Raw genomic sequence first — 72,089 nt, 5'->3', positions numbered from 1 at the left:
GCAGTGTCCAGCCCTGGGACAGAGGGTTTGGAGCACTGAGGCGCTGAACTGGGCCGGGTAGAGAAGCTCTAGGATAAAGTCTGCTGCAACATCCTCTAAACCGCAACAAATGGCACTCCAGATGGGACAGAAGCCACCCTGGAAAGCGTCCCCCTGCAGCCGCAACTGCGGCAGGGGAGTAGTCGCATTTGGGAAGCCATTTCCCTGACGAGAAGCTTGCATTCAGCGAGAAGACCGAAGGGGCGGCTGGTAGCCTCTGGAAAAAAGTCGCGCTTTTCAAGGAGGTCGACCGAACAGCGGTGGACCATCCCGAGTGATTTTTTTTGATTCTCCGTGCTTGGTAAGCCCTCTGGAAAGCCCCTTGGGAGGAGAGCCGGTGGAGGCCTGGTCGGCTTGGTACGGGGGTCCCTTTTTTCTTTTTAGTTTGTTCTTTTTGCCTCGGGGTGGGTGGAGGGTTAGAGGTGGTGTCTTGTCGAGGTGAAGGGAGTCGCGCTCCATGTGAAATCTCGACAAGAAAAAACCCACTTCTAACAAGGAGAGACCTAAGTTTTATGCCCCCATTTTGGGAGAAATTTTTCTTATAAAATTAGACATATTTTATAAGGAATGGGGAATCAGTTGTTGTGTGGGAAGTTTTTGCGCGCGAGAGATAAAGTAAACTAATCTGTGTTTTGTTTTATTTAGTTATCTGGCAGTGAAAAACCCTTGTTCTCTCCCTAATAACCACCTTCCCCTGCATGTATCCCCCAACATGGTGCCGACCATGTGTTGGTGGCACCCCCTCCTCCACCAGCTCGTGCTCCCCCTCTGTCCCTCAGGAGACAGCTGATCGTACGTTTTTCAGCCTCTCCTGTCCCTTTCCCGGTTTAGAACTGATCACTCTAACTCGAGATCCCTGCTAACCTCCTTTCCTGTGCCCCAAACCTCAGCCGAGCTGACTCCACGTGTTTTCCAATATGGCGCCGGCCACATGGTCAGGCATGCCATGTTGTCTTCTTCCCCTTGAAATTTGCCCGAGCTTGCCAAAGCTCCACCCCCTGCATCCCTCGTGTTCCGTTGTAGCCCCTCCCCCCACGTCGGTGGGCGCTCCATTTGGTCGCGGATCCCTCCCCATCTGAGTGTTTCTCTTCAGTGCGAGCCTCTCCTCCCATCCTCTCAGGTGTTCCCTCTCAGCCAGAAGCAGCTATGGCCTGGCTGGGAGCGGAGCCGCACCTCCAGTTGCCCGCGGCAAGCTCGGAGGAGCCGGTGGGGCTGCACCTCTAGCTCCCCGTGGCAGACACTGCCCCCGGAGCCTAGTGGAGCTGCACCAGAGCAGTCCCTGAAGCTGTGCTGCCGTCCGGCCGTGCTGGGGCCTAGTGGAACTGTTCCAGACCCGGCAGAGCCACAGCAGGGAAGAGCTGTGTGTCACCCAGTGGAGCTGCGCTGCGTCCAAAGTTTTCTCCCTCTCCTAAGCTGAGAAAGACTTCAGTGACAACCCCGTTGCTGCTGCAAACCCTGCCTTCATCTTAGCAGCCCCAGCAAAAGAAAAACAGACTACAAACATGACTGCAGTCCGAAAATTCAACCTGTACTAAACTCCAACATCAAAATCAGCCAACTGCATCATCGTTTTCCCCATACTCACAGCAAAACTAATTTTGTTATTGCTTTACATTATGTTATTTTACCATTTTCCTGTTGTTTAAAAATTTGCTATGAATGTTTTTAGGAAAAGCCTTTCCCTCTTTAATTTAGTAAAAAATGGGGAAATATTGGGATAATGGCTGCAAGTTCCCCACACCCCTTTCTTAACGACTGTACTTGTCACCTATTGTCCTGCCTTCCCTACTCCATGTGGTCCTAGCCACGCCCCCAGTTTTCCCTATTGGTTCCTGTACCCTAACCCCACGTGGCCCTGGCCACTCCCTCGGGTTTCCCCTATTGGTTCCTGTACTCCTAACTCTGCCCCTGTACCTCCCCTGTACCCAGAGGTCACTGGGCCAGTGTGCTGTCCCTGCCCCTCTCTGTTTCCCTATAAAACCCCTTACCCTCCGCCATCTTGCTATCTATGCTCCACGTGTGTCTATGCTCCACATGTGGCTGTGCATGTGAGGCCTTCGCCCTCGAGGCATCTCTGCCTCGGGGAGGTCGTTAGCCTCTGCTGCACCATGCGAATAAACATCTTCCATGGACACAACACATAGACCCTCCTCGCCTCCTTTATCACCGCCGGTTGTGGAAGCAGACGAACCAGAGCTAGCCTTATGGCTCCCCGGCCGGTGAGAGCGCAGTGTCCAGCCCTGGGACAGAGGGTTTGGAGCACTGAGGCGCTGAACTGGGCCGGGTAGAGAAGCTCTAGGATAAAGTCTGCTGCAACATCCTCTAAACCGCAACACCAGTTCAATAGTGTATCGTAGCTGCAGTTTAAAAGCAGGCGCCTGCATTTTGGTTACATTTTGGTTTACTAAGAGAATTAAAAAAGAAGACAGGATGGAACAACCCAAGAGCTGGAATTCATCTTGTTGGGGATAGCATAGAGCTTGCATGCAACAGCTGAGGATGGGGGCACCTCTACCACCTCTACAGACGGCAGCAAGAGGGGGGCAAAGGAAGGAAAAGAAAAGGCAACCCTAAAAAAAACAAACAAAAAACAGTTGGGTTTGAAAACTTACTCCATTCATTTTTACTCAAACAACCGAATGTATGAGATTTCTTGATACATTTATTTAACAAGCAATACAAAAACGGCAATCAAAACTTCTTTCACCTAACTGCAATGAGCTGCTATTCATGCTCAGTTACTTGTTTTCTCATTGGAATAAAAGTCCTGTTTCTGAACTCCAGTTTCTAACAGCCGCACTCATTGTGAGTGATGGTTCCCACAATCTTGGTATCAGGATCAAAACAGAGGTAGTCCAAGTCCTCACACAAATGCAGGCAGACCATCAATAAGCCACAGTTACCACCAGGAGATGGAATAATAATGGAAAGCATGGAAATAATAAATGACACATCAAAGCTCTTCCCAGCTGTAAAAGATTCTCTATTTAATTCATCAGCTCATTCAACTGCCACTTTACTTCATTACAGTTCATATTCAATACAAAGAAATCAGAACTGTTTTACTGAACTAAATATGCACTAATTCATAGCAATTTGATCCAGAAGACAATAATAACGGCCTTAATGTCACCTTTTCTGTTATTAGAAAGCACTTTTATGATAAAAACAAAGTTTATTGACTTTCAGTAATTAAACATTTTGTCCTAATATGCTTAAATGGAAGAAATGCTTAGAGGTTTCAAAAAGCCTGAAAGAAAGAAACATCTGCTAAAATTTAGGTGCAGCTGTTTAGTGAAGAGGTCTAACTCTAGAAAAGCCAGTATTGAAATCTCCCTCTGTAATCAATAAAAAGTCTATTGAAAAAGTCATGGAACTGGGTGAAGCATTTTTTCAGGTTCAAGGTGATTTTTTTGTTTTGTTTTTAAAGCACTGACATCTTTGGTCATCAAAACTTGGAGGAATTTTTTAATTTAGTATTACACAGGTGTTTCAGCCAAAGTCCAACCAGGCCAAATTTCAACCAGGCCACAGCTTGTGCCTTTTCAAAGCGGACAAAATTTTTTCAGTTATAAGAATAAAGATCCCCAAAATAGTCTAATTTTTGGTACAGGAGGCCCGTTTTATTTACTGCTTAGCACCTAGAGTCACTTCAAGGGTGAATAAAGTGACTCTATGTTAAGTCTTATTACCAGCTTCAGGCTCTTTTAAACAACTCTACACAGATTAGTGTGCAAAGCATCTTACATGGCATCACTACATTGTTTTCCAGCGTGGGGGAAAATCTGAATGATATTTACATAAAAGCCTAATTCATATGACATCAGCACAATTTTGGCCCAGGGAAGTGTGAATGTTGACTACTACAATCCTTAGCCTCCGTGAGGAAGGTAGGATCCTTCAAAGTTGTAGATTTAATTTTTTATTTGAAAATTAAATGAAAGAGACAGATAAATTCAATTTTTTCAGCAACATTAATCACTAAATCTGCACCAGGCAGGTAAGATTCCTACTGAGTAGGACAGACTGTTAAAATTAGAAAGTTCCATTCATTACTGTACACGAGAGCAATCTGAGCCTAAAAAAAAGTGAGAATGTGAGACTCTAAGCATAAGGTTTATTTCTGCCTGCCTAATGCTATCTAGTGGCTGTGAATACAGCGCATACAATACACTACACTACTGGGGAAGAGAGAAACGGTTGAAGAATAATAGACGCATGCTTTTGCTAATTACCCAAATCAATGACTAGAGCAAAGTTAGACTACCACATTTCAGACACATGACATCAGTATTTCTTGTATAGTTTGCAAAACTCCAAGCACTTCATCAACATTACAATGTGGTGGTTTTAAGAACATGATAAAACTTCTATTTAATTTCTGTTTCTTCTGGAAGAGGAAACAGGAAGGATTAGAAATGTAATGCACAACTATAATGTTGATTACCAGAACCACAAGCTGCCAAAAAGATTCAGGTGGGTTTTAATTCATGATAATACTTAGGTTTCATATCTATCCCATCTGATTGCATCTCACATCACTATGTGCTTGCCCCAGTCCTATACTCACCCCAGGTATCCCTCACTGTCTTGTCGTGGAGCACAAGCTCAAGGAACTTTTCATCACTTCTAGTACAGTCCTGTGTTGATGGTTCTCCTCCAGCGAAATTTTACCAGAGAGCCAAAGTAATTAAAGATAAAATATGTATTACTTTGCTGATTTTTCAGATTAACAGCAATGGACTGAGGCAACAATATTATTTTTATATTTTAATTAGCTGGGTCAAGAGAAAATGGCTTGCCACAGTTACCCTTACTGCTGCACAATGCATCTCTGTGGGTGCAAACACTACCCAGAATATCCAAGTGACTTTTAAAAGACTTTTATGCATATTTCGCTCTCAAAGGATCCTGGATGAGATCAATGGATGCCAACTGAGATCATTATGTATGACTTACCTTGCCCATTTCCTTCCCTTTTTGCCTTTGAGGCTCTTTTAGTGCACTGAATGTCTTTCTGGGGAATTTCATTTAATATCTTGGCAGCACACTCAATTCCTCCTGTCAGATCCTCAAGGCAGTCCTATAAAATAAAGGGTAGAATGCTTTATTACTAGAGTCAGCAAAAGAATTGTGCACAGTGAAGTCCTTACTCATACCTAATTATTAGAATGTGCATACTGTTTTCTGTGGTCCAGAGGCAAAGGGAGGTAAGCAATTGCAACTTAACAGCTTGTTCTCTCTGCTCCTAGATGTGTGTGTAAGGCTTGGTGTTTTGAATTCTGCTCCACATGAGCTGCCATCTCTGTCTCCTCTACTTCACACAGCCCCACGTCATGCCTCTCTTGCAAGAACACATGCTTCATTTGTATTTAATACTGATAGGTAATTAGTATCAGCTGCAAACCAGGCACTTCAAGTGTTAGTAAAGGGAAGCCTGGTAGGACAGACAGTGCTGCATTAAGGTTAGAGTTCAGGGCTCCTAATCAACCTTTGCATTTCCAGCTGCCCACAGTATGCCAGAGAACTGGAAGAAGTCACATAGGGTCCCCCATTCCACATCAACTGCAACTTCTACAGCCTGTTGCTGTATAACAGTGGGCTCAGAACTTTGACCTAAAGTAAAATAGAAAGCACATAATTGCTAAGTGTATTAATTTAAACCTAGCCCACTTCAAAAAGACTTCAGAGTCTTTGCTGGTGCTACAGAACAATCCAGTCAGGGATGACTTACAAACACACATTGCAGCCAGACTCATGATTTTCTCATAATGCTCATCTGATTTGTGCGTGCTCTTCCCATGGGTTTATGTGGTAAGGAAGAATTTTACTCTTCTAAAAAAGAATATATTTCTGACATGAGGAAAGCACTAAAATAGGACCCAAACCTACCATTTCACTATTCAGTAATTGCAGTCCAACAAACAATAACAACCAAAACCAGTTTTGAAGTGGGCAACGTTGCATCAGAAATTTGCAGTGTTACTCTCCCTGAACATTAGAAGTAGTTTTTCATTTTCCTATTTTAAACATTAAATAGTTTATTAAAAACTTAAACCTTGATATTGTGTAGTAACAAACTCCAAAAAGCTACAGCAGCATCTTACTCAGGAGTAGCAGCTTTAGGGCAAATACATTTAGCCTACAATTCCCCTTTCTGAGTAGGCAGTATGTATTCATCTTCCCATGGGGAGAAAAGCTAGACCCAAGAGTATCCTCGACACTCTATGGGGGATATTATATTAAGAAATTAATTTCAAAATTGTTTATTTTTAAGGCTTATAAAACATTATGGCTTGACAGTTAACAGCAAATGCTCCATATTATTTACTAGCAGCCACTTCCAGGAGAGAGAAGGAAAGGAGACATGCCCCACTCAAATGTGATTGTGAAGCTAATCCCTGAATCAATCATAAAATTGATTCATTTTATGACACAGTACATGCATTTCCCCTAAAGTGCAGCCTTCTATAATGGGCAGAAATTCCACTAGGCTACCTCCTTATGGGAAAGATTGACAAAGGAATCGGCTATCTGTATGTACACAAAGATACCCTGCACACACCCCTCCCTCTCTCACACTCCAGTTTCCCTTGCAAGGAAACTGCACAGGCCAATGGAGTTACTCTTACCCCTACTACCATCCTCTTGACCTCACACCCTCAAGATTGTTAATCTGATGCCCTACAACAGAACTTTATGGATGAAACACAAGATTCAACAGGCTGTAAGTCCCACATCACTAACTAGAACATGCAAATGTGGACTTGTGGAAGACCAATTAACTGCTGCACTCATTTCTTGGCATGTGAGGGAGAGGAACATCAATATTTGCAACTGCTGTTCAGCAGTCACTGCCTGTTGAGCTGCTGTTCACAGTGGCTCTCAGCCACAGAGCAGTAAGATGTTACACATGTTATTGTTATTGCTATGGGGGTTAGAGGGAGATAAATTTAAAAAATTTTAAAAAATTTTAAAAAAGAATGTTGCAGAAAAGAGCCCTTCCAAAAGTCTTACAAAACATCTCTTTTAGAGCCACTGTCGCTGTTGAGCAGCTAACAGAGTAAAGAAGGCACCAGTTCTAGTGGCAAGAAGGAATGACCTTTATTGTTTTGATTTCATCACATATATAGAGTTCTCAAAAGTCACCCAGATTGGTCAGTCAGAAGCCTTCCCCCAGGCCTGATTGGCCAGGCCTGCACTGTCCAAGTTCTGGGACACTGTTCCAATAACATCCAAACTTTATCTTTATTTATAAAACACAAGAAGAATTCTCATGGGAAAAACCTGTGCTAGCCACAAGCCACCACTACCAGAGCAGTACTTCGACTTAAAAGGAAAATAAATGATCTTTCTCTATTCACACCCGGTGCTTTTCTGAGTTTTGGCACTGTTGCACCTCATAGGTTGAGCTGACTCCATCCCACACATGTTGCACACAACAAGGCTGTGAAAGACAGAATATCAGTGTGACTTACACTATGGTCCACCTAAGGCAATACAGTTACCTGTCATCTCTTATTGTAAATCTAACAAATAAAACTTATTTCTCAAATCCAATATTAAAATACACTTCCTCTGTTATTAAAATGCTTAAGTAAGGAAGAAAAAAGGTGTCAAATAGCAAAAGTATTGCTGGTGTAGGGCTTCAGCAGATACAGAACAGTGTGACTTCAGTGGTTATTTTTCAGTGTTTATTCCATAAAACTCATTCTCTTCAGCTCAGTCATTGACTGTTTCAATATGTTTCACAATATTCAAATGCTGAATTTTTAATAGTAGGTTTCCATGAGAATTTCAATTGTAACAGAACTTCAGGAAAGTGCAATAACACAGTTCAAGTAGACTTCACTCACACACATGGGCAATTTTTTTCACACAGACCCAAAAGAAAGATCTTTTCACTGGACATCTCTAGAAGGTACATGGAAACTTCCATTTGTCTTGAGAATAGCTAAAAAAAAATGTCTAAGGTCTCAAGGAAAAAAAAATCTGTAAAATTACTTCTTTAGATTTGTCTGAAAAGCCAACAAAATAATATAGATACATCAAAGTAGCACGAAAAGGAATTCAAAGGTTAATTTAGCAACAGACACATGCAGATACTAAATATGAAAAAGTAGGATGTTCACACAGTTAAATTTTTTTTCTTGTACGAACACACAATTCATATATATAGATATGGTTTTGTAGTCAGGAATTAAACCAGCAGTATTGGGTGGGGTGACTTGCACACATACTAAGTAAAAAAAGAAAACATTTAAAAATCACATACAAGTGGTTTTAAACACAAGCTTGCAATAACATTCCTCACTGCCTTTGTCAATGTCAAACTCAGGGCTGGAATGTCATCACTGCTGGCAGGGCACTACTGCGAGGACACTCATGTATGCAGTGGTCCCACTGACACCATCAGGTGTTTTTGTGCATGATTCAAGTCTAGATGTCAAGGCAAAACAGAAGGAGCCAGCAGGGAATACAGCATGGAAAGGTGTAAGAAGAGAAGGATTAGCTACACAGATACCAATAAAAACAGTCTTTTCCCTGCTCTTTCAAAAGGGACATTAAATATAAAATTGCACTGTAAACAGGAATGATCATGATTACAAAAGAGCAGACATTTAGGCCTTAAACACACTTAAGAGAAACTTAAAATTAGACACACTTTCCTACAATATTCATACTTAGAATCCTCCCAAAATTTTTTAAAAACATCTGTTACTGAGCTAAAAACAAATTTTGCTATGCTCTGCTACAACATGGGCCCTTTTTACAAGAGAAAGACAACAAAAAAATACACTTCAGTACTTCCCATTTTTTAACATGAGTTTACCTACAAATTACTTTTACTTTCAAAATCTGTATCCACTTAGGGTTTGAACTACAGAACAGCATTAAGAAAACAAGTAACTCATTAAAAAAGAGTAGGTATCTCTAAAACTGCTACCATAAAGCATTAGAGCACTTTCCCGGAGTGCTTATTTTTTCACTGCACAAAGCAGTTAAACCCACAGTGTCGCTGTTGAGCAGCTAACAGAGTAATGAAAGCACCAGTTCTCAGTGGCAAGAAGGAATGACCTTTATTGTTTTGATTTCATCACATATATAGAGTTCTCAAAAGTCACCCAGATTGGTCAGTCAGAAGCCTTCCCCCAGGCCTGATTGGCCAGGCCTGCACTGTCCAAGCTCTGGGACACTGCTCCAGCAACACCCAAACTTTATCTTTATTTACAAAACACAAGAAGAGTTCCCGTGGGAAAAACCTGTGCTAGCCACACCACAGTGCTGTGAAACCTTCTGGTTTTTGGACTAGATGTATCAATGTGGGTTATAAATGAAAACGAGTCAATCGAAAATTTAGCAGCAAAATTTTTATATAAAGCAGATTACAAAATAGCAATGATTATATACATTAATTACAATTCAGAATTTAGAATATGAGGCTGGAGGCAATAAGCAAAGCAGCGCTGGGTGTGTCTGGGAGTCTCCGCTCCACCAACAAAGCACACCTTCGGTTTAAACTTCTCCTTTTTATACATTCTTTAGTTTCGTTTCTCTGAAATTCCCACTCCCCTGAATTCCCGGGTTTTACGTCATGCTCTGTCTTCTGCGCTTGTGTTCGCTGTTGCTGGGGTCTGTTGCTGGGGGTTGTAAAGGGGATGGTCCTTGTGTCTTGCTGTTACTAGGGGTTCTAAAAACTAAAAAGCCAGCATAGCTAGAAAAAAGGGGGGGTCAAACTCAGGTGGGCTAAAAAGCAGTTACAGCACAATTTCTATAACTCAACTACAGAAACTTCATTTTCTAAAAAGTACCAATACAGTCTGGTATCTTTCCATGCCCTATAAGGAAAATCCTGTCTTTGAGTCTCGGTTTATTTCTTATAAGGACAACCCCACTCCTCATAGCAGTCTTTGTTGCTAATTGCTTCTAGGGCTAATTTGAGATGCTTTATTTCTTGACACGAATCATACCTGCATATATTACAATGTGCAAAGCAGTTCTGCTGCTGGGGAATCAGAACACATTTAGAAAATCTGAATTCCAACTCTTATTTGCCCTAGATTTTCTTTCCCGAGGGATCTAGAGTAAATTACTTTATTTCCCCTGGACTTAGCTTCCCATGCATAGATAACAAGTCTATTTCTTTTCTTTCCCTTTGTACCTGCTGATTTGGATTTCTATGTGTGTAGATTTTAAAAGGACATTTATGCAGTACTCCAGAATCCTAATCCTGTTTGATTCCCATTGATGTATGCTAATAACAATATGTTTAAAAGCCCTACCACTTAAAAGAAAACTGTTTAACACACAACTGGGTTTACACCACCACTGTTTAGATCAGGATGCAAAACCAGAGAGTTTGGGGTGGTGAGAAATAGCATACCATAGCTACACCATATCTGCATACTGCAGAGATAGCTTTCCTGTCTTCTGAGTTTGTAGGATATAGAACAAGGAAGCACAGTGCTAACCTTTTACAAAAATACTACAACATTCTTTAATCATTAGAATTATTATCCCAGACAAAAAACATACATTCACTGATCTAGCGAAGCACACCACATTAAATTTCCACTAAAACGCAAGTCACAAGATTTCTGTAAACATTCTTCACTCTGCAATATATTAACAGGAGTGATTTCTCCTTACCAAAATGACATTAACCTTCCATAATTATGAGATATATATCAAAAAACCTGAGAGATGAAGCTGGCCTCAGTGGAGGGCACACACTCTTTGGAAACCAACTGGATGAAGGACTGTCAGATGTTAAATCTGGCCAGAGAGCAACCAGTTGAATAATTTGTGCAAAACCAGTGCCATCTTGGGACACTTTCAGCTCCCTCTTTGTTAAAATTCACAAGAGTCCTCATTAAAGAGATGAAGGTGCATTAAATGAATGCAGAAATAAGATCTAATTTTAAATATGCACTGGTTTAACAAAACCTTGTAATCTGCTCAGGTGCATTGCACTTGTGATTTCCTTAATGTTTCTTTAATGATTTTGGAAGGTTGCACTGCACACCAGTTTTGTTCACACATTTAAGTTTTCCCACAGTGGAGTAAGCAAGTTATCAAGAGAACTAATTAACTTCATCTTCTGTCTGTCCAGTACTGAGAAATGCCCCAAACAGGTCTCTTTTCATGTCTGTGTCTGTCAATTAAAGCTCAGGCTCTCTATTCATTGCATTGTGTTCAAGAATATTTATCACAAGCACAGCCAGTATAAGGAATGCAATACCCACTTGCCTCTTCACACTACCAGGTAATGGCTTTGAATTTTCTTCAGAGGAGGAAAACAACAGCCATAAATGAAAATTCCTTTGCAGAAGTCAGATAAAATCCTTCTGAATTCAGAGCTCCTTGTGGCTAGCACAGGCCTTTCCCATGAGAACTTCTTCTGTTTTTTATAAACAAAGATAAAGTTTGGATGTTGTTAGAACAGTGTCTCGAGATTTGGACAGTTCAGGCCTGGCCAATCAGGCCTAGGGGGAGGTTTCTGGCTGACCAATCTGGGTGACCTCTGAAATGTCTGTATAAGCTGAAATCAAAATAATAAAGCTCTCTTTACTATGCCACGCTGAGAATCCGGGGATTTCTTCTCTGCTAGCAGCTCAACAGCGACAGTTCCTTGGGCAAAATTAAAAACTATAGACTCAGACAGTAATGGACCATACAGACATTCTCAAAAGTTTAATCACATCCCAAATTATTAGGAAATTCAAGAATTACTACATTTGAATGAACTATAAAACCTGATTTCTCTAGCACTCTAATAGCACTTCTTTTGCAAATATAGGCCCTTAACTCCTCTATTCAACCTCCTTTTACAAATAAAGCAAGTCTGAAGATAAACCATCAAAATCAAAGGCAAAGGCCTGAGTAGCAAAAGGACCAGGGACCATGCTGTAAATTATCCCTCATGTTATGCATAGAAGCTCATAATATTCAAGGTTACAGGGGATTGACAGGGGAATGAATTGAAGGAGGTTATTTTTGGAGAAGAAACAAGTGTTGTCTGCCTATCTACTTTAAGATAACCCTTAAGTCACATATGTGAAATTCCAGCAAAGTGATCACAGAAAATAGATTTTTAGACTTAATATAAAGCCTTAGCTTTCCATTCCACAGCTTCAGATCAATATATTCATGACATCTTCCAGACATACTCTTACAAATAAATTCAACAACAGATTACATTTCCACTGCTTAGGGAAACTTCTAGGTCTGCTGGATTTGAATTCTCTTCTGCTTGACGAAGGTTCAAACTTGCACCTTTCACTACTCAATCAGCCAGGAAACCTCAGAGCCTGGGAACTCGCAATCAGTCCTATGCAGAGAATGATTGCAAATTGAAGTGGTAGACAGACAGGTGGGGGAAATAAATTCTCTGTTTTCCATATGTAGGTGGCTGCCTAAAAGCTAAACAATGCATATATGGATTTCACCATCATTTCACACCTCATTTTTCTTCAGATCTGAACTGAGATTTTTTGACTGACCTTGTAGTATGCATTGCTATGTTCAAAACCTATCCCACAAAATGTCACTTGGAAATAGAAATGCTGCAAGCAGCTTAGTGGAAGACTCATGAGGCAGAGATAAGAAGCACAGTGCTATTCTCAAGGCAGTCCAGAGCACGTGGCCCGGTAAAGCCTTGTGGAAACTCCCTGATGACCCCGATGCCTGCAGCTGACACAGTGGATTGTAATGACTGTGCTTCCAGGCTTAGATACCTGAATTCTGCCTGCATCCTAGTATCAACACCTTAAAAATTTTGGGGATTGCTTCTCAAGCAATTCTTGACAAATCTCAGAAACCAAAACCCACTCTTCCAAGTCCCAACCTCATTCCTATTCTGCTTGGCAAAACTAGCCCACTTCTATAAATCTGCACCCACATTACCTCTGGAGAGAAAAAAGGTTGATCCATTTCTAGCAGCTTTTGACATCAGTGAATTTTAGATGACCATCTGTTTGCTGTTCAGTAAGAATTCAGCAAACTTTGGACAATAATATCAGGCATCAGAATTCAAGTGGTGTTCAACCAGCTGTACTAGAAATGACCTCTTGTAGGTAAAGCACTGCCTACAAACTCTTTCCTAATTCTGCCATTTGAATTCTGTCAATTCACACAGTTTTAAAACTCAGGGAAGCCATCAGTTCCTCTTTCTCAGACCATTTCACCAGATGATAAATGGAGATAAATATATTCTCTGTTACAGCATGTTTTGAGAACTACATAATAGTAACATTACATTAGTACTAAAGGGTAATCAGCACCTCACAGTAGATGACACTCCATCAAAGCATTGGTAAAGAACCACTGCAATTCAATTTTAAAATAAAACAAAACCAGGGAGTTAGTAAAGAGGGTAACCACCAGCAGGGCATCTTGCTTTCTCAGTCACAGCTTTATAACAATTGTAAAATCTGTTGGTCCAAATTGTCTGTTTTCCTAATTTTCAAAATGAGAATAGACTCCAGCATTTGCTCTGGGGCATGCCACCCAAGAACTGATGCTGACTGCTCACGTCCACAGCAGTACATACTATATAATCAGCAGCAACCCTGAGCCCTTAAACACTTTTTTTTCCTTTATCAAAATATGAAACCCAAATATTCTTTACCTTACAAAAGAAAGAAGATACTAGATGGGGTAAACATAACCCAGAAGAATGTTCTTGTTTTATAATTAGAAGGTAATATCTTAGAGAAATATGTTACAAGGGCACCTGTCAACATGACACAGCCTTCTCCATCATGGACATTATCCTCATAATCTAATGAGAGCAGTCAGCCAGGATGGGAAGTCAGTATGCCGGCAGCTGATGGGTTTGATAGTGTGGCAGGACACTCCCCCCCGCTTCTCTCTCTCCCTGATTGGTCCCAGGAAATGAATGGCTCAGATTAGGTTTATAGCTTAATCAAGGGCTATCTGGTGCTGGCAACTGAAAGTCTGAAAAGACACTCCCCTGTGGAATGTAGAGAGAATGTGAAAAATTTTTAGTGACCACAAATACACACTTTTTCCCTATAAAAACACCACGAAATCTCAGAAAGGTAGAAGCTTTTCTACATGGACATTGGAGCGTGAGGGAAAGTCTTCTCCCCAGGTGTCTGGATGCAGCCCTGTGGTTACTTCTCGCAAGACTGAGGGAGGAATTCTAATGCATCCCAGCTCCAAAATTGGATTTGGTAAGATCATTAGTTTCCGATATTGTATTATTCCGGCTAACTTATAGGTACCTTTCTTAACTTGCATTTTCAGCTATTTTATAGCTCAAGCAAGCATTTCTTAACTTGCATTATAGTTCAAGCAAGCATTTCTTAACTTGCATTTTTAACTATTTTTATAGTTCAAGCAAGCTTTTACCCCATAATTCCATTTTAGCTATTATAGTTTTGCAATTATGCATTCATTGTGTGTGTATGTATGTCAATCTGTTCTATGTCTGTAGGTTTGTTATTTTCTGTGTCTAATAAATGGTATTTTTAGACTAATCAGCCAAATATCAAAGATCCTTGTGAACGGGACTAAGTCTTGGGGAGCTAGCTACCTTAAAGCCTGGCAAACTGCAAAAACTCATAAAGCTCCTGCCTCCCATGTAAGACAGATAGGCAATCTCATTCACGCAGCACTGTGCAAGTTAACAGGAGAAAGACTGAAGGGAAGTTTTCCCCTCACAGTACTTACCCATTTTAAACTAGAAATATTCTGCACTATTTTTATGATCCAGGAAGGAAACAAAATATAAACTAGAAACAACTTTGATATTATAGTACCCATAACACAAGCTGCATAATCAAATGGCAAAACTAAATTGTTTATTACATCAGTATTGCTTTCTTTCTTTGTGGCATAAATTAAGCTTATTTGTTGGCAGTTCTCCCTTGCCAGGAACAATTTGTTTATTGACAAACCTGCTGATTTTAAGCACTGAGCCTTTAGAGCCCATTAGAAAAACATCGTCAACACATTTTGGTTTTTTAATGCAAGGAAAGAAGTGTTAAACAAGTTGGCATTCCCATTTTTCAAAATAAATCTGTTTTTCTCTCCCACGGTTATATACCAATACATAAAACTGATTTCAGCAGTTACTTCTGATTTACATGGCTGTGGAAGCACTCACAAACTCATAGCATACGTAAAGACATTTCTGTAGCATCTCCTCATGCTGCTGACTCAGCATACATCTAACCTAGGACAGCAGAGGAATTTCAAGTGCCATTATGCTGCAAAGGGAAAACGTGCTTTGCTTCCCAGGCTATAGATTATTATTCATATTACCAAAGTGCCCTGAGAGCAAGACTGTAGATGCAGGTTGCTGTATATATCTCTAGACAGAGCATTTCCTGAATATTTGCCACCTAAACAGATATCAGCAAAAATAGAGCTAAGAGGGCTGAGAGTAACCTCCACCAGGGCTTCCTCAAGGTTTCCCAGTGCACCTGTGACAGGTACAAGTGCAGCTCAGGGTCACAGTACCCTATTTCCTCTCCACTTGGCTCCCTCTGAAAAGGACAGTGTTTTTTGATACAAGCTGGTATACTCCTGAAATATAACACAGATATAGCTTTAGTTTTAATTTTTTTCACATATTTGTGGGGTAATGGCTTTAATGAAAAAAACCTTTTACCTTTGGAAGTGCATATCAATACTAGCATTTAGCTCCCTCCTTGTAATGATAAATTGAGAAGGGTAGAGGAAATCAAAGAGATACCTTGTCATTTGAAGATCTGGGTCAAAAAAAGAGCAGGTGGGTTTCTCCATGGTGATTTCACAATCTGTATATGTAGGGGGTTTTCCTGAAAAGAGGAAGTATTTTTCTGTAAGTCCTTAGGTCAAAAAGGTTCAAAGAGGCATTGAAATTTATCAGGTACTTTTAAAAAGCAATTTCCTATGTATTTATTGAGCTCCTGCCTAAAAACACACACACTCATGTTGGTTTGGCACATTATTAAAACATCTAGCTCCAGTACTTCAGTTAGTAATTGACTTTAGACCAACCAAAATTTAGTACCCCTATTTGTTCATGACTTACATAACTTTACAAAGATACACTGAGAAGTATGAATAATACAGTTTCATGCTAACAATACAATAATTTATTCATCAGTTAGTCCCAGATGAAAAGCAGAAGAAAAATATTCAATAGCACTTCCAGTGCCAGATTTCAACATGAAATAAAACAGTACTCAGACATCTCAGAAGCTATGTATTTTAACAGATGCCATCATTTTTCCCAGCAGCCCTAGCAAAGGTGGCACTTCCATTCATACTATGCTCCAATGTAGCAGCCCAAACCAAATCATGTATTTTCATCTCCAATAATACAACAGAGATTCCTTCCACTTCCTCCTTTTTCCCTCTTTATTGGGCACGCAGAATCTGGTTTGTCTTGCATAAAGTTTGGAGCAAAGAGAGTGTGGAAATGCCAACTGGCTTTGTATTTGCCCCAAGAGCACCAGTTGTTTACACCAGACCTTCCCTTCATGTCAGGCAAGTATGCAGCATCAGGGCACTGGCAAAGCTACTTCCCAACTCTGTCTCCTGATTTAGACATCCAAGTCACAGGAGACAAGTCTGACTTTTTCCACATCTGATGCAAGAAGCTCAACAGACTAAAGTGCTAGAGCTCCCAAGGAGAAGATACCCAAAGTTAGCATGGAAGTTCAGCAAAGTCATTGCTGCCTAGCTCTTTCTCCTATTTTGCTGCATGACTTGGACAAAGAACATTTTTTCATTCTCTCCTTACTATTATAAGTTTACATATACATACAACAGAATACCCTTTTGTAATTAGACACTGCAGCTATCTGCCAGACCATGTTTCAGCAACTCAGCATGTGCCTGTACAACCATGGTACTGGAATGATGCACAGGGTGACAAACTGCTATAAATACCTTTTAGGGAGGTGGTCAGTTTACTTACATCTAGGATATAAAATCCTACATGCAGTTTAAAAAACAATACCTAGTGGCAGAGGAGATGAACAGATAGGCAATGTTCTCCTTCCTTGGCATTTTCTAGATTTGTTTTCAGTCTGTGGGCACTGTGAATGTATTGTCACTCTTACAGAATCTCTACATTCATATTTCATAACTATTAAACAGTGAAACAAATACAATTTTTCAAATTGATCCATAATACAGAAGTTCTCAATCTGAGAAGCATTAGGGAGGTCTTACTTTCCTCATACCTGGGGGAAGGGAGGAAAAAAATCAGGCACTCTCATCAGCATGGTCAAAAAGTCCCAGAAATCACTGTCTGCCCTGAAACTGAGTTTGTATGTGATAGTGTGTCCATCAAGGCGTTACTGAAACATTAGTGAGACCACTTGTGTGCTTAAATAGGCATTTTCTCATCTGGAGCAAGAGTCAGAACTTCTGAAACCATCTCACTTCCTCTGAAATCAAGAAATTGCCAAGTAATGAAGGGAATTTGAGTACCTGAATACCAGGTGAGCTCCGGCTTCAATTCCACAGTTTTGCACAGAGCTAAGGTGAGAGCCTGTGCAAGTGTTTCATAATAAAATGAATCTTAAAACCTATTTGTTAAAGTATATTGGGTATTTTCATAATATATGCAATCATTCATTTTCTACTTGGAGCCAGAAAAGAGAGAAAGCAGGTATTGAACTCAATTTCCTAGTCCCCAACAGGACACGTATTATCCCAGCACGTTGTGTATTTATTCCTACTGGATCCCTAGGCCAAATGCACAGCAATTACACCAGAAATTGGGTCAGACCCTTGATTCCAAAAGTGGCCTTCAGTGAAAGGGCCACATCCCTACTGTTTAACAACATCAGGTACTAATCCCTACCATTTACAAAAAAAATGTGAGAGTCATTCTGTAAGAAAGAACATTTGTTTTCCTTCTGCATCGGAGAAAAAGCTAAAAACACCCAAAAAAAGCAGAGGAGAAGCCTCTGTCTAAGTCCTCTTGGGTAAGACACAGACATGGAAGATGGGAAATAAAATTTCACCTGCTGCTCTCTCTCACCTGAAGCAGGGCTTTGAACCAGCTTTCCTAAGCATTTGAGCAAGAGCACTGGCCTAGCAGTTACTGCCCTATGTTAAACACTTTGTTCAACAGGGAGAGACCACCAACTGATAAACCCAAAACCAAACCCACGTGACTCTAAAGCTTTCTTTCTCCAGTCTCTCATGAGTCTAGAAACTACTTAGCTTTAAAATCACCATCGCATTCAAGTAACAGTTACACTCCACACGCAACAGATATCCACTACACTCCTCCAACTACAGCATTGCCGCATGAGCAATCTTATCAGCCGTGTAGCAGTGTATTGGCCTTTGTCACATCCATTTTTACCATGCTTCTGTCTATTGATCCATTCAAAGACTGTGATCCTTCTATGGATGAAAATAGCCTTTTTTTGCTGGCTGTAGAGTAGCTAGCTCATCTAGGACACTAGCAGGAGAAGTTTCAAGCCATCTATTACATGCAAATGATTTCTCTTCATAAAACAGTCCTAGTGCAATGGATTGCCCCAACATTCATTTTCTCTTCACTTCTTCTAATCAGTCAAGTCAGAGGGTGCAAAGCACATCCAAATGTAGCAAGTAAAAACAAATAAAGCCCAGAGAGCAGAGGAGGCTAAGACAGTTTGTATGCTTACAAGAAAAATAAAGAACAAACAGCTATTTGCAATACTTCTTGTTCAATAATTGCACCTACAGTACATTTGACTAAAAAAGAGAGCCTGCAACAACTGCCAGTCAGATACACATTCCCATAATTGCAGTTTCCCAATACAGTTTCAACAGTTTTCAGTCCTGACTCATAATCTCCTGGTATCTCCCTCCCTAGCTAAAACAAACCTTAACCCAAATAGCACTTTAATTCTTCCATGTGGATCCAGTTCTTTCCCCCATCACCAATATTTCCACTATCTTTAGTACAAAACATATAGTTAAATATTAAATTGGAAACATTGGTTAAAGAAAATAAATAGGTCGGAATATAGTCTTACCAACAAGTGCTTGGATCACACATCATAACAGGATATCGCAAGCTGAAAGGTACCGACAAGGATCATCCAAGTCCAACTCCTGGCTCTGCAGAGGACAGCCCAAGAATCCCACTACGTGCCTGACAGTGTTGTCCAAATGCTCTCTGAGCTCTGGTACTCTTGGTGCAGTGACCACTGCCCTGGGCAACTAATTCAGGGCCCAACCACTCCCTGGGGGAAGAACCTTTTCCCAACAACCAACCTAACTCTCCTTGCCCTGACACAGCTTCAGCCATTCCCTCGGGTCTTGTCAGTGGTCACATAGAGAAGAGATCAGTGCCTGCCCCTCCTCTTCCCCTCATGAGGAATTATTACTGTGATGAGTGTCCCCTCAGTTTCTTCTTCTCCAGCTGAACAGACCAAGTGCCCTTAGCAGCTCCTCACACGGCTTCCCCTCAAGGCCATTGACCATCCTCATGGCCTCCTTTGGACACTCTCTAATATGTTAATGCCTTTCTTACATTGTGGTGCCCAAACTCACACACAACACTCCAGGTGAGGCCACCCCAGCTGCAGGAACGCAGTCCCAAAGGCAGCCACCCCACGCTGCAAAGTGGGGTAAGCTGCTGCGAGCCAAAAACAGGCCTGGAACGCACATGGCAGCAGCGGGCTGCAGGGCTGCTAGAGATGCGCTTCGCTGTGTAGACGCAGCAGGTTAAGAAGTGCAGGATCTCGATTTGAGGTTTCCAGGGGGTTTATTAAGGTCTGTAAAGGGAGGGTTAGGGGATGGTGAAGAGGGGAGGGGAGACAGGGGGAGGTGTAGGGTCCAGAAAAGCCTAAATCGCGAACCCCAGGTCTGGCTTTTGCAGGGGGTTATAAGGAGGAGCACAAGGGGTGGAGTTAACTCATATGAGCCAACTAGGGAAAGCCAGAGGGGAGGGGTGAAGGAGGGGAAAGATCATACACAAAAATCCTGTAATACACTGCAACACCCAGCCCAGAGCAGAACAGGACAATCCCCTCTCTGGCCCGAATGGCTGCTGGGCCTGGTGCCCCGCAGGACAGGGATGTCCCTCCTGTCTCCAGGGCATTGCTGACTCAGATCCATCTGGCCATCAGCCAGAATTCCCAGGTCACTTTTTGTGGTGCTGCTTTCCAGCATCTCCTTCCCCAGTCTGTACACACATCCAGGGTTGCCCCATCCCCGGTGCAGAATTCGGCACTTTCCCTTGTTGGACTTCATATGGTTGGTGATTGCTGAACCCTCTAATTTGTTTGAGGTGTCTCTTCAGGGCCTGTCTGCCTTTGAGGGAGTCAACAGCTCCTCCCAGTTTTGTATCATCTGTGAACTTACGTTGTATCACTGCAAGTCCTGGGTCCAAGTCATTTATGAAGACACTGAAGAGCTCTGGGCCTAAGACAGAGCCCTGCAGACCCCCACTAGTGACCAGTCACCATCCTGAGGTCACCATATCCATAAATTATTTGTAAAGGATATGGCACTCTAAGAGAGTCTTTGTAATAAAATCCATGCTTGACAAAAGCAAAAGCTCTCTCCTGTGACAAGGTTCATGAAGGCATGTAAGAAAGTGGTCAGCACCTTGTACATCACAATAAAAGACTCATTTGCAATTTGCTTACATCAAACCTAAAGGACTGCAAGTACTTGCAGCGTCACCACAGGCAATGGAAAGTTCACAGCATTTTCAAAGACCATTACGCAGGCAGGACATCAGTTAGAGGGCACAGGTAAAATCTGAGTAATAAGCTCCAGGAAGACAAGAAGTTCAAAGGTATTAAGATGGCAGCTTAGCCATTATTCATATAGCTCTCTGTCACTGAGGGAAATTTATTAGAACTTTCAGTGTGATTGCAACAATATGTAAATTGGACTGCTCAAATTAGGATATATGGTCATGATGTATGGTAGGAGTCACCAACTAAAGACTGGAAGTAGGGATGAAAAAATGATGTGAATACTGTGGTCAGGAGTTCTGAAGGCCTTGGTTTAACAGACTGAGCAAGATGTATTACATCAAAGAAACCCTCTAGAATACAGTTGCTCAGTAATAATAATAAAGCAATTGTCTTAAGTACTGAACTACAGAATATAGTACATCAAAATCAGGTTATTATAGAAATAGAAACACAAAAATACATGGAAAATGGATGAGTCATATGGTCTTGTTGACCATACTTTGTTAATATAGATTCTGCAAGCCATAAAATTCATGAAAACTATCAGATTCAGACTAAATGGTCTCTGTTTCATCTGTATTGCTACTCAGATATGAAGACTTTTTTAAAATGAGCAAGTGAGGATACATTTGAGAAAAGCTCAACTACACTAATAACCAGAACTACACTAATAGATCATTGGCTTCTGTTTATTAATTATTTTAAAGCACTTTTTTCTTTAATTTTGTCTGATGAAAAAAGCAGAATTTTTTACAGAGCAAGTCCACATTTACATTACTATGAGTAAAGATCTAGATATGAGCAGGCATGTTGGTTGTCCATATTTTAATGGGGATGAAATACATGGAGTCACACCCATCCAGGGACTATCAGATCCTCTCCTCTCACTAGTCAGCCACCTAAACAAACTTCTGTCTTCATAAAGTGCCAACTACTCTTCTTCAGAACACCCTCAAAATCATCTCTGATACCTCATCCCTGTGCTAGCATCTGGCATCACACACAAGACAAGCCCTGACCACCACCATCATACTTGTACATGAACAGGACTCACACTGAACACAAAGTGCCATGACGCTACATGCTGCACTGGACAGATACCTAACTGCAGCTGTAATTAAGACATGCAACCACCAGGTAACTGTAACTGCAAGTAAAACGCACTGTAAAAATCCAGTGGGAGATGCAAAACAGATATTATACAGATTACAAACAGTTTATATCTTGCCAAACCAGTCATTTTACAGACAAGAACAAATCTTTAGAAAGACAAAGAGGTATGCTGGAGTACTATCAAGTCTCCTCAGTCCACAAAAGAACCACCGGATTTTAAGTTACAGTGAGAAAATGCAGACACCACTCACAACTGGCCATTTCTGCTGAATGCTTCCCTCAGCAGCTACATCACATTGCAGATGGCCATTTTCAATCTATATATCTGTATCATCAACACATGGGTCAAGCAAAATAAATCAAGTAGAGCTTTATAGCATTCAAATTCCCTGCTGTTCAGATCACTTCATAGCCCTGAACAATAGGGATGTTAACATGGGTTTTCTATCCCACCAGAGGGCAGATGAGCTATCATGCAGAAATTTCTGGTTTCTCAAAAGAGGAAAAGCAGACATACTTAGGGGCACCTAGCAGGTCCTTGCCAGGGTCCAACAGACATACCATTTTCCCATCACTGGCAGTAAAATCAAGACAGCAGGCTGAGAATCTGCATAGATACCTGCTCTGTGCCTGCAGAAAACAAGGGCTTGTATACCACAAACCTCTCTGGCAAGCTTAACATCCACCTGGATCCACTACAGTGAGGGAGGTGCTTGAATAGTACTACCTGTAGTCCTCCTGGAGTGTTTCAGTGAACAGTGTTTAATGATAACTGGAAATGACAATGACAGCTGAGCAGTAAATTACAGGTATCTTTCCTTCAGGTGAAAGAGATTGGAGTAAAGCTGGCATTGTACTTCAAAGTGCTGTTTGTAAACACAGAGAGCTATCAAAAGTTTTGAATCATCATACCATTAAAAACCTCCTATGTAGCAGGAAAGTATTCATTTCAGTCTAACTTTTTAAGCTGAAAAATAGGGGATATAGCATTATATATTATAGTTATTGCATTCTTTGAACTGAAACTACCAAATTCTGGAATCTGGTATCTACTTATCTGGTATCTAGTTCCATCTGTCGATAAGAGCAGAGGTTTCATTCTGGATATGGACCAGTTTCAGTCTTCAATGGCTTTACACTCATTGAAACAAGAAAGAGCAGAAATAACAGTTGAACTTGACAATCTTAGTGGTCTTTTTCAACATTGAGTCTAAAATAATAAAAGATAGTTTATCCATAATATAACATCACATAACATAATATAATGTCATATCACATAACATAACATAATATAACATAACATAATGTAACGTAATGTAATGTAACGTAATAAAATAATATAGAAGGGCTCTCAAGAAAGGTGAGGCAGCATCTGATACTGCCCAGAAAGATAAAAACTGCCACTTTGGGAGAAAAAAACAGTTTTATCAACCACAGTATCGGTATTCCTAAAAAAAGATAAGGCCTCCAGATGTAAGCAAATGGCTTGCAACCCTGGTTTCCTTCTTCAAGGTACCTGCCTTTTAAGGTACTTCACACAAAGCTGACTAAAAGAAAAGGAAATGTGCAATATCTACTACTGAAAACTGAAAGCAGAATATATACCCCAGTGACTGCCATAAATCATAATAATAAATCAATTGCAATAGTGAATTACCTTCCAAGTCTTCTTCAGACAGACATAGAGAATTTAATTCAGACTAGGCTACTGTGACATAGGAAAGTGTAGCACTGGGAAACAAAAGCATACGATCTCCTAGAAATGGTCTGTTGAAATCTGTTTATTTGCAAGAAACCAAGCCTTCTTATGCTCTCCATTTAGGCGGGCTAGGCATGGATTGGCTCTGCGCACTGTCAGTCACGAGCCTTTCCATCCAATCACCATGCAGTATCCACACGTCTCACTGCCTCACGCAGGAGGCATCTGGATGGAAGTGACCAGAACCAAGAGTATCTCCCACAGAAAAGCTATCGCTGCATTTGGTATTTTTTAGTGACATTTGGCATAACTAACCTCAGCATAATGCAGGTTAAAAAAGTTGCTTGTTCTATGCAGAGGGTTTTCTGAGCGCCATATTCACACAGCCTAAATTACACTCAAGTAAGTCACTGGACTTTATATTTTCTAACAATGGACTGTGGTTTCATAGCATATTTCAGTCCCAGGAGTTGCCTTTTCCATCAGTTGTTCCCTCAATGGATCTGTCACCACTGACAAAACACAAGGAACTTAAGGGATTTGAAATCCATCTTTTAATAAATATAGATTATGAGATTTCTGGGATCATCTTTTAAACACAATGGGCAATGACTACTGCTACACTACTGCTTACCTGTCTTTCCACAGTCTTCAAGAAGTGCCTTTTATAATGATTTATTAGAATAATTGTCATCAAAAAGACACATAACTGTGTATTCCCTTTAGAACACAATTAAGCAGAGCCTAACTCTCTTGTACTCTCTTGATGCTCAGATCTCAGCAGTGAATCTCCTGAAGTATCACAGCAGTCTTATCAGTTGCATCCTAGGGCTGAGTGAGGGAGAGAAAAAAAAATACAATAATCAGCACCTTCAATTTCAATCAGCATCATGTTCCAAGATCGCAGGATCTGAAATTCAAATGATCAAGAGGTCATTAGAGACATTACAGATTTAGCAGATGTGTGATCATCATAGTTTTATTGTTGGGGGGGGCAGGGGAGGGAGGAGGAAATACAGAAGCATTAATTCCAAAGAAATAGAAAATGAAATATAGTTTACCATATTAATCCTTTCTCAGAATAGTTATGTGTCTCACTAAAAGTATGCTTACTGTCCAGTCCTTAATGTTTCATGTGGGCAAAAAATATTTACTATAAACATTCCCCATCCATCTCTAATGACTGTTTTTTACATCAATAATTTTGCTTATAGGATGAAAAGCTACTCCAGAGCTGTCTCACTACAGAGTAGTCTTCAGAAGACTTTTGATTCTACTTGGACTGGTCATACACTCTCCTTCAAGGGAAAAAGCATCCAAGATTCCTTTGCTGCCCACTCTAGCACAGCATCAGAACTGAAAAGAGTGGTCTTGCTGTACAGATTTTGCTATTTGAACTCTCCAAAACAAAATCAATTCCTCTTCAAAGGTCATTTCTAACACTTATTGCTGCAAAGACATAAAAATCCTTATCCAGAAAGCCATCCATCACGCACCTACGTATATTTGCAAACAACTAAAAGAAATTTCTAGGGATTCCTTTAATTTTCATATGTAGTCATCTATGATCAATGTGATAAAGGTTAAAAAACATACTTTTCGACTAAAATTGGACCTAGAAGCTTCAATTTTCAGTCTGCAGGATTTGGGATTGTATTGTCACAGTCACATCATGTTATTTCCATCAAAACAGCTGGAGGTTTCCAGTGTAGGAAGCAGTTATTATGAAAAGTGTCAATGTGTTATTCTCCCCAAGTCACATGATTAGCTTCACATTATAGCATTTGACAAGTTGCCAGCTCTAAGTCTCCACCAAGAATAAGGAAAATGAAGAGAGAGCAAGCGTGCAAGTCGCAAAAGAAGAGTTTACTCACTGCTATGCAAGCAGATTTTGACATTGCTGACTAATGCCACAGTTGTGATATTCTTCTAGAGTTTAATTGTTTTGGTGGAAGGGAGGCTTAGTCCTGCTTATATGAACGAACACAGTATGTCTTGACCTGACAGTGCATGTACAAAAGGTTTCTATCTAAAACAACATGCTCAGTAATTATATGTTCAATCACTGGTGCAAGTATTTTAGGAGGCAACAGCCACAATTCACAGCAGAGATGAGAGAAAATGTTCTGCCTGCCAAATGCACAACAAAGAGACAGAGTTACTGTGATACCTTTCAGGCCGAAAAGGCTCAATTTAATGACAGGGCTAGCTACAAAGGACCACAAAAATGCCTGAAGCTTCCTGGCCCGGTAAATTCTCAGGGTACATCCACAAAGAGAAACAAAGGTGTGATAGTAGCCTCAAGCAGGTGTATTTCTTAGCATATGGTTCACCTACTATGTTAACCCATGTAATCCGACCTGTTGCATTAGAAAACAATAAAGCGAAAGTCTAGACAATAAAAAGCTAGCAACCTAGCTACACATTCCCTCAAGCAAACAGAAACGCCCTCCTCTACATTCTGCCCCCATTTTCTGGCTAGTAGGGACCTTCTGCTCACTCCAGAGCACAATGCAGTCTGACCCTCCTTTGAAGGCACAGACATACCCTTGATGCCTTTGCTCCAGAGAAAGGAATCCTGTTCTGTGGCACCAGGGAAGCCTTAGCTGGTGCCAAAGTCACTACACCCCAATGAACAGTTCTTTGCTTCACAGTTCCAAACTGCTGACTCACACCACCCACATAGGTCCTGGCCCAAAAGACAAAGCTCTGAGGATGGTCTTCCTTTCAGGAACCTGCACAAGTCAGACTGCATACCAAAGAACACCATGCACAGGCAACACAAACTGCTCTAACAGCTTGGAGTGCCAGTATCTTATTCTTCAATTTTATTTGGCATTAGGAGGACCACGCTATCAATTTTGAAGCTAATAATTTGTGAAAGTATTTGGAGGGGAAGCAAAAAAGGCAAGTGGGGGAGACTTCATCAAAAAGAACTTCAGTACTTCTAAGCTGGAGTCAAGACAAGGAAGTGATACAAAACATATGAGATCCCAAATCCCTATTTCGCGTAGAGTGGGAATCTCCTGTTCATACAGTCTGCTCTCCAGCTACTCATGGTATATTAAATCAATAGAAATTCTGAGCTTTAGCATATGTTTAACAGCTACAGTGTGCTTTTTTGAGCAATGATATGACTTTCCTACTCTATAGAAAAACACACATGGATACATTATGTATTCTAAACAAACAGTGCTTTAGGCTGTATTAAGCTAAAAAGTGTCCCAGGTTCTCAGAACCTAGAAAAAGCCTAAAAAAAAATAAAAACAAAAAAAACCACCAAAAAACTAAAAAAATAAGCTATGAAAAAGATGTTCTTCCACAATCAACCAGAGTCCAAGAGTCCAATAAGCCTCTGGTCCTTCCACAGTATGGCCATAGCATCACCCCATGCAGGGTCTCTCACACTCACACAGGTAGAAAGATCTGTGGAACACAGCAGGACAAGGGGCAATTTTTCATCTGTGTTTCAGTCGAAAAGCTGTCACTAACTAGACTGGGCAGGTTTGGCTAACCCTTGGTGATAACACCCAAGACAAGAAGCTCAAGTTTTAATCTTCAATGTGCTACCCTGAAGGATGAGGGCGACATCATTTGCATGTTTGGAAGGTGCTACATATTGAAAAGCATCAAGAATTAAATGTTTTTGCCAGTGCACCAAAATACTTGTGGAAAAGTAATTGCTTACTCTAAAAGTACAGATACAGAGAAATCACAAATGTTTTTTTAACAACTGTGGGGTTGCATCCAAAACAGCTATATCCACAATCTGTACTGAATTAGTGTTCCTCATTGCCAGGAATGTTGGGCAGAAACATTTTGCACACTCAGACATGGGAACACTATGCTGTTTCCCTCCCATAATACATGCAAACGAGACAAAACACTGTACCAGAAAACAGGACAGGCACAGCAAGGCAGTGTCAGAGCAGCACACCAGGGAAAAGCAGCTCTGTGACAGTGAGGGATGCTCACACACTGCTTCTTCCGTGAGCCAAGAGTGACACCTGCCGGGATTCAGGTTGGCCTCACCTCAGGGAAACTAAGGGGAGCCCAGCTAGGAGAGCCCTCATTGCACTGGGTGACAGCACTGGTGGCTTTAGTCTGCACAGCTCCTCGTACACACACACACACACACCCCCACACACACACCACTACCTACACTTCAGAGGAATCCACACACTCAAGAGGCTTCTAGATGAACCACACCACATCATACAACACAACAACGGCACACCACAGCAAATCTGTGCAGCAAAAAGGAGCACCTAATGTTTTTGGAAGTAATAAAGGATAACTGTGTCCACTTCAGAGCAATGAAGGAGACAAAAAGCAGATTGAAAGGTCAAAGACATTCACTGGAATCCTTCCCAACTCTGTCCCATATGACTTTCAGGGACAGCGATATCACCCTAGAAGTGGAACAGAGAACATAGCCAAAAGGACAATAAAAACTGCTGAAACTTTCATCAGCTGAAAATGTGTTTCTGGCCAACATGGTGCCAATCCTGAGAAAAGGTTACAAGAGGTTCAATATCCACGTCTGTTCTGAAGATTTCTAGAAAGTTCAGCAAAGAAAAACATCATTTTGTGCAGCAAGTAAGAGAGAATTAGATCTATATTGTAGTGTGACTGGGTATTCTTTACTCTTAGATCTCAGCCCGTGCTAGCTCTACAGTGCTACGCCTGGGTGGGTCTGTGGGCCCTGCAGTGAGCACAGCCTTTGCAGTGGTAGTAGGGTTAGTGAGCACAATTTAACACTATGAACTCACTCCCTGCCATATTCCTACAGCACCAACCTCAAATTGGCTCTGTGGTTTTGAAGTAGGAGACCCTGGACTGAAACTCAGGGCACAAGCATTTCCCATTCTGTTTCACCCCATCCCATTCTGTTTCACCCCATCCACTCCCAGACATCAGGAGAAAATAAAAGTTGGGGGAAAAGGGGGAGATAAAGTAATCTCCAAGGAAAAAAAATCTCATCTTTGCATTCTGCAGCTCTAACTTCATCTGTTCAGCTGCAAGAGGGTAAATGCAAACTAATGGAGCATTGCTGCCACCTTGTGCTGTAAGAGATCTCTGCAATCAAGGGGTTTCTTTTTGCCTTTTTTTTTTTTTTTTTAAGTACAAAATCATTACTTGTACTGGCACGTTGAGGATAGACGATGAACAAAGCCTCCATGTTGCCTGCAAAGGGCCGGCATTGCCTTTCACCTAAGTGCCCACCCCAAAGAGCACAGCTGGCTCCACTTCCAAGACCTGGAGCACAGCCAGAGCAGGAGGCCCAGGCCCCCCAGGACCACCCCAGCCAAGAACTGCTGCAGATGTAGCATGCATAGGCCAGTTCTCCCCACTCCCCCTTAACCAAAAGTCACCAATGATTTGGTACCTACCTTGATCATCACTAGTCAGTGGTACAGACCATCCATGCTTTTTATTTACAACAGGAAGCTCACCACAAGTACTTACAAGGTGGCACAGCTGTCATTGACTTGCTCAACCACAGGCAAGCATCCCACACAATTTGTATTGACAGTAACCAGAGGGTTTGATTCTGGCTGAAACTAAATCGACCCATTAAGCACCAAGGCTTACATTACAAGAACTGTTGGTCTGGCAAGGTTTGTGTTTGTTTCCATGCTCAAGTACTTTTTGAATAAAGTAATATTCTTATGGAGGGATTTTTGCTACACTGGTTTCTGAGAAAGATGTATAAAGGGAGACAAATTTTGACTAAAAAAACTTCAAAAAATATATGAGTGACTCCCATAGCAGTGAGTACTAACACAAAAATTTATACCTTTGTCCAAAAATGCAAACACATTTTCACGTCTTTTAAATCTTCAAGAAGTGCTATCCCAGAGGTAGAAATGCATGCAATAGGTGAACCAGAAAAGAAAAGAAACTTTATCAGAGAGAGACAGGCCTTCATTTATTAACCACTCTAGAAGCCTGCAACAAATGGTCTCCAGATTTTCTTGATTCCAAGCAGACATTGGAAAGCTTCTATAAAAGTTACTTTTATGGCTGTCCACAATGGTTCTTGCCTCAAAAACTCTTTCACTATCAGAAAAGAAAACATGAAGCCTTGTCTTGCAATTGTCACAGGAAGCTTCATAAAATTGGCTGTCTCCTTATGTAAAATTTGGTTCATCTTATCTGACCAAGAGATTGGCTATGGTCAGATATGCTCCTTATCTAAAGCAGATTCTGGCCTGCTCTGCTGTTTCTTGTTTCATAGCACTATGAAAAACACCAAACAACCCTAAACCTAACAATAGTACAATAGTTACATGTTTACCTCCCCTCCATTCCTCTTCCCTATTCTGTGCTAGACACTGTCATTCAGTGAGAGAGTACATATATCAATAACAAAAAAAAAATCTGTACAAACCAGTAAGTTTATTTTGGGTTTGTTACTTCTATCTTTTTACCTGGTCTGGTAACTCACCATTATTTTTTCTATTTCTAGCCACCCTTCCCCTTGTCCACTATCATCAGTGTCATCTAAACAGCATTCAGGCAAGTGAAGTTGGATAAAATTAATCAGGGTGTGCTGACCAGGGCAATTGCCAATTTTCATTTTAGTCCCTGCTTCATCATTTGAAATTATGCAGGATGAAAAACCTCTAGTCTGAATTAATGAGCACAGAAAGTAAACATGAAGCATCCCACACCCCAGTCTGTCATGCTGTGACTACACCCTGAGGGATACAAATGGGCATACCTCTCCCCAGTGCAAATCCACTTTCACAAGAACTTCTCCAAAGCAGCGTGAAAAATGTGAAACTTCATTTTGCTCCAGCAAGACAGTCTCAAATGACTGAAGTACCTGAGGGCTGTTAAAATGTTTCCAGTAATAGAAAACTTTTAATACTTTGTTAACAAGTTTAATTCCTTTTTGTTACTCTTAACTGGGATGAGCAATAGGAGAGCCTTAGAGTTCGGGCAAGCAAGTTGAGCAAGATAAATGCATACAAAGCTGCCTCTCCTCAGTACAGCACCACAGCTCTCTGTAGAGGCAGGCAGCCATTTTGCACCCACTTCAATTAAAGGCAGTCACTAGCATGACATTTCCACAGCATGTTCACTGACAAAGATCCCGCAGTTGTTCCCAATCCAGAAGTGGTTCTGACAGGGCCTACAGACAGCCTTTGTGTCTGGGGAAAAACACAACATTGCTGTTCATGTCCATTCTCTAGTGCACATGCAAAGCATATGTGTTCTGACAGCCACTCACATCAGGAGCTTGGCTCTTTTGCTGGAGCTGTCAGCACTCATTGTTTTAGTTTGGAGTCCTCCAGTTCAGTCCTGGAGCAGGAGCCAAAACCATGGCTGCAACACAGACTTTGTGGAAATACCAGCAGGCAGCCAATGCTTAGCTCAGATATATCCAGGGAAGGCATAGTGGTTGGACCTTTCCAATATAGACCACAGTGCAATATTTAAAGGAAGGTGCTACAGTTTTATCCTTGCCACCTGCAAAGAGGCAAGTCTGAGGAAGTCGCGACTCCTCTGACACAGCAGGGTCCCGGCTGATACACAGTTTGCTGTGTTACAAGCTTCAGCTAATCTTTTTCATTACAGACTTCAGTTTTATAATGTAACTGCCCAGGTCCTATTCAGGTAGGCCACTCTCAGTTTAAATAAAAGATTTTTCTCCTACAACAGGATAGAGTAATGAATATTTTTTAGCTTTGGCTTAAGTGTGCTAATAGAATACTTCATCTAATCCTATATTGTAAGCAGCATGGCTACTTACAATATCAAAATCAATTGTATAAGGAGCGTGGTTTCATTCAGCACCAGGCTCCTCCTGGTTTGATGCAAATGTCACAGATGTTGCATTTAACATCCACCACTGATGATTTCATTAAGCCTGCACTGAGTGGTACTGGAACATACAATGAATTAATTACCATCAGAAGGGCAAAGGGTTGAAGAATTTAAATTTGTCATGTTTATACAAATAAATCAGAGGTAAACAAATACATCAAAATACCCTAGTGCTTAAAATTTGCTTCTGTAGAAAAGAAATCAAATTCTGGATACAAACCAGCAAGCTCTAATACACATAATACTGATTTTCATTGCAAGAAAGGCCATTTCTGCTTTTCCATTTCAGTTATTGTTATAAATTAATGAACAACTACTTGACAGCATTATGACGCCATTAAGGCAAACCTTCTCAAGCAGAAATGTCTTGTCAACACAGGGACAGAAAGAGAAAATTGCATATAATCTAGATGTTAGCAGAAGTACTTCCATTGCTCTCAGCTGTCAGGCAGAATTTAGCAATGATATAAAGCTTGCATGCTTTCAAGGATGTCCTACAAGTTCAGACCCTGAAGGATCTTGTTTCTTCAAGTAAATTTCCTAATTTATTATTAAGCCCGCATAAGATCTTGTTGAAGAACCAGCAAGCCTTTGTGCTAGCTATTGTCCAAACACAGGTTTTTTTTAACAGTGCTCCTGTTTCAGCAAGCATACTGGATTAATAATTATATGTACATTTGAGATGCCATACACAATTCTTACATATTACATGGCCTGGCCTTTACATAGCTTTGCTTTGAAAGCTTTACCTGTATTCCTACTGCTTTCTGGAAGAATCCCACAGAAGATATTTTATATATGCTTATCACTTTTAAAAATGCATGACTTCATTAGAAGCAGTCTCAATTCTTGTCTATAGAAACATGACCCAAAACCAGTTAAAAATTAATGGGAACTTCCCATTGGGTAATCTGGGCCTTGAAAAGCCCTTACAAGTCATCTAACCTTCACTATGCTACACACTATTTTGTAAAACAAATGAATCCTCCTGGCACACTCTATCTCTTGTAGTGTGTTTCTTCAATTTCTGCCTTCCTGGAAGCTTCTTTTTCTTTTAAATATAAAGGTAAAAATCTTGGTTTGACCTCCTTCTCCCTTACTAATATCACAGAAATCAAGGAAACTGGACAGGACATCAGCATCAATCATGACTCTGTTCTTCCCCTACCTGTTGCCTGAGCTGCTGCTTCCCACAGTGCAAACAGTTCATTCCCAGTCTTGCTCAAACACACATGGTTTCTGTGCAGAAAGCTCTAGCTGAGCCTCTCAGGGGAAATGGGACAAAGGCCACAAGTTTCCTCACCTATGAAGAGCCCAACTCACAGGTATCACACACCGGGCAGAGCCCATCTGCCCAAGCTTCCTGGGTGTATCTGTTTGACCAGACAAACCCAGCAGGATTTCTGCAGACAGGAATATGCATCCCAAGCAAAACTTTTAAAACAGTGAGACTACAACTCTCATCCTAAACATTTGGGTTAACTTTGGCATGCAGAGCAAAATCTACAGTGGTACGCTGCCCTAGCTTTTGAAATAATACAGTGCAGCTCTGCCACAACTGTCACAGCTGTGAACAGGGCTACAAAGGTGCTTATATGATGTTCTAAATAGTCTCTTAAGGGAAACAAATAGGAAAAAATTTACTACTTGAAAAAGAGCAGGCCTGTTATACTGCTCTCGGTGAATGCTTGCACTTAAGTTACCTTTGTTCTTATCCTGCAGCAGAAACAGTACTTAAAGTTTCAAACACTTCATTCAGTATAGAAACTTGAAACCAGCTCTTCTTTCAAATGCATAATAGTCTGAAGGACTTCACCTGACCATAGAATTGCAAAGCCTACTGCATTTTGCAAAACCCATTCTAGATTTGGGCAAAAGGGGTTAGTGCCCGGACAGCATACTGTTAACTTTGAACAGTGTTTCCCCAACAAGTGATGTAGCTACATATAACGCTATAACCTATAGGTTATCAGGGTCAACGCATTTGAAGTAAAAGACACTGTCACTCCATTCTGACCATGGTGTTCCCTCTGCCTGAATCTGACCCTTGGAAACTTTTATTGATTGACATCAGGAGCTGACTTGCAAGTACATCTCCCCTCCCCTCAAACTACCATCTTCTTAGGAATTCTGTACATATACTTTACCAACAAACACAAAATGAGATATGGCTAGATCCACCAGATAGCTAGTCTTGTTGCCATTAATGATTTATACATGAAATACTAATGGTAACTTTTGGGTCAAGACTAAAGACTGCTTAGAACTATATATAAATCTTTAATTAAAAAAAGAAAACCAAACAAATCAAAGTCTACAGTGTTATCTTTTTTATTCTGGATAAAGGAAAGGGAAGCAATAAAGCAGAAGGCAAAAATGTTTTCATACTTGCATTTTACTTATTTTGATAATTTCCACTTCATGGTAAATCAATTTGTTCTGCTCTCATGAAGGTTAGTCCTTTAATCTAGCAACCCAACTCTTATCTAATTGTCCTGTACTGCCATCTTGCTCTGATGCAATGTTCCTCCAGGATGACTTCATGAATCTTGGGCTGTAAGGATCTAGCACAAAGTGTTTGTTTTAGGTTTGTTTGGGTCTTTTTTAGTATGTCTTTGAAGATTAAAGCTGAATGTTTCACACACGGTGCCAATATTAAACCCATCTTTAAAACTCCAAGGATTTAAACCTGGGCAGCCAAACATTCTGATTCAGCAAGCTTTCACCATGGGTTGGTAGGAAGCCAGAAACAGGAATGGATATCTGTGTTAACAGCAAACCAACACAAGTTCTACACAGCAATTAGCAGGATCAGCAACACAACACTGCTAGCAACATTTTACAGGACTGCCAACAGAAATCTTGAGCAGGATTTAAAAAAAATACAGAAACTGAAAAATAGTTCCAAATATCACATTGTTCTATCCTAAGAGGGAAAGAACGCAATAAAGTGAGACTGCTTCCCTTTTGAATTACAGCACAGAGGTGACAAAATAAATATTACAGTAACCTAAGACTAACGAGGCCCATATCCAGCACTTCTGCAACAATGATCATCTTACAAAATACTTCTTTATTCTATGCATCTGCTGATTTTGCTAGCGGAAGAGGTGGGGCTTTTTCTTAGATGTTTCTCCATTGCTTCCCATTGTCTTGTTATATAGCAGATGCTTTTCCAGTTATAGATACAAGAACATGCTGCTTCATTAATGCAGAAAAATGCTTGATCAGGGAAAATACTTTTAATTAAATAAACTAATTCCAACCAGGAAAGCCTTATAGAACACTGGAAATTTGTCAGGCACAGAAAAAAACGTGAGGTGGGCCTCATGAGTGATAGGAAAAATGAGTGCTAATGTCTTCACTAGAGACTTGATCTGGAAGAATGGGTGTGGGGGATTGTCGCTGTAATACCCGGGACGGATAAATGCAGCACACACACAGATCTAGCAGCAAAGCAGAGAGAGCTTTACTGTTTAAAACTTCTGCTTCTATGTGCTAAAATTCCATAGGTGATTGGTCAGTGGTCACCCACTTCCTGGGGTGATTGGCTGAAGTCCTACAGCGCCCAATTCCAAACACTCACTGCCTTAAACCCAAACAGATCAGGAAAACAGCAGGTGTTTAGATACTATTTACAAAAATCATCTCATTGTTTTCATAGTTTGCATGGGAAACAAAAAATTCTCTGAGAAAAGCTTCTGCTAGCGGCTTTTCAGTATCCACAGGGGATCTTTACTAACGTCTTAGGTGTTAGCATCTTAGAAATGGGTCTTAGTGTCTCTACGAACATTAGGTTTGCAAGTTTGTTACAGAACCTAAACAGTTTCACCCAGACAGGTTGAACTTCTGAACTTATGTAATAAGAGAAATGGGTCCACACAAGTTTATTGCAGAACCCAGAGAGTGAGAACTGATGATGGATCCACAGAACACAGGCAGCCTGAACTTCTGAACTTTAGAGGAAAATAATGATATTTGTTAGAGGGGGAAAATGTAATAGGTGGTTGGGAAAGGCTCTGCCTTCCTAGTACCTCAGCCAATGGGGAAAGGAAGGGGGCAATATACAGCCGGGAGTTTAGGATAATTGTAGGCTGCATCCTCCAAAACCTCAAGAGAGACTCCACAGGGATATGGCCCAGTAAACTCTCTCTCTTTATTTGAATGAAGTTGCAGGACTCTTCCGTCTCCTTTGTGGACACTGGCTTTTCACAGCATGATTTTCCACACATGAGGGATGCAACATGCTGCAAAATTCAGCAATGCTAACTCATGTGGGGTGGCAAAGAAGTAGGTGTATTTGGGATTTATTTTCCAAAATTCTTTTTTTAAGTCCCCTCTCCCGGTAAAGGTGATTTTTTTTCCATGTGTATTTTAAACAACCACTCTCATTTACCTCAGGTTGAAACCTCTTACTTAGACTGGCAGAACAGCTTGCAAGGAAGTCTCTTAGAGAAGAGGTCAAAAAAAAGGCTTCACAGAGAGACTCCAGAATCAAACTCTCGGAAGGGGCAGCTGGAACATCCCTGACAGACAATGAGCCCCTAGCCCCAGCCCTCAGCGTGCATCTTCCAACACCAAGGCAGCCAGCTGTCTTGAGGCACGGGCATTGCTAACACAGCTGTAAGCACAGTGGCCTGTCCAAAATGTTTGTTGACTTTAGAAACACTAACGCATAAAATATGATGGAGACAAAAACACTCAGCCCCCATACATACAACACCCTGGAGGCTGGTCTCCCTCAGGAGCCTATTTAGTTAGAGGCCTGAGCACAGCCCTCACCACAGGAGTGAATTGAACTCCCAGCACTGGCATCTATTAAGTAATTCAGTGAGAAATCACAGCAAACATACGTTCTCTGTTACAGTAACCACCTCAGCAGGGCATGTGGGGGCTGCAAACCCTGCTCATGTGGTGCGGGGCCAAGCAGGGCCAGGATCGCGGAATGGCAGCGAGGGACACCAGGCCCTCAGCCTCATCCCTGGGGCAGGCCTAGCCTCTGCTGAGGGACCCACCTCCTCCTCTATCAACAATGTAAAGCACTGAATCCTGAAATGAGCGTTTGGCACCGTCAGAAAACTTGTAAGGGAGGTGGGTTGTGTTGTCTGTGTATAGTGGGTGGTACAGCAGTTGGAATGCCAGAACCTCTCTGCTGCAGCAGGTGGATCAGCTGTTAGTACCAACGAGGAAAGGCGACTCCCAAGCTCAAAAATCATTCTTAGTTAAAGACAATGCTAGCTACATAGATAAATGTATGGATTTTTTTTTTTTTAAGTTCTGTGGGTGGCTCTTTGTTTATAAACTATTAATTAATGATGCCTTGATCACACCAATAATGCCTGTTGGGGAGGGGAAAGATGTTGGGCTGGTATTGTTTGTCAGGAGTTTGCAAACATTCAGGGATTAAAGTCTTACTCCTGTAAGGAGCCTGAGGCAAACAGGTTCCCTGGGCTGCAGGAGCAGGGCTCAGGGGCTGCAGATGGAGGATGCTGACCTCGCTGCTTGTGGCACAAGTGTTCTGTTCCTGAATCACAGAGCACATGGACAAAGGCTAATTTGTGATAGCTTCAGGCCAAATTCATCTAGCCCAAAGAACATTTAATTTTCTTTTAGTAATATTAATCAATGAAATAATTCAGGCATTTTCTGAAACGAAAAGCTCAGTTGGCTGATACTGCTTAGATACAAATAAGGAAGAAATTAACTGGGGCTTATGCTATAAGGTTTTCCTCTATAGTTTTTTTACTTGAAATCCAGTCATGTATAAAATTTTCAGATTGTTTTTGTTTTGGTGGTTTGTTGTTGTTTTTTCTTTTTAATCCAGTATTATAGGCAGTGGGTGACACCAACGAATGTTGTTTCTAGTGCAACATGCTTTTTTCCCCATAGGACTGCTGGTACTGTTCATAAATTGTACAGCAAGAGCTCATCTCAGGCCTCAAGCTAGCAGATAAACCACTCACCACCAACCACACTGGTTTTCCTGAAAATTGAACGTGATTTGTTCCCTTCATGGAGGCCACTAGTGCATCAGTTGTGCACAGAATTTTTCCTGAATACTGGGGATATTTTTCTGGTGTTTTTCCATGATAAATTACTAAAGAGAGCAAAACAGCATGGCACACAAAGTTTCTCCAGACCTCCAGCATGATTTCTTTATGTGTAATTTTTTCACCTTCATGTGCCAATATGTGATATAATTCTACGGGGAAAATATGCCTGTAATCCTTATTGCTATTTCCACAGCCCTTGGAAAGATTTTTTTCATTGCCCCTTAGTTATTGTCATATCACCAGGCAATAAACTTATTTTTCTGCTATAAATGCAAAATTAAAGTTAAAATAAATGGTCCGTTTATACTTGTAGGCACCATCAAAAATTTTTTTGTTCAGTATTTTGGTTAATTTAAGACCACTTACATAATAGGGAAGAAGGTGCTGTGCAAATTACCTCTTTCTTCAGTTGAGAATTCTACTCCCACATAACCTCTCCAATGTGCCAGTTTTTTCCATGCCTACCATGACTCCCACAGGCTCTAGGCAGAAAATGGTGAACTGTGAATGACTTTCCACCCATTTAGAGATTCTGTCAAGTCTGAGTAATGATCACTTCCATTCTGCAAACAGCTGCAACAAGGAATGTATTAGGTTGCTAAAGATTTTCCTGACTAATAATCTCTCTGCATTTCCTCTATGTATGGCAGAGTGAGACTGTCATTGGTATAGTATAAAATGCTCTAGAGTTTGATTTTTATATAAAGATATAAAGCAAGGTTATTTTTTATTGTCTACATATGGAATACATGTATTTAAACTATAGAATTTAAAAGATGCTCTTGAGATTTCATATTAAAATAACTATAATATAATATTAATTATAATGGCAACAACTGTAACAATATTAAAATAAATTTTTGTGGGGAAGCAAAATAAATCAGTGCTACTTGCATTATTTGGCAACTTGCTAACTTGTCCTAAACCACACACTAATCTTTAACTATCCCGGTGAAGCTCAGTGAAAATGTATTTTTCAAGCTGGGAGAAGTCCCTGCATGAGGAGGAGGCCAATGCCCAGTGTTTGTCTCCCTGATTAGCTGTCTCTAAACCAGTTAAACTGTGCAGCACTCTTGTAAGGCTCTTAGGCCTGTGCCTTATTTGCTTGACCCGGGCATGGGGTGTTTCACTCCATTTTCAGGCATGCTTTACAAAGACGTTTCATAGTACTTGTTAGCATAACACACTGGACAACACACATGAGAATAATTGTCCCATTAAGAAAAATGGCAAAGGTTTTATTAGTTTAGAATTAAACCTAGCAAAATGTAATGCATAAGGAAATACAGAATGCAAACAAATTTTAATGGTAAAGCTTGTTCTTCTACATCAGCTGAGAAAACTATTAATCTCTTCCAAAAAATTCTGCTAAATAAAATTGTCAGCATAATTCACTTGCTTATGAATTGTTGTCCTTTCTCCTGTGGATGTAGTATGACCTACTAAGGTGACCTTTCATGAGTTAAGACATTGTCTATCTTTGATGCTGCCTATGTAATCTTCATGTGTTAAAAACAGATATGGTTGTTTTAATTGTTAGACTGAAATTCCTATCCCTAAAGCCAGACAACTGAATGTTGTAAGTTTCTTTTGCTGTCTCAGTACAAAATGTTTGTTAGTCGCTTTAGCAAAATATACCTTAAAAAATATTTCAAAGCTTCTCAATGTCATTTTCAGGGAACATTAATTCACTTCACTGATTTAATGCTTTCCTTTTTTTTTTTTTATCAATTAGCAGAGCATTCTAGGTCCTTGCCTCCACAGACATAGAGTGGCAGTCAAGAAGCTTTAAAGTTGCATTACTTTATAAAAAGAGATTGCATTACATTATTTCATTTTCAATATGCAAGGGATACTTGTATAAAGTTGCCATTTTGTCATCCTTAGGCAGACTGGGGGTTCTCTGTGAATAGTGCTGGTGACATCAATGACATAAGTGAAATGTTGATTACCTGAGTTATAAGTATGGGAATCTGACCTTAGGACTTCATTGTTCTACTCTTCATCCACATTGTAACCTTACATCTCCTTTCCATGCATTATGTAGCCATGGAAAATTGAAAGTAGCATATATCAAGCCATACACAGACTAGGAAAGAGCTTGCTGGGTCATCTGCTCTGTCATCATCTTCCAGAGAAGAATCATTGCTCTTTTAATGGGAAAACACAGAAGATGGTCCAGGCTCTGCAAATATGTTCCGCAGTCTGAAGGTAGGTAGCTATCAGAGACGAATCTCCTGAGATAATTGTGGCATTTCTAGTTAAGAATTCTGTTTTGCTTCATTTTACTGTCAAATTTACTATGGCAATCACTTTGTGTTTCTTAAGATAGACGAATCTTGTGCTATTCTCAGGTGAAGCTGTAAATCCTCTGGCAAGCCATCACCCACTGGCTGACTCAGTGAAGTAGAAGTAAGGAGACTGCTTACCACTACGAGTGGAGGGTTTGCAGTGTGGACATTTTACAAATTACACTGTTTGACCTTCAGCTTGGGTGGTCTGACCAGTCTGCCTAACTCTGTTGATGTGTGGGAGTTGTGCATTGCAGGATTCTGCATGTGTTTATCCCTGAAACCAAGGGAGCACGTTAGTGAAGCTGCATGCACTATGTTGGCTAATAATGCTCCTTCTGCTGGTGATGGAGTTAGTGACTTGAAAGGGATTATGTTTGTTGACAGAGAGCACTTCTGGCTGCCATATAGCCATGCACTCCAGAGGTCTAATTCTGTCCTGATTTACTCCCCATCTGGTTTGTGGCTGTAACTCTTCCAGATGTGCCACATGTTGATAAATATAGTTCTTTTATCAGCGATGAAATTTGAACAGAACTTGGTCTTCTATATGTGCCTGTAGATTTAGTTTAATTTTAGTGATACATTTGGACTTAGGAGGCTGATTTTAAGTACTTGATCTATGCCTAGACCTGTAGCGTGTTTCTTGACAGAATACACAACTATATGAATAAGGCTCTCCAGGTCCCCTGCTTTATTTAAATTAGTGGGTTTTTTCCTTAAAACATTCCATTTCTTGGATAGAACAGTTGCACTGTGAAAAAATAAAAATATATGTGCGAGTATGTATGTGAATGTGTCTATAAAGAAGAATAATAGCGATAAGCTTTTGGCCACCCAAAACCTTCGTGCTCTTTCCCAGTGTTGAATGTCAGGATTGCACAGTGTTGCAGCAAGAACAGAACCATAGTCTGGAACTTTTTCTCTTTTGTAGATAGAGGTTTTTGTAAGGTTTCCTAGTATCTGTTCTTGTTTTTAGGAGTGATGCTACCCATTTGAAACTTTCTTGTGTATACTATAGAGGGCAGCAACATAAGCTGTACTTAAAAAAAAGTCACTGGTTGATAGCTCTTGCTAGCATATGTAAAACCCCTTTTTCCACCTTTAGATGGCTCAGACAGGTAAGAATGGTTCTGGTACTAAACTGTTAATCAATTATATATTTAATCTGTGTCATAATTAATTCTAATTTTATTTTATATGAAAAAATTGTTTTTCCTTTTATGGATGCTTCTCCAAGGCAAAGAAGGAAATGTATCTAGCACGTATTGAAGGAGCTACAATTAAAGTTCCATATTTATTTTTTACAATACTATGGCTGATTTCTGTGTACTTTCTTAATCAATTCAGCATATTTATTATCAATAAGCTTTTGTTACTTTTTGGTCTTCATGTACAAATTCACAGCTTACATCCCACCACTGATAGGCCAGGAAGTTAAGTGAAAATGTGATGGACTTGTAGAACAATGGAAGTGCTTTCAGCAAGGTGCAGAAAAGGTAGTGGCTGTTGAATTTAGCAAAAATATTTTGGTAAATGTATTCTACTTGCTTATGTGTTTTTGTATTGTATTTACTATTTACTTCCCTTTGGTACCCACAGGGTGCTTTGTGCACTACCTGTACAGCCAGGGAGCTTGCAGGCTCACTGCTCTTCTGTATGTGTCCTGAATGCAAAAGGGATTTAATGGAACTGATCTAGTAAGTATAATCCAAAGGAACGAGAATAAAACGTGGTGTCACATAATTCTGAGTTTATGTTTAGATTATGACAAAGATTAACTTTCCTACTCCTTTTCTGCCTGTAAGATGGATATTTTCATTTACACCTTTCTAACAAAAGACTTGATTTACTTAATTACTACACTGAGAGGTACAGCTGCTAATACGGGTGTTGCATCATTCATTCTCTAATTGTAGCTTTCTTCAGAATTTCATAGGGATCTCAGATTTGATAAATCACCTTTTTATTTATTTTGGGGAATATTCCATCACTCTGCAATGTTTGCTTTCTTTTTCTTGTTTTGTTTGTTTTTGTAAAATGTCATCAATATACAAGCAATTTGTAACTAATTTCTCCACGGTAATTTCCTTATGCTGAACAGAGTCATTCTTCAAATACCAGGCTCATTGAACTCATGAAGTAGTTTAAAATACACAGTTAGCTACTTTGAAAGTAATAAACATGTACTGGAAGATTCAAAGATTTTTCTTTTACCCATTCAGTTTTTTCAGCGGTGCTTTGCTTTTTGCCTGGGAATAATATGTTTTCAAATACCTTCAGTAATGAAACTGACAGGTTGCTTTCAACCAAGGCATTTGGTAGGGGCTCATCTGCTCAGGGCAGTGCAGTAGGTGGCTTATTTTCTGCATAGATAACTAGAAAGGGAAATTGGCTGGGTGGACCGCAGCATGGATCTTTGTTTCCCTGTGTAGGGCAAAGATAAGTCTCTTGGCCTCTCTTGTGCCAAATAAGCTGACAAACCTGATGAATGGAAAAGCCTCCTATCTCAGAGTCACAAAAAGCACCGAGGTGAACCTGGCAGATGTTCTGTTGTGAATGCCCTAGAAGTATCAGCTGTGGGCTAAGAGTGGCTGAGCAAATGGCTCACCCTGCAGAGCGCAGCCTTCTGAATGAATGCCAGTACTGGAGCCATGGACCTGTCAGTCAGATGGGTTATCTTTCCTTGGAAAAGAGATGTCAGTGGTAGGATGTATTTGTGATACTTTGAGTTTGCATCTACTTTTTGAGGAGGAATGCCACAAATGTCTGGATTTGACCCTGTTCTCATGTAAAGAGTTAAACCACAGCAATTCTCCTCAAAGTAACTATACTTTCCAAAAAAGCAGTCTTGCTTAGTGTTGGTGTTACTGCCAGCATTTGTATTCTCAGAAGCATCTCTGGCTGCTGTGTGTGCAGATGCAGTACTTTGGTGGACAGATATTAATGGGAGAGGAACTTGGAGCTGCAAATGCATTCCTGAACTTGTTCCACATGATACTCCCAACAGGAAGCTGGAGGAGAGAGAAGCTTGTAATGAAGAATCCGAGTTACGGCTAATCATCAAAGATACTCATAACACCCCAAGCTTAAATACTTCTGTGTGTGCAGTGTTATAAGTAATATGAATTACTATTTTCCAGAAAGAGTAGGGGAAGGAAATGCAACAGTAATTCCTGGGCTTTATTGTATATTTGGGGTTGTAACCTGGTGTAACACAAGCTAAAGCAGATGGGAGAAGCTGGCCAATTTAATACCACCATTAAAAATAAGAAAGCCGAATGGAAGACCTTCATATCTTTTATTTCAGGGTCTGTGTGGTAAAGCAGTCCAAGGCTTTTGCAGAAGACCTGAAAAAAGGAGCTTTACATGAGTTTTGCAATGACTGCAGAAGAAAGATGACAGACTGTGCACACTTGGCTCTGAGGCTCACACCTGTCTTACTTAAGGAGAACTGTATTCATGAAAATGGGGTATTACATCCAGATGAACAATATGTTGTATAGAATATTTTGCCTGCCTGTTTCCTAAGTCTTATATTCTGAACACAAGAGATATCCTTAAAAATATTTGGTCACCTTAGTGTTCCCTTTATAGCCTTACATCCCTTTTCCAATCTTGAGTTTGGTGTATTCCACTTAAACATTTCCCTGTTAATCGCTCACTGAAGTGTAGACTGCACTGTCCCATGTTTCACTTCCTTAGCCCAACCTTCTGCCTGTTGTGCCTGCCTTTGATACTGTAAGCAATGATGACTGAGTGAAGTATTACTCCAGGTGAAGTGTGAGGATAAAACTGGGAGTCAGAATTCTGCTTTGTGTTTCTGGCTATGCTGCTAGCTGACAGGCTTCAGTGTAATCATTTAATGGTAAGAATATTGAAGCAAGGATGTGTAACCCCTCTGCAGACTCTGTAAGGGAGGTGATTATTTTGTAGTTATTCAGCTTTATTCTAACAAATGGGAGAAGACTGGAAGTCAGTTCATTTGGACTGATTAGAACTTGCAGGTGGGAAAGGTCAAGCTGTTGTCTAAGATGGAGAGAGATGCTTTTTTGCCCCTCTACATTTCAGCTGCATTTGGCAAGAGAAGCTGGCTGTTAACACAGGTGCTCAAGAGCATGCCTCTCACTAAATGAGGATCTTCCTCTCAAAGAGATTGTCTTCTTGTAGTAAATTAAAATCCACCATTCACAACCCAGGATATGAGGGTAGATGGCCCTTTTTTTGTTGATAATAATAGCTTGTATTTAATTACAATGGACTGTTCCAGGGAAATGGTATGTCATCAATGAAGTTGGGGAAAGTGAGGTTTTTTTGCCAATAAGTCAGGTATTTTTTCTTCATTCCTCCCTGCAATCTGTTTTATGTGTTCTGTGTGTTCTATGTGTTCTATACGCATGCATATTAATCATTGTAGGCAGTCTTTAATTATAGGCAAATTGTACTAACTGCTGCCCAAATGAATATGTCTTCTGAAGCATGTGCTAGCATAAAATAAAAATTCTGTGAGCAAAATTTAAAAGCTTTGTTTCTGTTAGAAGCCATCTTTACTACCTGGCAAAGTCTCACATTTTTCAAGCATGTAGCCTTGAAAGAAAAGAAAAAACATTTTCCTAACACTGTAAAAAAAAAAAAAGAGAAGAGTCAAATCTATATTTTATATATACATATAGATATATGTATTTTAATAATAATATTTATAATATATAAAATAAAATTTATTTGATAATTAACTATATTGCACTTCGGCCAAGTTCCCTTGACAATGACCATGTGTCTGTACAGAGGATCGGTAAGTGGAGCCTTGCAAAATGGGAACTGATGACTCTTAATCCCACTGCTGTGCTTTGGCTGCCCTACAGCAGCTGGCTGTGGTAATCTAAACTGGTGTCAGCCTGGTGCAGTTCTCCCAGCAGTGGACAAAACTTCTTGTGCTGGGGAATGTAGGAAGTTCAAGTATGTGCATGCATTCTGTATGTTTTAATTGGAGCATTACATGTGAATCACTCTGAAGGAACTAACTTGTTTGGGCTGTAGCGATGTCACCAAGCAATGTGTAGATAACATATTAATTAATATAAAGCCTGCTATTTACAAATGTTTGTAGTGTTGTGTGGGTTTGGGGGGACTGTAGTTTATGATGTTATGGATGCTCTGAGCTCTTATGCTGTGGAAATCCTTTTCCATGTGCTGATAATGATATTAAATCTCAGAGATGGTTTTCAAAGGTTGGGACGTTTACTTCAGGTGAGGGTTTCCTGTGTAAACTGAAGAAGTGTGAGCCTTAAGAAATTAAATGCTCGTTCTGAAAGCACAAATACTTTACAGTGTCGGTTTCCCACAGTGCTGTGTACAGGATGCTCTGCAACATAAAGGTTAACACAGTGATAGTTTTGAATATACATCAAAATGTATTGCCTCATATTTTTCACTTTAAAACTGTCATAGTTCAATATGGAAGTTTTTTTGTGAGGAAGTGAAAGGAAAAATGTTCTAACAGCATGTCTGAATTTTAAAATTCTGAAATATGGAAAAGGAATGAAACCCAGGTTATTTAAATTCTGTATTCTTTATTTTAAATGTCAGATGCTTAAAAAAATTACTTCTGAATCAAAACCATCTAGGTATAAAAACAAAAAGAGTAGGGGAGTAAGTTAGCAGCAAACAAAATAACTCTCTGAGTTAGCTTTAAATTTGTTATTCTGCTTTTAATAATATCCAAAAATCACTGAATTGAAGCACAGTTATTGTCCTATGTTTAGGCTCCAAGCAGCATATGAGTAATTTGTACTTAAAATTAGTCTGCTACTTTGTACGTTAACATATACTTTGAGAAATCACTGGGGAGACCTTTCATTACCAGGTCAACAGTGGCAGATCCCTTTATTGTGTTTTCCCTTGCACTGAGGAACCAAATATAGACAAAGGTAAAGGATTTTGTTTTTCTTCTGGTGAAGAAGCATGGCTGTATTAGCTTCCTGTGCATGATTCTACAGCATTTTCTTGTCCTATACCAACTTCTCAAAATAATTCTAGTTTACAAGTATAATGTGATATTGCCTAGATTACCAAGGAGCACAGTGTGTGGACATAAATGCATAACCTCTTTTCAAAAATTAATTGCACTCTCTGCATTTTTCCTGACCAACTGCTTATTAAAGCATGGAGTAGCATTTGCAGGTGAGGCTTTCTCTCCTCCAAGATAGTCAGGGCTGATGCAAATGGTTAAGTTACATGATAAAATACATCTTTAAGGGGGTGTGTGCATATGTGTGCATATATATGCAAATATATAAACAAAATGAAAGCATGGGAGAAAGTGCTGAGGTTTTTTGACCATGACATTAGCAAGGTATTAACTGTTGCCTTTGGTGGCTGTAACATCCTCCCACTTTGCATTGCACTTCTTTTACCACGTGATCAAGGGGTAGAAGACAGCTCTATGCCTTCTTGCCTATTCATTGTGTCTGAATGTAGCCCTGAGACTTCACTCACCAGTTCTCTTCCTTCAGTTAAAGCCCTAAAATGGTTTACATGGCCAAACATGTGGCTATAATGCTGCTATCAAAATGCCGGTAAATAAGCAGTCCCAATAACTTGCAGTGATGTTTTGCCCCACTGACAGCTGATATGACAGTCTGATGCATTATGAATGCATGTTTTAGAAATGTGCTTAATCCTCACTTAAAGGTATATGGGATCAGCTCATGCATTGCAAATGAGCACGTGTGGATTGAAGCAGTGGTGTGGTTTAAGGTTAGTGGTATGATTTTAACGTGAGTAGTAGGAGGCTTTATGGACTTCATGTATGCAATGCATTTAGCAAGAGGGCAAAAGGTAGAATCGATTAAGTTGTCCGCCTTGTAGGAAACACTAACTGACACCACTAATTGGATCCCAGATGCAGACTGATGCAGCTAACTGTAAATATTGGAGATTTCAAGAAAACCTTTGTCAGCTATAAATGAGAGTAAAACACTTTTTCAAAGTCACTTGTTTAAATAACTTGATGCCCAGCCCAAGGTACTTTGAGTCAGTATCCTGACACCTTGCAGCCCTGTTCTGGACAGTGTAAAGGCCCCAAAACTGCAGGACTTGTCAGTGAATAGACCTCTGTCTATGTGCCAAACTTCTTACTTCTCCATCACACTGTAGAGGAATTGGGATTTCTGCTCAATCAGTTGTTTGTAATCATTTGTTCCTGCAACATTGTGTCTTAGCTCACTAGCAGGAGTTCATTATTCTTATTAATGTGAAATACATGCCTGCTAATGTAAATCAGCTGACATACCAAACCCAGGGTCAAAACCATGACCATTATCACTAATGCTAGTGGAAATGCTGCTAATATGATTAATCTTATAATGCATAGTTTTTTGAGTAGCCTCTGGTTCTGCATCTCATCCACTGCTTGGCTGCTGTGAAGGAAGTAAATTGCATATGCAACATTTAGCTTGTATCTTACAAATTCTAGGTTAGTAACCTTTGCTTTTGATTCCTCTGGCCCTTATTTGCACACACATTCTTTCCTACTGCACTGCTTATCTGTGATGCCTTGGTCATGATCTTTGTCACTAAAAGGTCAATAGAATTAAGAGCAAGAAATTTTATTGTTTGGAATGAAAGAACATGTTCCCTAGCTAGAAGCTGACATGCATTCACATTATCTGTGAACCAAGCACAGAGGGAAGAAGCAGTGCATATTGAGTAGTAGTTATATCACTGCTCTCTCTTTAAAGTATTGAGAAAGTAGAAACTTTGGTTAAAAAAGTGTCATGTGCCTTATTGCATATTTTTAAGATAATATTATGTTTGTATCTGATGAATGTGCTTATTGGCTTGCTTACAAAAGTAGCCCCTCCCAGATAAACTAAACATTAATCTGCTACAGGTAGTGCTTAGGCCATTGCTATCTTATGATAATTTACATCTAAAAAACACTAAAAATGTTTTTTATGAGCCCCATAATAATAAAAATAATAGTGCATTACAATCACTTCCTGAATTCTGTTCCTGGCTGTAGAGCAGAAGTGAATTTAGGTTTGAGGCTGGAATGAAGCTGCTATTTGGCAGCTGGTATTGGCATAACCTTCTCATAGGAATGGTTATAGGAAAGAGAAAAAATAAAAATATGATCAAAGGTAGGAAGACACTCATGAGTGAGACTGGCAAATTACATAGAAGAACTTGACCTCTATAGTTTACCAGGCTTAGTTCTGGAATGCATGACAAATATCAGTGAATTGTTCTCAGTCAGAGAGATCTTCTCCAGGTTTCAGGAAGAAGTGAGCAAAAGCTTTACAGAACAAATTACTTACAGAAGTTGTTCCTCAACAGGAAGTGGGTCAAGTCCTGCTCTGAATTAAGGTCTAACTTAAAAAGACTTAATATACTGTGGAATATACTGTGGATGAACTGTTATGTTTCCCAGGCTGCTATAGGTGTCAGGGGACATTATCAGTTGTATAAGTTTTCAGAAGAGGCATGATAGACAGATCTAAAGCCTCTACTCAGAATATTGTCTGACTTAGATCATCTAGATTTACCTCAATCTATGCAAACTTGTGGGTTTCCCTTATGGTTAGGACTTGCCAGTATGGTTTATGACTTGGGTAACCTCTTATCTGGGTATTTATTTTTTTTACATTTTTTTCAAAATTTGTAAAGGATAGTCAAAGGAAAGTAGATCTTAGTGTCCACCCCTGTAGATCTGCTGCTATATTGTGGCAGTGGCATTGAGACAAATCAGTATGGGCAACCAGCCACATGGGTCTGTGTTGATCAAAGAGGAGTCTTGGGTATAAGATGCGAGTGACCTGTGTTTTGGTTAGGAAGACAAGGTTGGCATCACCCAAGAAGCCCTGCAGCTGGGGACTCAATATGCCCCAAGTCATGAAGCTATTGGTCCTGCGCACTTCCCCACCCTAGTTCCGTATTTGGTTGTTATTCTATAATGTTCCCCTTTGTTTCTCCCTAGCATGGTTACCCATTGGTTCTCAAAATTTTGTATCCACCCCAGTTATATCTGTATTGGTCTGTACCCCTCTCTTTCTTCCCACAGCCGTTCCCTGGTTGGCCCCTCCGGGCTAACCACTCCCCTTTCCCTTTCCCTTATAACCCTATGTCACCCTTTGATCAGGGCTCTTGAGTCTCCGATCCCAGCGTCCTTCCATCCTCCTCGCTCCGCCTTTCTCCACCTTCCCTTGCCTTCCTCATGCTCCTACAATAAATCCCAGGGATCCCAACCTCAAGAGTCTACACCTCCTTTGTTCCTGTGTCGTTCCTATGCTGCTACTGTCCCCCAGACACTACAGCTCCTTCGTGTGCCTCACTGCCGCGGCACGTCCAGCGCGTGTTCGGAGTGGCGGCTTGCTCTTCTGTGTTGCTTCTTAGTGCGTCGCCATCGACAGAGTCAAGAAGCGACACTATGTTAGTTAGAAATTAGACTAATTGAAATCTATGTCAATTTAATTCTTAATGAGAGGTCCTGTGTGACTGATTATTTTTAAAAGTTGCTTTATAATCCTCGGGAAATATTTAATTTCTTAACTACATTTATATGAAGAGGTTTTCATGTGAACATCAAGTATTTGTAGGATTTGAGTCTTAGATCTGAAAATTAATTTTTTAGGCTAAAATAATTTCATTATGACGGAGATCTCATAGTTCATCTTAGTGGTTGTTTCCTGAACCCATAACAGTATTTTTCTAAAATTCTGATATTGATCTTGCTAAATACTAATCATTACACATCCTATTCTGTTTTTGTTAATGCCAAACAAAACCCAGTTCTAAGATGAACAGACTCGAAGAACCATTAGTGCCTGGGGGCAGTGGCAATCGGTTTTTGTCTTCTTCTCTATATATTGCATAATGTCTGTACAAGTGAACTGGCAAGTGAATGTGCCATGGGAATTTTCATCTGAATTTACCTAAGGATCTCACTAACATTGACACACAATAGTAGGAACCAGATGTTACACTCAGGGGAGCAATACTAACAAATACACCGCACCCCAATTCAGCAAACAGCTTGAGTCAAACAACACTAAGAAAACAATTTTCCCTCACCCATGAAATTATACATGTACTCCACATAAAAATGGTATCAGAGACTGTCAGGGCAATCTTATACAGATTACATGTAGAACTACATTCACTGGTTTTTTCACTCACTTAAGAAGGATTATGGACTAGGTTTGAATAGTCTTGAACTCTACCTTTGTCAAGAGTTTCATTGACTTGAAGGCAGAGATTATTCCATTTAAACCCTATGAAATGTGTCCTTTCATGCAAAGAGCACATTCCTAGAGAAAGTCCAAAGGCATTCTTTTCAGGTTAATTTGCATGAGAAACAGGAAATTTATAAAATCTGCATAGATGTTTAATGAATCATGAATCATTATTTTTTGCTGTGTCAACAGCAAAATAATGGATAATACATATAACCTTTCCATCATCAGAATCTCTTTGTCAGGATAGTTGTCAGGACTCTAGGATACCAATTTGGGATTTCTTCCTGTCTACCAGGATAGTGTGGCAGTAATTTACACACTCTTGCATAATTGATTTAGAAGCACAGGATACCTGCCTTCTCCATCTATCTCTTCCAACCAGCCTTGCAGCTTGAGACAGTGTGAAATCCACCCTGAACATGTGACTGTTAAACCCGGGGCTGTATGCTTTGGTGGGCTCCTCTCTGCCTGTGCTGGGTTGTGAGATCTGTCCTCAGTTCCAAGGCTTACAACAGACTTTAGAGTTTAGCAAAGACCTTTTAGAAAAATATTTTTTTGGTTGGCAAATGTGTAAGGATAGGGATAAGCTTCTAATGGAAACAGTGTTCTATGGGGAAATATGCCTAATTTTTTTTTTTTTTTTTTTTTTTTTTGCAAGTTAATAAAAAATATTTGGATCTTCAGTAAATGTGCACTCAAGGCACAGGGCCTAGTTAGATTTTGTTTTCCTGCTGTTATCATGCATATGGGTAGATCTTGATCTAGATGCCATCTTTCCCCATCAACAGAAAGTTCATTTTCTCACAGAAACATGAAACTGTTAGTATGAAACTATTTTTTGCACACTCTTTCTGCAGATATGACTTTCTCACTGTTGTTTCATCTAATTAGTGATCTGTGAGGTTTTTAAATGAAAAAAAATCTAAATTTGGTGCAAAGCTTGAGTGGCCAGCTGTTAAATAATTTGTCTGTATTTGTTAGTTGTACTGACATAGCATCTATTGATCCATTGAACTGGGACCTATGATGCTCCTGATTAAATTAAGAACATGAATGACTGAAAGATGACTTCAGCTCTTCTATAAGGAAAAAGCCCTTTTTGAGTTTGTATTTGTTAGTGCACTCACATTCCATAAAAGAAATACTTAGTGTGACAGATTTCAGGAAGAAAACAATAGAAGGAGAAAACAGATGTTTTGAGTTTTTTCCTGCAAACCATTCCTATCTAGGACTATGATATTCATGTGAAGTTTTGTCCATTTTTCTTAGAAGTTTCTTTACCTTTTAAAGCTTAAACATGGTTGACTGCACAGGTTGACCCTGGCTGAAAGCCAGATACCAACCAAAGTCACTCTATCAACTCCCCCCGCACAAGTGGACAGGGGAAAGAAAATATAACAAACATGAGTTGAAGTAGGGACAGGGAGAGATCACTCACAGATCACTGTCATGGGCAAAACAGACTCAACCTGAGGAAATTAACTGAATTTATTACCAATCAAAATCAGAGCAGGATAATTAGAAGTAAATCAAATCTTAAAGACAACTTCTTCACACTCCTCCCTCCTTCCCAGCTCTACCTCCTTCCCCAGCAGTTCAGGGAGATGGAAATGGGAGTTCTTGTCAGTTCATCACAGGTGGTTTCTGCTGCTTCTGCTCCAGCGTGGGGTCTCTCCCATGGGAGACAGTTCTCCACGACGTTCTTCAATGTGAGCCCATCCCACAGGCAACAGCTCTTCGCTAACTACTCCAACATGGGTCTGTTTTCAAGAAATGCCATCCTTCAGGCACAGTCTGTTCCAGCAGGGGTCCCTTACAGGGTCACAAGCCCTACCAGGAAACCTCTCTCCACGGATCCACAGATCCACGGACCCTGCTCCATCACAGGCTCCCCACGGGCTCCCCACGGGCTCCCCACGGGCTCACAGCCTCCTTCAGGCTTCTCCCTGCTCTGGCATGGGCTCCTCCAGGGGCTGCAGGTGGATCTCTGCACCCCATGCCCTCCACGGGCTGCAGGGGCACAGCTGCCTCTGCATGGGCTGCACCACAGGCTGTGGGGGAATCTCAGCTCTGGTACCTGCAGCAGCTCCTGTCCCTCCTCCTGCTCTGCCCTGGGTGTCTGCAGAGCTCTTCCTCCCACATAGTCTCACTCCTGTCCTCCCTGGCTGCAATTAAAATTGCTCAATAACTTCCTTTTTCCCTTCTTAAATCTGTTGACACAGAGGCATTACTATTGTCACTAATGGATTTGACTTTGGCCAGTGACGGGTTCTTTTGGTTTTGCTTAGCCCAGAACATCAGCAAGGTATTTTTAGCATTTAAGAGAAATTTAAACCCTTCAAAAGCTGTTGTGGTAGGCCTTAAGTAGTGGTTGAAGGGTTGGGAGAAGGCATACGCCTCTGTTCGTGAATTAGTTTTGCTTAGCCCAGTTTTGCTAGTGAGTTGGGAGTGGCACAAAGATGGCTTCTGTGTGTCCTCTGTGAAGGTTCTAGAAGTTTTCACCATGTCCAGCAGAGCCAATCTCTGATGGCTCTGAAGGTGATGGACATGCTGCTGGCCAAGTCTGAGCCAATAAGTGATATTAGTTACGCCTCTGTGAAAACACATTTAAGAAGAAATCAAAACAATGTGAGCACGCACCTCTTTTTAGCCAGAGAAGGAGGAGGAGGTGAGAATATATGAGGGGAAAACAACATGGAGACACCAAGGTTAGTGGAGAAGGTGGGGGAGGAGGTGCTCCAGGCACCGGAGCTGAAAACCCTCTGCCAGCCGTGGTGAAGACCATGGTGGGAGCAGGTGGTCCCTGGGGTCCATGGGGTCCGCAGGGGGTGCAGAGATCCACCCACAGCCCATGGGGAGGTGCCCATGCCAGAAGAGCAGGTCGGTGCCTGGAGGAAGCTGTGATCCAGTGGGAGTTCCAGTGGAGGGAAAGGCCTTGCTCCCGGAATGGAGCAGCCTGGCCTCAGCTCGGAAGTCTGCATCCTGTGGACAAAAACTTGTGTACAGCAGATTCAGGCGACTGCTGTTCATCAGATTTGGACCCACGCCAAAGAAGTTCACAAAGGACTGTCTCTCGTGGGAGGGACCCCATGGCTAAGTAGAGGACTCCTCTCCCTGATGGACTGACCAAAGAAAAACCCCCTTATCCTGCTCCCCCCATATTGTCAGTTGGAAGGAGAGAGGAGGGTGAGTGGAGAAACAGTGTCTTAAGAGGGAGGGGGGTGAGTGAAGAAATGGTGTCTTAAGAGCTTATTTTTACTTCTCATTTATCCTCCAGCTCTGTTAGGTTAATAAATCCCTTTGCAACTTCAAGGTTTCAGTCTGTTTTTCCCTTTCTCAGTGTGTCCTACCACCAGTGTCTTATCTGAGCTCATGAGTCCGGTGGGTGTGTGTTAGTTTTTCCCTCTTTTCTGCACAGCTGCGGCAGGAGAGAGCTGAGAGAGCAGATGTCATAGGTGCATGGCATTTGGCCAGGGTCAAATCACAACACAAGTCAATCTTGGAGACAGATGGCATTGGCTGTTGGACATGGGAAGCTTCCAGCAGCTTCTCACAGAAGCCACCCCTGTAGCTCCCATGTTACTAAAACCCAGCTATGCAAACCCAATACATTGACTTTCTATGCATGTTGTTTTCTATGCATGTTTTCTGAGATTTTAAGTGGTCATACATTGAATTGTGGTTGAAGTTGCACGTGCAGATTGTGTTTTCAATAATCACCACTCTGGGAACCATTTTCCCTTTCTAAGTGATTTGTGAGCTCTTTTTTTGACAAGTATGTTCTACATATTGGAGAAAGGAAGGCACCGTCTCAAGGTTGAATATTATTTAAAGTATTTTTGTAACTTGTCCTCATTAACTGAAAAGTTATTGAAAGGCTGTATTGCCCTTTGTGGAGTGGGAGCTAATCAAGATTTCTGTAGGTGTATATTCTGGCAGAAGAGCAATTTAAATGTGAAGGTTTAGGTAAATGGATTCCCAACTGGTTCTTGATTTATTTGCCTTATATAAGCAGATGAGTACCTGGAGCATGGCTTGGTTGAGTCGTTTGTATACATCCTATTGCTGCGTTTTGCTTTCTGGTGCAGTACAAGTAGCAACTTCCCTATCATCCTATTGCTGTCTGTAAGCACCTGATAAGGAGGAGGAAGCATTAGCAGATAAGAGGATGGAAGCTGCCAGAGTTTGCAGCCTTGAGCATTTGAAGGGTCAGCTGCGTGTTACACTGAAAATGGGGTGCTATTTTCTTGTAATACTCTGTTGGAGAGGGAGAGCCTTGTGAATACAAAGTTTCTCTCTTTACTCTTCAGTGCGGGTCCTTGCACAAAATACCAAAGGTAAAATCTTGAGCTTTATTTGCTATGTTTAAACTCAGTTTTGGGATGAAACTATGTATTGTCATGTCGTTTCCTAGGAGATTAGGTTGTCTGAGTTTTTAGTTGGCTAAATTTTTTTTTTTAGAATAAGAGGTAACTTGGCCAAGTGGAGAGCAAATGGTCACTTTCCTAATAAAGTTTTGCTATGTACTGTCAGGAGCAGCAAATCTGGGCTTTGGGATCCCAGGGTCTGCTTTGCTGTTGGCAGCTCCTGACCACCAGAAAGAGCGTGCTAGGGTGGCCCTGGTTAAACAAGATGCAAAGCAATGGGACAGACACACATGCCGTGCCCCAGTGTTTTAAAAGACAAAGAGCAAAGGAGAGTCAATAAGCAATCTGTCCTCTTGCTGTTTGGTATGTTATAGGAAAAATTGTTTGTTTTCCCTCTTAATTCAGTCTGTTAAGGGATATCCAGTTAAACATGGGTGAGGCTACAAGCCCCAAGGCCAGTGTAAAAAAATATTTTCGTTTTACTGAGGCCCATGAACTATTTCAGAAATCCCTGCTGATATTTTTATTTGTAAGCTTAGAAAAAGTCGTTATGTCAGCAGACATTGGCTATAGAGCCTGTTACTTTTAGTGCCAGCAGTCACTGTCAGTCTATCAATACAGAGATAATCTACTCACAGAGGTGTGAGAACCTGTACTAGCTCAAGGGTAATTGTTTTCCAGGTGCCTGAAACAAACCACCAAACAGCCTGTTACTCTGCATAGCATGAATACAAAGATACAAATACAAGGACAAAATGTTCTTAGTGCTTCCTTCAGTTCACTCTGTATTGCCTCCAAACCTCCAGTGGAGGAAGCAGCAGTGTAGGCACTTTTCAGCTGCCAGTATAGGACAAGCATTGCAGATGGAAAAAATAGTCTCAGGCTTCTGGAGCTATACCTGAGCTCTAAGACGGCTTCATGGGCAGTGATGTGTCTGGCTGATAATCCTGGGATAGTCCCTACATAAACTTCCTTACTCTTGTCCTGAAGAGAACATCTATCTGAGAATCTATTACAGTTTGTGTAAACCAGAACAAATTCCAGATTTCTGTTTTAAACTAAATAAAAACAAATTGGGACAGGCCCATGAGAGAATATGGCTATGCTGTTTGTGTCTAGAAGCTGAGATAGTAGTGTTCCATCACTTTAGTACATTTAGGTATCAGAGCAGAACTCCTTTCCCAGATTCCAGAGAGGAGAGATAGTTCCTGCCTCTTTAAAAATACGTTAATCAGTTCATTGGAGAATATGTTGATGAAACTGTCTCTAAAGCAGTTACCTGCAATGAAGGAGGTTTCAACACCTATTTTGAGACTTTAATATGCATTTCTATTGCATGTTGGGGAAAGAATCAAAACCAAAAAGTATGCACGAGTACCAGTGAAGACGTGATAAAAATTTTCTTTCCAGATCAGTGAGAATGCTGTAATCACATTTTAAAACAGAAATTCAAAACTGTGATGAAGCATGAAATCAAAAGATATTTTTATTAGATACCAGAAAATATTCTTTAAATTCTGCAAACCATTTTGCCATATTTCCTTCCCTGCAAATACACACTGATTTCTAATGAAATATGATCCCAGTAAATCCTGTGTTTATGATGCATTTACAGTGACCCCAAGAATCTTATTTTCGAGGGTGTTATGCTAAGTCCTCTGGAAGATATTTGTCTTTCATGGCCAGATTCTAAAACAGCTCTTCTGTCTCTGGAGACAGCAGTTCATCTGACCACTTCAGGCATGTGCTTCAGTTCGTATGTTTGGCAGAACCTTCAAGCACATGCTAAGTCCCTCTAAAATCAGGAAGGCCTTAAGAATAGTGAGCACCTGCTTAAACACTCTTCTAGAGGAAAGCAGATGACTATTACGGCCACAGTTCTGGACATCACCTCTCTTAGTTGTATGTATCACTTCATGGCCAGATGCTTCTGCTTAGCCATTGGAATGACAGAAGAGCCATTGGTGTGCTGAGTTCTGAGCCACAGCTAGAAACTAAGCAGTTTGTAATGCCAGCTCAAGCTCAGGTTCTAAGAGGTGATATGCATCTGCTCTGGGGCCAGCACAGAGGTGATACCCCTGACAAAGTTCAGGAGAGGACAGTGGGGATAGTTGCCCTGGCCCTGGTCCTGGGCTGAGAGATAGGGCTCAATGTGCTTCTTGGTTTCTGCTTCTAGTTCCTCCTGCCTTTGATATTGCCTGTGGTATCGGTTTTGCTAATTTTGAGGAAGCATATCCTACGTGGAAAAAACCTATTTGTTGAAAAGGGTCCATAATGAAAGATGACTGTTACATTTGCACATTTGAAGGTTAATTCATTGACTGCACTCAGACACAGCCAAATATCCAGGAGAGATGATTCTGATTTTAAAAATAGACTGCATACAAAGCAAACAAGTGAACAGAGATGAAACAGCGAAAGTCCATCTGATTCCAGTACTATGAAACTGTCAACAATACATTATAGGGGATCTCATGCCAACTTAACTATTGCTTTTCTTGTAGAAAGTGAAAGAAGCAAATCTTTGCAGATATAGGCATTAACAGTGTGCTGACAACCAAAACAGGGATCCAAATCAGTTCCCTATGTCTTAGCCCCCTTTTTTTTTTTTCTGGAAGTGAAACTTGTGTGTCAAATCTTGAAAAAGTAGAATATAGACAATTCAAACAATTTCATGTACGTCCAGTGGGGTTGTTCCAGTGGTACTTCCTCAAGGCTTGCCATCAGAAAACAGAGGGCTGTCTGTACAAACAAACATGTAGCACACCAGGGGAGGCAACAAACTCCTTACAAGTTCATACACATGTCTGTATGTAGAGCATATCTGTGAAACACTGACCTTCTCGTGCCTCTGCAAAGTACTGGCAGTACTGCTGCTGCGTTTCCTCTTTTCCTGCTGGCTCTGTGAGCTTGCAGCAGTTTGTAGTTTGTGCTCTGGGAGCTAAATACTCGTACCAGGATTACAACTTGGCCTTGAGTGTGTCCAGTAGATTTAGCATCATAAACATAATTCCAGAGCTCTATATTTCCTTTTAAACATAGCTCCCATGAGGATTAGTTGGTGGGACATACATTTTGGTTTTACATTTGTAGATCACATAATCTCAACAGAAGGATTTTTAAAACCAGATACTGCATTTGCACAGATCTTGTGACCATCACTTACAAAGATTATATTGCCCTTTGCAGTCAGGTGAAATTGCACAGTTAGGGATGTGACCTAGCTGGCTGTGCCTGGAGCAGAGTATTTCTCTGGGAATACTGGCTGTGGTCAATGTTGGTTTTTTGTTGATAAGAGCATGTGTGGGATATATGCTTTCTGCAGCAAGGGAAAAGAAGGGTATTTGGCCTTCAGCTTTCCAATTAGCTGTGTTTCTTTGCGTATCTCTTTTTCACTCACACAGCCTTTCCAGCAGTAGAATTCACTCCCTTTGTCTTGATCTAGATTATTGCCTTTTAAGTATTGGACGAAGTGAGCCTGAGGCCCCAGGCAAATGGGAGGAGAGACAAGATTGGAAGCAATGGAATGAGTGATTGGTAAATGGTCTTGGATTTATTGGGCTCCAATCCTGCCTTATCTTTCTGTTGACTACTTGTGAGCATTCAGCAGATCCTGCTGGGCTGGAAGAAAACCCACCTTGACCCTCTGCAGGAAAATCTGTCTTGGAAGAGCTGTGTTGTAATGCCAAAAAAGACACCAAACCTGTGGTTCTTAGTCTCTCTGAAGCCTCCAGTGCTGCTATTAGAACAAGGCTGTGGAGAGTCACCGGAATGTAGCACACGCACTCATGGAGGTATTGGTGCTACTTCGTTTATTCTTATGAAACAAGCATTAATATAGACAAAGGCATTGTTCACGTGACACACTGGTACATATGATTGGTTACTTGCTTGTGCTCACGCGCCTACTCTAGCTTGCTACAAGCTGTAAGTTTCTAACCACAATCTGTTTGCTTCAGCTAAATTCCTGCCCGTGTACTTTCCATATCTTGTTTTACTCCCTCTATGTTGTTTACAGTCTTGGCTCTTGTTCTTTATCTTCAGTCAAGGACATTTCAGGGTCGGTCACAAAGGCTGGGTTGTGCACGTACATCCCATTTATGTGGCCCTGCTCTGCAAGCCACTCTTCTACAATTCCCCCTTTTTCTTTTTGCACAAGCCAGGCTTGATTGACCGTCCTTACTAGCATGCCCTGCAAGCACTGCACTATGCATGGCAAAATTGTTCAACATAGCAAAACTACAATTCAAATGAGGACAGCTGCTTGGATTAGGTCTTTGAACCATCCAGTAATTCCCAAACTTTTCAGCCACCCAACAAGCCCTAAGCCGTCAGCTACTTGTAGTTGCCCTGACAGGTGCAGCAGTTCGGCAAGTTGCCGGTGAATGGACTTTGAGTGATCAGAAAGGTTCATACAGCACATTCCTTCAAACTCCTCACAGCCATGCCCCTGGGCTAATAAGAGAAAATCTATTGCAGCTCTATGTTGTAGCGTAGCATGTCTAACTGAATCAACATCAAGCAGTAGCTGTGAAATGGCTTGAGAAGTAGTGTTAGTTTGCTTAGCTAGCCAGCACCCCAATTTGTTCAGCTGTGCTACGGCGCCAGCAGAAGCTACTCCTGGTACCAAAAAGGAGGCAGTTATAATGGCATCAGGGGACCAAAATTTGACGTCTGATTTACAGTTGGAGGAGAAAGCGTAAGCCATTCATTTTGTTTGATGATGTCGTCGGGACATGTTCAGTATCATCGAGGTGTTGGGGGTTAATAATGTTAATCTCCCTAGGGAACAAGGTCCACCTTGTAATCGGGAGGGAATGCCAGGCTATGCGCAGTCTCCACAAATTAAAAACATTCCTGCTGGTAATGATATGGAGTTATTCGTGGACACTGATAAGTTGGGAGAGGCATATTGGCACCACATGCTGACATTTCTGTATTCTGACAGGCTAAAGTTTATGCTTGTTGCTATACCGATTACTCTGGCTTGCTTGCTTGTCCAATTAAAGGTCACGCAAGCATCCATTCGTACAGCTCCTAATAGCTCTAGTTCTTGAGGCTCCTTTGGGGCTATGGGAAGGTAAGGCACCCAGGTGTCCCAATTGTCTACTGTGCTATTAAGATTTTTCTGATTGCAGGTAGGAACACTGGAAGGACATGGCCAATTGTCTAGAGGGACACCAACAAAGCAGGTAGAAAAGCAGTTGCCCAGTGACGAGAGAGAGAGACAAATCGCTTCTTGTCTCATCAGGTTGGCTAGAGTGACCCATAGATTTGTTTTGGGCTGTGCTGGGAACCATGTCGCAACAACAGAGGTTAGGCAAGCTGTGCTCAGTGCTACGCTACACAAGCACCTTAAGGGTGACATCGCGCGCACTGAGTGGTAATTAGCAGCGTAGCTCGGCCTTTCTGTACTTCCTGAAATGCTGTTTTTAAGGCCCACACTTGCTGAGCTAATTGATATGTATGGAAATCTCTGAATGTGCTCACACTAATTCTTTCAGGGGGTTTGTTATATATTACCGCAGCGTGAACTCGAAAGGCACTTGGAGCGTCTGTGGAAAAACAGCAATTACATAAAGCTCCTGTCATCGCAATGCTCCAACTGCTTTGATTAAACGAAGTTCTGCAACTGCCACACTGTAATTGTAGAATTAACGGGCATCGACAGTGTTCGCAGTTTTCTCCTTGGAGATGGTGAACTGCGGAAGGCAGTACCCAAGCACCAAAGTTCAATCCCGCAAAGACGTCTGCTGTGATCCTTCGAGGACAAATGCATGGATGTCCTGCTTGTGTTGCGAACATGGTGATCTCCTCCACCAGCTGGTCTATTAAAGAGAAACGACGAGAGGGAACTCACAGGCAGTCTCAATATGAGATATAAAGTAAGCTCCATTTTATTTCACCAAACGAGAGACTTATATACTGTTACAGAAGTTTCTATTCATAGATACACACACACACCTGCAGCTGTTCTCACACATTCAGGGATCCTCCTGCTAACTCCCTTATTCTTTTCTCATAACACTCCTGACTCCTAATCTTTCTCATGACATTCTTCCCACAGAACATTCTCAGGCAAACAAACCACTGTAGCTTGTTGGAATTTTACTGAGGCCTGACCATGCTGAAGCCTTGCTCAGGCTTGCTCAGTTAGCATGAGTTTTGCTGGAAAACTGCGTTTTCCAACAGTTCCCCCGTTTCGCTTGTGAGAACAGACGTTGTCTGTTATCAGATTAATTTGCTTTGCTATAAGTAATTGTTATTATTAGAATTGCTATAAATTTACCTAAGGAAATTTCATTAATTATTTAGATATGTTGCCATGGTCTAGGAATTATCATTACTGAAAACATTCACTTCACAGGTAAAGCTTAGAGAACCTTTTCCAGACAAGGACTCTAAGTTTACTTGGAAGAAGGTTTAGCTTTTATAAACTCAATTTGGTAAATGAAAAATTATTTGATCACATTTTGATGTAGAACACTTTGGGACTCATGGCATGTTTCCCAGCCAGTTAGAACCAAAGCTTGGCCAGAGCTTAAGTGCTAAGTGGAAGGGTTTTCTTAAAACATCTTATAAACAAGCTTTGATTAATATCAATAAGGAGAGTATCTTAACATGTTACCACTTTTGTAGATAGCTATATAAGGTGAGATGAAATATTTGAAAACAGTAGATATTATTATTTGACTTTAACTTAGAAAGATAAAACTGCAAAGCTTTTATGAATAATAATATAAACTAACAAATTTAAAACTTAAAATTAATATCACTGAAAATGAATAAAACTTAATCTTAATAAATCTTATTTTAAACTAACAAATTGGACTTAACTATAATGGAATTCAAAATTGATATCACTTTAACAACTTAACTCTAACAAAATCTAAAACTTAATAGAATTTAAAATTAACATCACTTAATATTACTTAACAGAATTTTAACTTTAACAGAACTTACAACTTAATAGAATTTAAATTCACTATTACTTAACTTTAACAGAATCTATGCTTAACTAAAGATACTTAACAGGTAATTTAAACTATTCAGTATAACTTCACTCACAGGTCCTCATTCACACATTAAAACTCTCAAGAAATCAAAATCACATTCTCATCAATCACAGCCTTCATTTACACATTAAAGCATTCAACACACTCTCAGTAGGCCTACAATATTCACACATACACACAAATGCTTTAGCAAAATTCAATTTTCGTTCAAGGCTTTTAGTATTCAAGGTGTTATTATTTTTTTTGTATGAGGATAATATCTTGTTACAATGCTTCTTTATTAGTAAATTGCTGGAAATAGGTTTTGGCCTGTTGGTCAATACGTGGCAATGGATGTTTCACCCTGCAAAGCGAATAATTAGAGGTTTTGGAGAGAACAGCTGGAGAACGTGTTCAAAGATTTGTTTCTGAAGCTAGAGAGCGCGGCGGGATCGCTGCTGCCATGGGGAACGACATGGACGTGATTCCCGAGCGGGAGATGAAGGATCTCCAGTTCAGAGCACTGAAGAAGATTCGCATCTTTGAAATTCTTAAAAGTTCTCCATGATTACAAAAGAAACAACTCCATCCTGTATCAAACTGCTGTTTCTGCTGGCAACGCTGTTGGTTAGTTCTGGTTCGCTGCTGAAGCTGTCAATCATTTCCTCATCCTTGGGGAGGAGTAGAGTTTAGAGTTTCACCACAGACGTCACAGTTGGGGCAGGGAAGGAGGCGTGGATGGCTTGTGGCTCCACCCACCGGGGCACCCTCTGGGACTTCCGCTTTGGTTGTCATTCGGCCGGAAGCCACGGTTGGAACAACTTCCGCCACAGGTTTCCTTTGTGTGGCGTGCCGCAAGGTAGGGGCCGCCGCTGTTCCTGGGTCACTGGTCACTTTCTGTTTGTTCTTTTTGTTTCTGCAAGCTTCTGTACTGTGAGTATCTCTGTTACAGTGGGAACACCAAACTTTTTCGTTACAATTCTTCTGCATGTGTCTCTCACTCCCGCATCGGTAACATCGGGATGATTTCTGGTTACTCTGTTTCTTTACCCGTGATATCTGAGCTCGTTCTAACAGGAACAGATTTTTCATCCAATCGAGTAACTTTGTATTCTCGGCTACCAGCAGCGGCACCGTGCGCCCTCTCTCCCCCCCCCTCCCTGACGGGGGGTGCTTCCCTGGCTGCGCGGCTGCCGAAGTTCCCCGCATAGCAAAAACAGCAGAGTAACTCATAGGTTTCTCTCTGCTCCATGCAGCTGTTATGTCCTGTGCCGTGAGCCACGTAAGGCTTTGCTCCGTGGCGTGTATTTGTAAGCAGGCTACAACTTTACTCCATGGTTTGCCAAGCTTTCTTGCTATTTTATCACAGTTCAAAAGCAAAACAGCTCCGTAATTCAGCCACTCTCTTACACTGAATACTGTAATAGGATTTGTAAAAAATCCATAAGCTTGTCCCACCACTATCAGGCCCATTAAGTGTGATAGGGCAGTTTTACTGAGTCCGTGCTTTTCTAAAAAGCATAACAATAAAATTTGGGCTACCTCTGATTCCATTTTGGTCCAGCTGGTTTTCAGGGTCCTGGTCAACACCGTCTAAGCACTGTATTGAAGCTCGCAAGTTGCCAGAGTTTGTGCAGCCTTTCCGAGTATTAGCCCATCCGGAAGCGGGTCTTTTTCAGCCCAGGCTTTCATAGCCCCCCGGCGCTGCTCCGGTGCCTCTCCGGTCTCGTCGCTCTCTGGGCAGGGTCGTAAAATCCTGTTGCCAGTGTCCGTGGTCGTCGGTTCTAAATCCTGCTAGCTCCATATCACGTCGGAGTCACCATTTAAAGAGAAATGACGAGAGGGAACTCACAGGCAGTCTCAATATGAGATATAAAGTAAGCTCCATTTTATTTCACCAAACGAGAGACTTATATACTGTTACAGAAGTTTCTATTCATAGATACACACACACACCTGCAGCTGTTTCAGGGATCCTCCTGCTAACTCCCTTATTCTTTTCTCATAACACTCCTGACTCCTAATCTTTCTCATGGCATTCTTCCCACAGAACATTCTCAGGCAAACAAACCACTGTAGCTTGTTGGAATTTTACTGAGGCCTGACCATGCTGAAGCCTTGCTCAGGCTTGCTCAGTTAGCATGAGTTTTGCTGGAAAACTGCGTTTTCCAACAGTCTATGAGCCGCCTAATTCTTGCGTGCTGACAATTTTTCTGGGAGCAGGTCTCGTCCATCTGCTAGGCACCCACATAGGCCTGGAATCTGTGGAGACAAAACTGTAACCTCTACCATTAAATAGGAGCGGGGCAGGCCCCTCCCAGACCCCTGTTGCAGGGTTTTTGTACATAATTTGAACTCCCGGGGTAGCCTGCATCTTTATCTATAATGAGTGACTACTGGCAGATTCTCTGCATCACCCACTATGCTCAAAAAATTCAGTGTGAAAATGACTTTCGCTAAACGCACACTGGGGTCTGTTTCTTCATCATTCTTCTGCTTGGTCAGATACTCGTTTATTGTTCAATGGGCTCTTTCTACCATGGCTTGCCCGGTAGATACATGAGGGATTCCTGTGTTGTGCTTGATGCCCCATGTCTGTAAGAACTACTCGCTTTTCCAGCTCACATAGGCGGGTGCATTATCGGTCTTTATTTCCTTGGGCAACCCTATAATTGCAAAGCATGAGGTTAAGTGCCTAATTACATGGCTTGCCCTTTCTCCTGCCTGAGCAGTTGCCCAGATCATTTTGGAAAATGTGTCTATAGTAACATGAACACAGGAGACTCGGCTGAATTCAGGTACATGGGTGACATCCATCTGCCATAGTTCACATGCTGGTAGGCCTCTGCGATTCACTCCGAGGCCTAAACTCGTTCCATGCTGGCTGCACTGTGGGCACGCTCGGACGATTCCTCGGTGTCGGGGGTTGAGTACCTTTGGAATTTCTTCCCATTCCTGTTACTAAGCAACAAATAGTTGGGTGTTTTAGAGCCATCAAGTCTTTTGTAAAAGACAAAAGGTGTGCTTGGGAGGGCACGGTAAGGAAAGAGCCGGCCCTGGGAAGCCTCTCTCGTGGTTCGGACGCTGAGGAGAGAGGCTGCTCTTTTTTGCTCTTCGCCTGCGACCAGAGGGAATTCAACTGTGCCCTGTTTTTTTCTCTTCTCCTGGCTGGGTGAGCTTTGATTCAACCTTTCTCCCCACAGGGAAGGGCACGTTTTCCCCCGGGCTGCGTTTTCCCGCAGCTGCTGCCGGGAGAGCCCCGCGGCCCCTGCTGCCTGCCCCCACCCTCTGCCGCATGAGACCGTGGCGTCTGCTGTGACTGCAGAAATCCTCGCTGCCTCGCTGGCCGGGGAGAGAGAGAGAGAGAGAGAGAGAGCCGGCGCCCGCCCCTGCTGCCCTGTTTTCTCACTGCTCCGAGCTGCTTTCGCTGCCCTGCGTGCTTTTCAGCCTTTTCCGGCATTGCAGCTCCCTGATGCTGACCTGACCCTGCGCCACAGCGCCACAGTGCCACCTGCAGTCGCTCGGGAGTCATCGCACCTGCCCTGCCCAGCCGGGAGCTCAACAGCGCCCCTGCTGCTTGCAACCTTGATTACACCACACGGGAAGAGGCTCAGCAGCTCACAAGTCATCTGCTATTGGTTTTCTGGTTCTAGTTGTTGTTGCTATTATTGTTATTGTTTGTTTATAGATACTAGTAAAGAACTGATATTCCTTTTTTCCCATACCTTTGCCTGAAAGCCCTTGATTTACAAAATTAAGTAATTCGGAGGGAGGGAAAAAAATCACATTCTCTGTTCTAAGGGAGGGTTCAACCTCTCTTGGCAGACACCTGTCTTTCAAACCAAGACACTCGGGCATAGTCCATCAATAGTGCAAACTGCCTGTGTAGAGCCTTAGCCAACTGGTGGAACATTTAGTGGTTTTGTTGAGCAGCTGCGAAGGAGTTTCGTGGAGCTTGTATTTGTGGGCTAATGAGAGCGGCTGCTCTAGAATTGCCTTCACCTAGGCCTTGTGTGGTGATGTGACTCCTGATGTGTAGGATGTTACAGACTTCTTTTCTGTCATGGATGGCCCGCTGGATTTGCAAGAACAGTCGTGTCGCTGTTGAACCGCTAACAGAGAAAAGAAGTCCAGGTCTTAAGTGTGACAAGATGTCTGATTTTATTAATTAATTCCAACTTATATAGACTTTCAAAGATCACCAGGATTGGTCAGTTCAAAACCTCCCCCCAGGCCAATTGGCCAGGCTTGAACTGTCCATATCTCAAGAGACTGTTTCAACAACATCCAAACTTTATCTTTGTTTATAAAACACTGGAAGAAGAAGAGAGAAATTTCTCACGGGAAAGGTCTGTGCTTGCCACACAGTTGTCCTAATCATGGGTTTGAGGGTGTCTTGATCAAGGCTTGTTCAATTCTTAGGACAACGCCGACAACATAAAAGGAGTCCAAGACAATGTGCAGGGGCGTGCTGCGCCAGGCAACTGCTGCCAGCTCGAGAGTTTGCAGGGAATCGCATGTTTCTCCCTTGAGGGTATATTCCTGCCACTCCCCATTTTCCATCCATGTGCAGGCAGCTTTTCTCTGTTGCTGTCCCACATCAGTGTATACCATGAGACCTTGGACTGGCTTAGCACGGACCTTGGGCTCTTCTACCCATAGCTGTTCTCCTATTATCTTGATCCGGGGATCTGCAGGGTATCGGTCTAGGAGTTGTCCTGGGTACACATCCAAGGCAATTTGCATGTCTGTTGAATTTTGTATTAGCCACTCTTGCAGTTCTACCTTCAAGGGTATGCTGAGAAATGCAGCTTCACATCCCAAGGTTTCCACCACTCTGGTGCACCTTTTTCGAATAAGATGAGAGCATCTCCGAGCACCACCACTTACTTTTTGGTGGTGACAGACTGATGAACACCCATTCTAGAATCACAATGTGTTCCTCAGTACAGGTAGTTTGTGCATGTTTGACTGGTTGTTCTTGTACCTTTAGAGTCTTGGGTGTCTTGGCAATCTTGGTGGTCAACACAGTTGGACTCTCTTCCCCTTTTTCTTTTTGCCAAGACAGCCATTGGCAAATAATTCCAAAGGGGGCAACAGTTTGGTTGAAAATTAACGCACTTAGTAGAACTTCAGGCAGGCAGCGTTCAGCGAACGAGGCTCGTAACACCTCTTCCAGTCGCACTAGACAGTTTTGCTGGTCTTGGGTCAGCGTAATTGTGGCAGCTGGATGGGTGCCTCGCAATAGTGGCAATAATGGGAGTATATCTTCATTTCAGAGGCCAATGAGATTACGTACCCACTGCAGATCACCAAGTAGGGTTTGAGCATCATGCACGGTTCTCAGCTTGGAATGTAGGGATAGTTTTTGAGGTCTGATTTGCGCAGTAGTGACAGTCCACTCAAGGTATTTCCATGGTGCAGACATCTGAACTTTCTCAGGGGCAATGACTAAACCTTTCATTGCTAGTAAGGCAGTAATCTGTTGCAGGTCTGTTGAAACGAACAGGCTGTTGTTGGCACAGAAGAATGTCATCCATGTACAGATAAATAAGGACAGAGTTAAAGACTGCATGAATAGGTTCTAGGGCCCAGTGGACATATAGTTAGCACACAGTGGGTGAATTCTTCATACCTTGAGGCAGTACTACCCACTCGAACCTTTGAGCTGGTTCGCTTTTATTTATGGCTGGTAAGGTAAACACAAAGCGGACTGTGTCTTCTGGTTGCAGGGGGATTGTGAAAAAGCAATCCTTAAGGTCAATAACGAGTACATGCCATTGTTGTGGAAGCATAGTTAGGGTGGGCATTCCTGGCTGCAAAGCTCCCATGGCCCACATCTGAGCGTTTACTGCTCAGAGGTCATGTAGTAGTCTCCATTTACCTGATTTTTCACAATGACAAAGATGGGCATCTTCCATGAGCTAATGGATGGTTGAATGTGTCTCGCTTCAAGTTGTTTTCGTACAAGGTGGTGTGCGATTGCTAGCCGCTCCTTGGATAAAGGCCACTGCTCGACCCACACAGGTTCTTCTGTTTTCCATTATATTTTTGGGGTCGGCGGCCTTTTTGCAGTGGCCCCTGCTAAAAATGTGTTGGCTGTGATAGGTGCAACACTGCACCGAGCTGACTCATAATATCTCATCCTACAAGTCCTCCAAGACCCCCCGGCAGGAACATAACATAGGGACACACGGTAATTTTTTGCCCCTCTGGGAATGTGATGGATATGGGTACCAAACTTCATAATGGGTTTGTGCCTCCTCCAACTCCCTGAACGGCATCTAAGGCAGGGCTCAATGGTCAAGACTTAGGCCATCTTGCTTGGCTGATGATGGTTACGTCAGCTCCTGTGTCAAGCATTGCTGTAATTTGTTGAGTGTGGCCGTTACAGGCAAGCTGCAAGGTGATGAGTGGCCATTGAGTCATCTGCTGGGCTAAGCTAACTACTTGATTCCCGGTAGACCCAAAACCTCTGTCTCCTCGGTTCGGTAGTCGTGGCATGCCAGGTACTTCTAGGCCACCAGTCAAGTTGTCGATTAACACGAGTTGAGCGATTCTGGTTCCTTTGGATATGGTGAGCGGAGGGGTCAAGGTATATGCACACACAAAAATTTTACCTGTATAGTCTGAATCTATGACTCCTGGCAACACTATGAGGCCAGCGAGCCCTGAGGGGGATTGGCCTATGATGAGAGCCCCAAAATTCCCGCCTCGGGTAGCTGTTTGTCCAAACAGCCCCATTGATATTTTCTGGGCTCTATTGTCTAATAATGTAAAATCTATTGTTGTTGCCAAATCGATTCCCAAGCTCCCTTGGGTTGCTGGGGGAGGAAGTGCTGCTGAGCGGCGGGAACTGCCATTTGTGTCGCAGCACGGCGTCCCTTCGTGCTCTTGTTCTCGTTTTTTGTCCCCCGGCAGGCACTGGTAGCGTGTGTGTTTTATTGGCAATGGTCACACCAAACAGTAGTGGTGCATGTCTTACAGAAATGGCCAGGTTTTCTACACTTAAAGAGACTCCAGGCTTCGTTGGTGTTTTCTGAAAGCTTCCCACTCTGGTAACTGCAGCAGCTAGTAATTGTGCGGTTGGTTTAATTGCTTCTGCCACTGCATTGGCCATGTATTGATTTTGTTTTTGCAATGTCGCTCGGCTAGCTAGCTCAAGCATTTGTTCTACCCCTGCCCCTTTAGGCAAGGTGGCAAGAAGTTGCTTTGTAGACAGATTGGCATTTTCAAATGCTAGGAGTTTAAACGTTAATTGTTTGGCATCTTCAGAGAGGTCATTCTGATCTTCCAACACTTTGAACAGTCGATTGATAAAGTGAGGGTATGGTTCAGTGACACCTTGTCTTATCGCAGTAAAGCTAGGCTGTGGCTTCGAATCAGGTACAGCTACAAATGCTAGTCGTGCAAGCTGAGCTGATAGATTGTGTACCTTGAGGGGCTATTGTAGCTGCATGTACATGTGTTCATACGGGCCATCTCCTGTGGGCATCATTGAGTTAACTCCAAGCAGAGGGTCTCCTTGATTACGCAGCCGCACTGCTTCTTGCTCGGCCAGCCGGTGCCATTCGCGCGACCATATTTCATACTGCAATGGGGTCAGTAGCAGTTGTGCGAGATTTTTACAATCTGTCGGAGAATTGACAACAGCTGTGAGGATCCAGTCCAGGCCTAGGTGGGCTTGTTCAGATTTAATTCCAAAGTCGGTGACTGCTTTTTTAACTGACTGCAAGATCTTCCAATCATGTTGTTCATATCTGGGAGCTTGTTGGTCATAGAGGATAGGACAGGCAATTGCTCCAGCTGGCTGCCATTCTCTTTCTAGTATGGCATCACAGATGACCCCAGACCATCTTTGCCCTAAACATGGAGGACTGGGGCTTGAGCAGTAAGGTGGTGGTAATGATTGGCACTGCTCCTCACTAGGAGCGGAGGGCTGGGAGGCAGGGGGCTGGGGAGCCCACTGCTTTATTTGGGCTGCATCTTTAGCCATTCTTACATGCTGCAGTATTTGTTGTGACCCGGAAGAGACAGCAGTTGGTTGTACTATTTTCTGGGCGACTGTGTCTACCCGCTGTTCTAATTGTTTCATTACTTGCTCCAATTGGGCTCTCAGTTCCTCTGTGGGGTTCCTGAGTTTCTTCTGGCCTTTGACAGCTGTCTCTTGCAGGTTAACACTGTTGGCTGGCTCTGGCTCTTCATCAGAGCTGTCTTCCATTTACTCTTCACTGGGTAGAGGCTGTGTTTCGGGCACTACTGCCGATGTGGGCTGGTGAGGCGGCAGAGGGAGGCGCAGACGACATGTGGGACATCCCACCTGGGTACCTTCTGCAACTTCCAGCTTTTGTGCTAAATGACTAGATCTTGCGTTTGGAGCAACTTCTGTATTCGTTCCTGGGTTTTGGCTTGCAGCGGTCCCTTTCTCGAGTGGTTCTTTCAGGTTAGACCTTTCGTACCTTCTGCGTAGCTCAGAAACGGTAGTGCATGATTCTGCTTTCTGCCCTTTCATTGCTCATAATCTACTAAACAGTCCCCTCACTTCTTCCCTGGTCTCTTTTGGCGGCAAAGGAGCGGATGCGGTCGTGGTAGTGCTATTTGCTGGAGCAGTGACAGTGGGTGCAGCGATAGCTTGTACTGCTGCTGCGGCTACATGCGTTTCTGCTTTCATAGATTTTAGGGTGTTAATCACTAAACGCCATGTTACTCCTAGAGCTGCTAGGTCTTTGCTTTGTATGGTTTGATCAAATATAAAATCTCCCACCTCTCGCCATTCCATTATGGCAAAAAGCAGAGGGGGTGTGTTAAAATAACCATGCTTCCTAGCATAGGAAACGAGCTTATCTAAGTCCTTTTCTTTGACTCCTTCCCCTCGCTTAGCGAGAATATTAAGGAGCAGCTTTTGCGCCACAGTAAACTCTATATCTATGCTCGCGACCCGGCGGAGGGAAGGGGGTGACCCTTCTCACCTGACTGTGACTCTCAGTCTGCAGCCGTCATGTCTCCGCTGTTCGACTCTCCCCGCTTTCACCACGTGATCGTGGTTGATCCTCTAGTGGTTTTGCGATCTTTGTACTCGGAGCACTGTCCCTGTGTCCCTGTTCGGGCACCAGTTGTGGAGAGTCGCCGGAATATAGCACGCGCACTCATGGAGGTATTGGTGCTACTTCGTTTATTCTTATGAAACAAGCATTAATATAGACAAAGGCATTGTTCACATGACACACTGGTACATGATTGGCTACTTGCTTGCGCTCACGCGCCTACTCTAGCTTGCTATAAGCTGTAAGTTTCTAACTACTATTTGCTTGCTTCAGCTAAATTCCTGCCCGTGTACTTTCCATATCTTGTTTTACTCCCTCTATGTTGTTTACAGTCTTGGCTCTTGTTCTTCTTTATCTTCAGTCAAGGACATTTCAGGGTCGGTCACAAAGGCTGGGTTGTGCACATACATCCCATTTATGTGGCCCTGCTCTGCAAGTCATTCTTCTACACAAGGCTTGCACAGTCTTGAATGTTTACCTTGCACAGCATCTCTGCTGACCCATCCACATCTCTACTCACACCTTTCCAAAACAGACCCACTTCATGGAAGAGTATGTTTGACCCACAACAGCCATTTGCATTGACATTAGTAGAAAAAATCTGCATCATTATTCAGGAAACCACATGCTTTTAACTTTAGCAGTATCTTGTTAGTTCATTGCAGAAATCACCACAGGTTGGTTTTTGTTTAGTTTTTGTGGTTGTTTTTTTCCCAGTAAAAGAGAAGGGAGAATCTGACCTGCTCCAATTTGAGTGGCGTTAAAAACAGTAATGTATTTTACTGTGGTTGAAGAAATTAAATACCTGATTTTCCATTGCTCCTTTATAGAAATTATAGTCTTCAAGGCCTGTCACATGGAAATGCTAAATTTATACATTCAATAGGAGTGGGCACATAGCATTTTCTTAAATATGTATTCCTAAAGAGCTTTCTAAGGTAAAACATAAGCAGGTTATGGAAGCAACTGTATTCCTGCTGTTGTCTGTGGCCGTATGTGTCTGATCTGTTCATTTTATGCAGTCATGCATGCTTTTCTTCCCTTCTCTTTTTAATGAACAGTAGAATATAATATGAAGCACTTGTCTGTTCTGAGCTGTAGAGCTGAAAGGAACCTTGTTTACAAGGTGTGCTAGCAATGGAAGAGAGCAAATTATCTCGTCAGAGATGAATGGAAGTTATAAACACAAGGTCTGAAAGGTAACCTGAATGATACTTTTTGACTTAAATATAGACATGAACCTTTTAAATATATTCATCTTATTTTCATCTGACCGTGCAAATTTCTGTTCGAGAATGAACTGCAAAAGCGACTCTTGGGAGTCTATATTAATATTCATCTGACGAAGTTTGGGAGTTTCATAATCCCAGTTGTTACCAATATGTTTTTACTCTTCTCTACTCTTCTGCTCATGGCATCTGTATTCTGTGAAGCCTTTTCAATATCATTTGCTGCTGTATGAAAAATTATAAAAGTCCACAAGTCTGTACTAAGAAAGACTTTTATCCACCTGCTTGTAGAAGGAACATATAAGCGCAGAAGGGAATAATAAGTCTTACATCTGGGCGCTGGTTGTGGATTTGAAATTTGCAGGGATAGGGAGGAAAGGAGAAACTAAACTTCAGGGCTGGCACTTGGATATTGCAATTAGGTCTGCCTTATTCTCTTATACAAAATTTTACAATTTTCCAAATCATTGGCATAAGCATGGAAAATAGTATATTGCAATTTTGAATCAG

General features: G+C 41.6%; 1 pseudogene; it reads right to left on the bottom strand.

The window, feature by feature from the left end:
- Positions 1-58,323: 58,323 nt before the first annotated feature.
- LOC146428916 (uncharacterized) lies at positions 58,324-59,679 on the bottom strand (annotated as a pseudogene).
- Between the last annotated feature and the right edge of the window lie 12,410 nt (positions 59,680-72,089).

The sequence above is a fragment of the Lichenostomus cassidix genome, chromosome 19 (assembly GCF_008360975.1).
Source record: "Lichenostomus cassidix isolate B80296 chromosome 19, HeHo_3.0, whole genome shotgun sequence".
NCBI lineage: Eukaryota > Metazoa > Chordata > Aves > Passeriformes > Meliphagidae > Lichenostomus > Lichenostomus cassidix.
Note: the sequence above shows the minus strand (reverse complement) of the source record. Positions and strands in the feature narration are given on the sequence as shown.